Genomic DNA, 68,995 nt, shown 5'->3' with positions numbered 1-68,995 from the left:
TTTGCCAGAAGTCTCGGCTAGATACCGCCTCGCGCGTTTCTTATTTTCTTTCCGGTACTTTGAGAAGAAAGACTTCGGAGCAATCTGAAGCGTTCTTCTGCAGAATTTTCCAAGCGATCAATCACCTATTCTGCCAAGTGGTCTGCTGTTAGCTTGAGGCTCTATGCAGTAGTGGAAAATAAGAAGACTCGATACATTGAGTACCTTTAGGAGTTGCTGGCTCCCCACGACGCAAGCCAAAGTGTCTTCACCAGCTCTGCAACAGTTGTCATCGAGTGCTCAAGCACAAGAAATAAGTCTTGCATCTGTTAGCAGCTGTGGAGCCATTCATATACACGCCTCGTGCATAGGCGTTTGTTTTAGTCGTGTCGTTGGGGACACTGGCGTCAGCTGGATGCACCCGCTGCTCCTCTTCGCTTGGTGTGCGGAGGTAATTACAGAAGGACATTGAAGAATGGCGCATCACGAGAAGCAAGAGGCGTCGAAGTCTATGCTCTGAGTTTATATAGAGGCTGGGCTGGTGTCCATGCACAGGCGCAGCTTTTTAAGAACACACACGTGAAGTTTTCGTTGAATGAACCGAATGCTATTGTCTGCTCCTTCTGCGAGTTGCACGAGTGTTTCAGCTCTTTTAGGTGAATACAATCTACCATCTCTTGAATTGATTTTACACACACACACACATGTATATATATATATATATATATATATATATGAGAGAAGCCAACAGCCACAGAAACCAAGGAGCACAGGGGATTTTTTTTAATTAATTTATTTTTTTGTGGTGATGATCAAGTAAGAATATTACTGAATATGTTGTCGCTTAAAGCTAATTAATTAGAAAAGCAGAAGAAAAAACAACCACATGCCACCGGTGGGATCCGAACCCACGACCTCCGAATTACGCGTCCGGTGCTCTACCTCTGAGCTACGGCGACGGCTGTCACACCTTCGGCTTTCGGGGGTATTTATGTTTACAAATAACCTCACCTTGAGAGTGTTCATCAGCGCCACCCACGTTCGTAAGCGGCGGATGTGGAACGTCCTGAGTTACCGCTGGTGTGACGTAGAACGCCATCGAACGGCGAGGGTGGAAGCTGCGTGAGAACCCTCTTATGCTTCCTATGGCGTCAAGGCTGCCAGAACCGAGGCCCTCGCTAAGCAATTAAGCAAACAAGGGGAGGGGGATGAGGGGCTCGTTATAAATATGAGAGAAGCCAACAGCCACAGAAACCAAGGAGCACAGGGGATTCTTTTTAATTAATTTATTTTTTTGTGGTGTTGATAAAGTAAGAATATTACTGAATATGTTGTCGCTTAAAGCTAATTGATTAGAAAAGCAGAAGAAAAAACAACCACATGCCGCCGGTGGGATCCGAAGCCACGACCTCCGAATTACGCGTCCGGTGCTCTACCTCTGAGCTACGGCGAGGGCTGTCAAACCTTCCGCTTTCGGGGGTATTTATGTTTACAAATAACCTAACCTTGAGAGTGTTCATCAGCGCCACCCACGTTCGTAAGCGGCGGACGTGGAACGGCCTGAGTTACCGCTGGTGTTACGTAGAACGCCATCCCACCGGCGGCATGTGGTTGTTTTTTCTTCTGCTTTTCTAATCAATTAGCTTTAAGCGACAACATATTCAGTAATATTCTTACTTGATCAACACCACAAAAAAATAAATTTACAAAAAATCCCCTGTGCTCCTTGGTTTCTGTGGCTGTTGGCTTCTCTCATATTTATAACGAGCCCCTCATCCCCCTTCCCTTATATATATATATATATATATATATATATATATATATATATATATATATATATATAATGACAGAAGCTAACAGCCTCCGAATTACGCGTCCGGTGCTCTACCTCTGAGCTACGGCGACGGCTGTCACACCTTCGGCTTTCGGGGGTATTTATGTTTACAAATAACCTCACCTTGAGAGTGTTCATCAGCGCCACCCACGTTCGTGGCTTAGTGAGGGCCTCGGTTCTGGCAGCCTTGACGCCATGGAAGCATAAGAGGGTTCTCACGCAGCTTCCACTCTCTCCGTTCGATGACGTTCTACGTCACACCTGCGGTTACTCAGGACGTTCTACGTCCGCCGCTTATGAACGTGGGTGGCGCTGATGAACACTCTCAACTTTAGGTTAGTTGTAAACATAAATACCCCCGAAAGCAGAATTGACAGCCGTCGCCGTAGCTCAGAGGTAGAGAACCGGACGCGTAATTCGGAGGTCGTGGGTTCGGATCCCACCGGCGGCATGTGGTTGTTTTTTCTTCTGCTTTTCTAATCAATTAGCTTTAAGCGATAACATATTCAGTAATATTCTAAATTGATCAACACCACAAAATAAATAAATTAATTTAAAAAATCCCCTGTGCCACTTGGTTTCTGTGGCTGTTAGCTTCTGTCATTATGTATAACGAGCCCCTCAATCCCCTTGCCTTGTTTGCTTAATTGCTTAGTGAGGGCCTCGGTTCTGGCAGCCTTGACGCCATAGGAAGCATAAGAGGGTTCTCACGCAGCTTCCACTCTCTCCGTTCGATGACGTTATACGTCACACCTGCGGTTACTCAGGACGTTCTACGTCCGCCGCTTATGAACGTGGGTGGCGCTGATGAACACTCTCAACTTTAGGTTAGTTGTAAACATAAATACCCCCGAAAGCAGAAGAATTGACAGCCGTCGCCGTAGCTCAGAGGTAGAGCACCGGACGCGTAATTCGGAGGTCGTGGGTTCGGATCCCACCGGCGGCATGTGGTTGTTTTTTCTTCTGCTTTTCTAATCAATTAGCTTTAAGCGATAACATATTCAGTAATATTCTAAATTGATCAACACCACAAAATAAATAAATTAATTAAAAAAATCCCCTGTGCTCCTTGGTTTCTGTGGCTGTTAGCTTCTGTCATTATGTATAACGAGCCCCTCAATCCCCTTGCCTTGTTTGCTTAATTGCTTAGTGAGGGCCTCGGTTCTGGCAGCCTTGACGCCATAGGAAGCTTAAGAGGGTTCTCACCCAGCTTCCACTCTCTCCGTTCGATGACGTTCTACGTCACACCTGCGGTTACTCAGGACGTTCTACGTCCGCCGCTTATGAACGTGGGTGGCGCTGATGAACACTCTCAACTTTAGGTTAGTTGTAAACATAAATACCCCCGAAAGCAGAAGAATTGACAGCCGTCGCCGTAGCTCAGAGGTAGAGCACCGGACGCGTAATTCGGAGGTCGTGGGTTCGGATCCCACCGGCGGCATGTGGTTGTTTTTTCTTCTGCTTTTCTAATCAATTAGCTTTAAGCGACAACATATTCAGTAATATTCTTACTTTATCAACACCACAAAAAATAAATTAATTAAAAAGAATCCCCTGTGCTCCTTGGTTTCTGTGGCTGTTGGCTTCTGTCATTATGTATAACGAGCCCCTCATCCCCCTCCCCTTGTTTGCTTAATTGCTTAGTGAGGGCCTCGGTTCTGGCAGCCTTGACGCCATAGGAAGCATAAGACGGTTCTCACGCAGCTTCCACTCTCTCCGTTCGATGACGTTATACGTCACACCTGCGGTTACTCAGGACGTTCTACGTCCGCCGCTTATGAACGTGGGTGGCGCTGATGAACACTCTCAACTTTAGGTTAGTTGTAAACATAAATACCCCCGAAAGCAGAAGAATTGACAGCCGTCGCCGTAGCTCAGAGGTAGAGCACCGGACGCGTAATTCGGAGGTCGTGGGTTCGGATCCCACCGGCGGCATGTGGTTGTTTTTTCTTCTGCTTTTCTAATCAATTAGCTTTAAGCGATAACATATTCAGTAATATTCTAAATTGATCAACACCACAAAATAAATAAATTAATTAAAAAATCCCCTGTGCCCCTTGGTTTCTGTGGCTGTTAGCTTCTGTCATTATGTATAACGAGCCCCTCAATCCCCTTGCCTTGCTTGCTTAATTGCTTAGTGAGGGCCTCGGTTCTGGCAGCCTTGACGCCATAGGAAGCATAAGAGGGTTCTCACGCAGCTTCCACTCTCTCCGTTCGATGACGTTATACGTCACACCTGCGGTTACTCAGGACGTTCTACGTCCGCCGCTTATGAACGTGGGTGGCGCTGATGAACACTCTCAACTTTAGGTTAGTTGTAAACATAAATACCCCCGAAAGCAGAAGAATTGACAGCCGTCGCCGTAGCTCAGAGGTAGAGCACCGGACGCGTAATTCGGAGGTCGTGGGTTCGGATCCCACCGGCGGCATGTGGTTGTTTTTTCTTCTGCTTTTCTAATCAATTAGCTTTAAGCGATAACATATTCAGTAATATTCTAAATTGATCAACACCACAAAATAAATAAATTAATTAAAAAAATCCCCTGTGCCACTTGGTTTCTGTGGCTGTTAGCTTCTGTCATTATGTATAACGAGCCCCTCAATCCCCTTGCCTTGTTTGCTTAATTGCTTAGTGAGGGCCTCGGTTCTGGCAGCCTTGACGCCATAGGAAGCATAAGAGGGTTCTCACGCAGCTTCCACTCTCTCCGTTCGATGACGTTATACGTCACACCTGCGGTTACTCAGGACGTTCTACGTCCGCCGCTTATGAACGTGGGTGGCGCTGATGAACACTCTCAACTTTAGGTTAGTTGTAAACATAAATACCCCCGAAAGCAGAAGAATTGACAGCCGTCGCCGTAGCTCAGAGGTAGAGCACCGGACGCGTAATTCGGAGGTCGTGGGTTCGGATCCCACCGGCGGCATGTGGTTGTTTTTTCTTCTGCTTTTCTAATCAATTAGCTTTAAGCGATAACATATTCAGTAATATTCTAAATTGATCAACACCACAAAATAAATAAATTAAAAAAATCCCCTGTGCCCCTTGGTTTCTGTGGCTGTTAGCTTCTGTCATTATGTATAACGAGCCCCTCAATCCCCTTGCCTTGTTTGCTTAATTGCTTAGTGAGGGCCTCGGTTCTGGCAGCCTTGACGCCATAGGAAGCTTAAGAGGGTTCTCACCCAGCTTCCACTCTCTCCGTTCGATGACGTTCTACGTCACACCTGCGGTTACTCAGGACGTTCTACGTCCGCCGCTTATGAACGTGGGTGGCGCTGATGAACACTCTCAACTTTAGGTTAGTTGTAAACATAAATACCCCCGAAAGCAGAAGAATTGACAGCCGTCGCCATAGCTCAGAGGTAGAGCACCGGACGCGTAATTCGGAGGTCGTGGGTTCGGATCCCACCGGCGGCATGTGGTTGTTTTTTCTTCTGCTTTTCTAATCAATTAGCTTTAAGCGATAACATATTCAGTAATATTCTAAATTGATCAACACCACAAAATAAATAAATTAATTAAAAAAATCCCCTGTGCCCCTTGGTTTCTGTGGCTGTTAGCTTCTGTCATTATGTATAACGAGCCCCTCAATCCCCTTGCCTTGTTTGCTTAATTGCTTAGTGAGGGCCTCGGTTCTGGCAGCCTTGACGCCATAGGAAGCATAAGAGGGTTCTCACCCAGCTTCCACTCTCTCCGTTCGATGACGTTCTACGTCACACCTGCAGTTACTCAGGACGTTCTACGTCCGCCGCTTATGAACGTGGGTGGCGCTGATGAACACTCTCAACTTTAGGTTAGTTGTAAACATAAATACCCCCGAAAGCAGAAGAATTGACAGCCGTCGCCGTAGCTCAGAGGTAGAGCACCGGACGCGTAATTCGGAGGTCGTGGGTTCGGATCCCACCGGCGGCATGTGGTTGTTTTTTCTTCTGCTTTTCTAATCAATTAGCTTTAAGCGATAACATATTCAGTAATATTCTAAATTGATCAACACCACAAAATAAATAAATTAATTTAAAAAATCCCCTGTGCCCCTTGGTTTCTGTGGCTGTTAGCTTCTGTCATTATGTATAACGAGCCCCTCAATCCCCTTGCCTTGCTTGCTTAATTGCTTAGTGAGGGCCTCGGTTCTGGCAGCCTTGACGCCATAGGAAGCATAAGAGGGTTCTCACGCAGCTTCCACTCTCTCCGTTCGATGACGTTATACGTCACACCTGCGGTTACTCAGGACGTTCTACGTCCGCCGCTTATGAACGTGGGTGGCGCTGATGAACACTCTCAACTTTAGGTTAGTTGTAAACATAAATACCCCCGAAAGCAGAAGAATTGACAGCCGTCGCCGTAGCTCAGAGGTAGAGCACCGGACGCGTAATTCGGAGGTCGTGGGTTCGGATCCCACCGGCGGCATGTGGTTGTTTTTTCTTCTGCTTTTCTAATCAATTAGCTTTAAGCGATAACATATTCAGTAATATTCTAAATTGAACAACACCACAAAATAAATAAATTAATTAAAAAAATCCCCTGTGCCCCTTGGTTTCTGTGGCTGTTAGCTTCTGTCATTACGTATAACGAGCCCCTCAATCACCTTTCCTTTATATATATATATATATATATATATATATATATACGAAGGGGGCTTTAATAGCACGAAAGGGAAGGCCAGGCAAGCTGGGGCAGCAAAAGCGACAGATTCCACACGGCGTGAGCTCTACTTCGTCGTCGTCGCCCTATGTCGTATCCGCCACCTGGCGATACTAGGTGGCATTACTCCCCCTTATGAAGAAAAAAAAAGAGCGCTGTCGCTGTTGACGTAAGGGTGAAACAAAAAAAAACCAGGCGCGAAAACATCAGCACGGTTGCGTTACCGTGTATAGTACAGCTTAAGCCGCACAACGTGCACAATGTCAGAGTCGGGCTGTCGGCGTCGCGGTTGCGCAGCACCGTCCGGAACCACTTCATAGTTAACCTCACTCACAAGCCGTACCACTCTGTAAGGGCCAAAATAGCGGCAGAGCAGTTTCTCACACAAGCCTTGGCGACGAACAGGAGTCCACACCCAGACATGGTCACCGGGTTTGTAGTCAACCTGTCGGTGGCGAAGGTTGTAACGGCGCGCATCCGCGCTCTGCTGTTGCCCGATGTGCACGCGGGCCAGCTTACGGGCTTCTTCAGCACGTTGGGCAAACTGTTGGGCGTCTGGGGCGAGTTGGTCATCCTCCGGGCACGGGAGCATGGCATCAAGCATGCTCTGGACTTCGCGTCCGTACACAAGGCGAAACGGGGTGAAGCGCGTAGTTTCCTGCAGGGTGGTGTTGTAGGCAAAGGTGACATACGGCAGGACCTCATCCCAAGTTTTGTGTTGGACATCTACGTACATGGACAACATGTCCGAATGGGTCCTGTTCAATCGTTCGGTCAAGCCATTGCTCTGCGGATGGTAGGCCGTGGTCTTGCGGTGCGTTGTGCAGCTCAGCTGAAAGATGTGGTCGATTAGCTGCGCTGTAAACGCCGTCCCTCTGTCTGTAATCACGTGCGAAGGTGCGCCATGTCGCAGGACGATGTTGTGCATGAAAAACTCTGCGACTTCTGAAGCTGTGCCACGAGGGATCGCCTTGGTCTCGGCGTAGCGAGTCAAATAGTCGGTAGCAACTATGATCCACGTATTGCTGCCCTGCGACAAAGGGAAAGGGCCGAGGAGGTCCATGCCGATCTGGTCGAATGGAGCGCGAGGGGCAGTAACGGGCTTGAGAAAACCCGCCGGCTTAAGTGGTGGCGTTTTCCGGCGCTGGCATTCTCGGCAGCTTTTAACGTAGCGTTTGACATCAGCAGAAAATCCAGGCCAGTAGTACATGTTCCGCACTCTGGCGAGCGTACGTGAAAAGCCCAAGTGGCCAGACGTGGGCTCATCGTGGCAGGCGAAAAGAACGTCAGATCGGAGGTCGGCTGGAATGACGAGAAGGTAAGGTCTATCGTTGCCTCTCGAGTTCTTCTTGTACAATATATATGTGCGTGTATGTATGTATGTATGTATGTACGTACGTATGAATGTATGTATGTATGCATGTATGTACGTACATACGTACGTACGTATGTATGTATGTATGTATGTATGTATGTATGTATGTATGTATGTATGTATGTATGTATGTATGTATGTATGTATGTATGTATGTATGTATGTATGTATGTATGTATGTATGTATGTATGTATGTACGCATACATAATAGTATTTAACACGAAAATTATCGCAGTTTCACGATCACTGCTTTGTCAGGGATACTGTTCATTTCTTGCATCATATATTCCTGCTCGCAAAAAGCAAACACGAACAAATTACGAAACGCAGACAGTCGAATACGGAATCACGTCGTTGTGCAATACATACCCAGACATGAGTGCAGGGAATATAAATAGTTTAGATGTTCAGGCGCACAGTGAGTACCGTATTACAGCCTAAAGAGAACGCGTGATGGCATAAGTTGAGTCGTAAAAATCATTTAATGTGATAGCAGTAGGAGGGCCATGAAGGCGACATCTGTGCGGTGGCGTCGGCTTCCGTGTAAAGCTTCCACCTGCCAGGTGGTGTTTAGAGGGATTTCCCTCTCTCCGTTTGGCATCTGTCAACCGTCTCTCTCTTCGCCGCCCCTCTCACATTCTGGCCTTCATTATTAGGGGAAAGGAGGCAGGCGCCGGATGGTCAATGGCTCAGCAAAGATGAAAATGACTGAGAAGAAATCGACTCAGGAAAGAGCAGGCCTACGTGCAAATTGAGGCTTGCGGGAGCCATTCCTTCTCGCATTGCTCGGGACGAGCAACCTGCGCCTCACGAGCATCAATGGTGACTTGTTTGAAACAGCCACCTGACAGTGCAATGGCTCCTCGCTTAACCGCTGCGCCACTCCGCCGGTAAAGGTATCAGGAGTCACCGCGACCTATCTGTGTGACACAGTTTGTGTAGTCGTGTAATCATCTCGTAGTCACCTGTTGGAATGGAATCAGATTTTGATTAGCTTGGCCATTGAAATACAACAGGCTCAGAAAATGAATAAAATCTTAATTCAAATGGATTGGCAATCTAATTGATCGATCCTAACACTTTTTGTGCTTTGTATTTTTGCCGTTTTCGCTGCTTGGATTTCCTGGGTGTTCGCGGCCATTCAGCCTTTGATAGTTTCTGCGCGCAATTAAATTTTCAGTATTTTTTAATTCAGGTTATAAAAAGTGATAAATGTTTTATTAGATTGTGTAATGTCACCGTTTACTGTTCTTTCTATGACTATACCACATGAATACTGCCCTTTATTTATTTGCTATTTATTTATTTATATATACTGAAGCCCCGGCGGGGCTATTGCAAGAGTTAGATTAAGAAAAAAAGAAAGAGAGCGGAAACATACTCAACAGTCAGCAGCATTAAAATACAGAACAATAACTCAGCACACTAATTACAGATTTGTAACAATATTGAAAATTAAGTTTCATTCCAGCGAGCTTACATCACCGCTTCAAGAATTCCATCTTTCGATAACAGACAGAAAAAACTAAATTTGAACACGTCTGCGTGTGCATGAATACGTGATAAATTCAGTGGGTGGTAGCTCCTTGTAAATGAAGGTTTTGAAAATTGTAAATACTCAGGCAATGAAGCAAAGCGGGATGAATGAACAATGCCATGAAAATATTTTAAACACTCATTGTCGGAGCGAGTACAACGGAGGGAAAGACCTATGGCAGAAAGAGTCGAATTTGGTGAAAAATTTCTCATACCGGCGACAAATAAACTGTACTCCTTCCCTTTGAGCGGATTCTAGCTTACTGATATCGGTCTGTTTATGAGGACTCCAGATAATCGACCCACTCCAAAGTGGACGAATTATTGTTTTGTAGGTCCGCCCGCGCGAGCCAGTCTCCAAGCGTGACGGCGCAAGTTGCGTCGCAACCCCCGTCGATATATCGGCCTGCCGGAGCAATGAGGTCGTCGCTCCTTGCCAGCAGCGCATTTCATTCGCTCAAGCTGGGATTTAGAGCAGCACAATCTTGGCGCGCGAATGCTCTAGTCACGTGATTTTTTTTTTGTATTTCGCGGACTTTCTTTGGAGCTAGGAAAAACGGTACACCTGAGGCTTTCTTTATCGTAAATAAATAGAATGCAGGGCTTCGTGATGTGCTTCGTGAATGAATAAATAAATAGGCAGGGCTTCGTGATGTGCTTGGTTCCAAGATAAGCGCCAGTGGGTACGGGTGGCAATGGAAAGAAAGCGCGGCTCCTGTTTTTCAGCGTAATTCACACGACGTCATCAGGCTTGTTATATGCGTCTTTGCTTGTTGGTATCTTGCTCCCAAATTCGAACTCGTGAGATTGTCATCGTTCCTCCGCATGCATTCTGCTAACGTGAGTGTGCAGTTATTGCCCTCAGAAACAGGAGCCGCGCTTTCTTTCAACTCCGGCCCGAACCCACTGGCGCTTATCTTGTAACCAGGCGCATCGCGAAGTCCCGTCTTGGGCAGCACGAAGGGGCCGAAGCGGGTGATGTTTCTTACAAAGCACGGATGAGAGCGCTGTAATCGCGGCGCATCCGGGCGCACGGAGCGCTCTGTCACGTGGTATTTTTTAAACTCCGCGGGCTTTCGTTTTTCCCGAATAAAAACGGCCACGCTAAGTCTATCTCGTTGGAAGTGCCTGGGTTGGACGATATTTGTGGAGCTCCACAACTTTCTTATTGACGCCTGAACGTTTCAAGCTATATTTAAAAAGTTAATTTATTTATCTCGACTAATTATTCAAATAGGAGAATCGAAAAAATGGTACTGTAACTTTCGATAAACCTCAACAACATCCACGCGATTTCACTTCTGAAGAACGCTTAGTTTTTTTATAAACATTGGTCCAAGTTAGCTAGGACACCCTGTATATACGAATAACAGTGGCCCGAGCATGGATCCTTGTGGTACCCCGGATGATACATTACCAGGTTCAGATGAACAGGAGTTGAAAGACACATACTGCCCGGGATTACAAAGAAAGCTTGATATCCCATCTACCAATAGCGGGTTTTTAAGTATTGCGTGGTTTGCAAACAAGAAAGGTGTCAAAAGCTTTAGATAGGTCGATAAATAAAGCGTCAACTTATGAGCCGATGTCCGGGGAATTAGCAATGTGCATGAATTCGACAATTTGTGGAATGGTACTTAGCCCGCGCCGAAACCCATGCTTAAATGCACACAAAAGGCTGTAAACACAAAGAAATTCTGTAATGTGCTTGTGAATGATATGTTCTAGTAATTTTCACGAGCGTGACGTTAAAGAAATGGGGCGATAGTTGGACAAGATTTGGGTGTTGCCAGATCTAAACACGGGAATCATTTTTGCAAGCTTGTAGGATTCGGTGACGGTTGCGGGTGATAGCGATTTCTGGAAGACGCTTGTCAAATAGCGGCTGGTGCAAAGAGAGCAACGATGTAGAAATACATTAGGGACGTCATCAAGAACACTACTTTTTTTCACGTGCATGTTGAGATTGAGATTGAAACGCTAATCGAAACGTGATCAACAAAATATTGGGAATTGCTCGCAAAAGTATTCACTTCAAGGTTAGGTCGTGTAGATACCGACTGAAAATATGCACTGAAATTAGTACCTATAGCTTCTGGTTTGGTTTATGGTTTGTGTAGGCTTAATATTCCAAAGCGACTAGGCTATGACGGACGTCGTGGTGAAATGCTCTGAAAATTTCGACCACCTGGAGTTCTTTCAAGCGCACTGACATCCAACAGTATAGTAGCCATGACTAACGAGTCACAGACAGGCTCATCATCAATAATGAAAGTATCGAGACTAGTGTTGTGTGGCAACATAAATGCCCAAAATTAGCGGGAATTGCGTCTCAATAATTGCTGCAAGGTATTTGTACGGTAAACAATCTTTTGCCGATTGAACTTTGCCAGGGAGTTCGTCTTTAGCGTCGTTCAGCTGTTCAAAAAGCGTAACGCGTAGCCTGGCAACACGGCGAGAATGGTGCAGTATGTTTCTTGTTAACAAGGGCACACTGTGGTTTCGCTTTTTAGTTTTTAATGGAACAAAACGCTGAATACACACCTTCACAATGTTCTCGAAAAATGTTACGAAGGAATTCAGGTCACTTGATATGCTAAGGTGTTGAAATGCTTCAAATGAATCACTTAATAAGTTCAGAATAGCCACGTCGTCGGCTATACTAAATCCGGAAATGTTTAAAAAGTTAGTCTTGTGGAAGGAACAGAACATGGGAATTTTTCTTGTAAAACTCACAGCGTAACTGCCTCTTTGAAGTGCCCAACGTTGTTACGCGCTGGCTTTTTCTTTTGTTAAAATTTACCGCTTCTGCTGCGGTCAGCGATGCCAAGATTTTGTTTAGAGCCCAATCGCCACCTTTCTTGTTGTCTCAGGGGCAATATTTTTGTCGACATGAAAAATTATTAAAATGAAATGAAATGTATTTCTTGATACAACTTCACACCCTTAGCTGCGTCGAAATTAAGGTCGAATGTTCTGATTAAGTGCATCTGAACTAATGTGATATGGTTTGCAATGAATATGTCTGCTCGAGAGTCGTATGCCTGAAGTCAAAGCCATCAGAGCTCTTCACGGTCTTGCGAACGAATCGAAGCAGCTGTATTAAGTGCCATATTACACAAAGCAGGTGTTTTGCAAATTCCTGCAGAAGTAGCTGTGCCAACTTCATTCAAACCGCATCCAAGAAACTGCCGTTTGGCCCAAAATGTATTTGGAAGGCTTACAGGCTAGCTTACTAAGCCCTAATATCTGCGATGAAAAGAGACGCACAAACCAAGGAAACTTGCTTCTTGCTTCGAAAGCAGCGTTTATGCTACTGAGTTAAAAGATAACGGACCCAGATTACTAAAATAAATAATGCCAGTCAGCCGACACTTTTTTGGGGGCACTTATATGCAAAACCGCATATTTGTGGAACACTCAATCTGAAGCATAGAGCGATCGTGTAGGAAGACGAAAGAGATGAAAAAATCCAAAAATAGGGCATTTCCGGACTTGTAACTTATACATGAGGCAAACTGCAGTGCGCAGTCGCGTACACGCGTACATGACATGATGCCTCACCACAGGGGGCTAGCCAGAGCGCGTGCGTCTCGCGGTACGGCGCCGCGTCATCTGCGCTCTGGATCGCTTATGCGATGTGCTCCTCTCGCAGTGTTCGTCACAGCTCAAGACACCGGCTAGATGCAAGAGTCTGCGCTCTTTCTTTTCGCCGTTTGCTCTCTTGCGTCGCATGTAGTACCGTTCCTGAAGGAAGGCTCGCAGAAGGGAGCTTTTCGCCGACACTGGCAGCAGACAGGTGTCCTGAAAGTTCGTCCACGACTGACATCCTTCTTTCTTGCTGTGAAGTAAAAGTGTTCGTCAGTGACAGCAGGCATTATGTGTCTCGCCAAGGGAGCAAAAGAACAGAAACGTTTCCTCTTTCTCTGCCAGACCTTCTTGCTCTGCATGTGCCTCCTCGTGTAGGAGACGTAATTGCGTGCTTTACGCTATTGTCAGAGAGGCGTGAAACGACTTGTGCGAGACTACTGCGGGGAGAAAAGACGCACAGCTTTCTGCGTACCAGTGCGGAGCCGAGGCCGAGGCTGGCGATGCTGTCACGAGCCTGTACGCAGAACGTAGGCGCCGCAAACTTATTTCTGTTCGAGAATGAAATGTGCCTAATTTACTGTCTGTCGCGAGGCGCCCTTCTGTCAAGAGTCCGCCGAAAACAAACGGGAGAGGACGTTGACAATGGCTCGCACATTAAACTACCCTGTAGGTTTCGTGGCTGAAGAGACAGTACTGCGAGTTTTCTGGTTTTTACTTGTTTGTTTAGTGTGGAGTGAGTGCATGCCCTAATATCTGCGTTCAAAACAACGTGAGCGATTTTTATTTCTCAGAAGGCTGACAGGAGTTCCGAACTTCTATCGACTGCAGTAAATCTGCCGCTAATGCAGGGCAGGGGAAGACCGGCTTTCTGAAGGACCATGTCGATCCTGATGATAGTGGGGAAAACTTCTAAGGCAAACGCTTTATGCCCAGCCAACTGTTTCAGCATCTACAGCGCCATACTCTGCATGCTTCCCTTATAAAAATGGTCTGTAGACAGTCTATAGACTTCTTATTGACTCTATTGACTTCCTATAGATATTGATTTTTGTCTATTCATAGTCTATAGACTGTCTATAGAGAAAATTCTACTAAAAGTGTATGGCCATAAATCTATAGATTGCCATACTCTGCATGCTTCCCTTATAAAAATTGTCTGCAGACAGTCTATAGACTTCTTATTGACTCTATTGACTTCCTATATATATATTGATTTTTGTCTATTCATAGTCCATACACTGTCTATAGAGAAAATTCTACTAAAAGTGTATGGCCATAAATCTATAGATTGTCTATGGACTGCCTATGGCATTTGTATTGCCTATAGATTTTTGTCTATAGACCGTCTATAGACTTTATAGACACAAGTCTATAGACTGTCTAAAACTTTTTTGTAAGGGTTGGCCGCATAGGCCCCCGCGATAGCGCAGACATCACGGAGTACACGAACGACACTCCGAACTGATTTTGAGTGCAGTATAAGGAACGGAGAAAAGAAAAGAGGCTAACACATTCCCCTAGCAAGGGCAATCGGTAAAAATGCACTGAATTTCTCCTTTGTTCGCGTAAAAAGATCCGAAGTAGCTGTTACACTAATGATTTCTCTTTGCAAACACCGCGATGTGCACATTTCAAAATTGCGGATAACGAGGGCGAGGCAGTCGTGCTATCTCACGTCTCCCGTTACCCACACACAGATTTGTTATCGCTACCGCACTACGGAAGCTGAAACATTTAAAAGAAGTACTGCGTATTAAACTAGTTAAGCAGGAGTGGTTAAAGCAGGAGTGGTGTAGGCCCTAATAGTGCATCAACACTATTAAATAATGGGTATAATTTTGGTATGAAAAAGACAGTGTCACAGATTGTGTTAGTGAAGTGCTGTATCAATCAACGTTATAATTTTATTTTCGCTGAAACTGAAAGCTAAATCATTTCCAAGTGACACCTGGCACAAAAAATAAAATTGCCGTTTTTAATAACATCTTTTTTTTCTCTTGTTTCCAGTGCTAAAACAGTGACTTTCAATTAGCTGTTATAAATGCTTGAGGGATCATTACCAGGTCATTCTTAAAACAGAGCGAAAAAAGACACCGACGCAGAGAACAGACGTACACACCAGCGCTGACCATGGCTACGAGTTCTGGAGGCGTTTTCTTCGACGGAACAGTTAATTTAGGTCACAATTCCAGCGCACCGCACACCTCATGCGGAAGAGAGACCCTACCTTAGCAGGGGACATTGCTCGCAGCTTTGCTTGTCTTCTTTCGAAGTAGAGACCGCAGGTAAGGCAAGGCTTGTTGCTATATGAAGTCGGTGCATCTGTCAGCGATAGTAAGGTGTTGTTGGGAGACCGGCTTGTTTCTTGTATGACCACAAGTCGCTTGTAGTTGAAGGAACAAGGCATCTCGATGAAGACCTTATCATCGCTGACAGATGCACCTTATTATGAACAATACACAGCAGCATGCCCCATCAAAATCGTTCTTCAAGCGGCAAGAACGGCTTCAAAAAACCGGGACAGCGGCGGACAATCTTGTATCTTAATAGTACAACGTACAAAGTACAACGTCAGCATCATTGCTCAGATCCTGCAGCCCACAGAATGTAAGCTTGTGACTCATTCACATTGCTGCCTTGAGCTGACCACAAATGATTATTTCTTGTTTCGAGCAGTAAAAACGCGTAGGTGCGGTAGCTGATTCAAGCGCCAACAAAACTGTTTACCCATGCGAGAATGAAGGTGCAGCACTCGCAGGCGGAAAGGGCTATGAAAGTGGTTTCAATAAGGTGCCGAATATGACGTTCATATGCCGACAAAATCAATTGATTAAGATTTCTCATGTCTTCATTCCTATGCATCTCCAACTTTCGTTGCATACCTTGTTTATGGTTGCCGAATTTCGTCTTCATGAAATTAAAGTTCGTTATGAAAACTTAATGTATTTGTAACGAAGAGTTCGGTGAAACTCCTCTGCACTTAAACGGTTAGAATGTTTGCCGCGTACAAAACTGGCGGTATGAAGTTTTTAACGCGACAGCGTAAATTTCTGGAGAAAATTCGGCATCGTGGTCAGCGTTGTGAGCGAAATACCCTCGGAGAAACAACCTAGGTGGGCCAACTAAGTCACGTGACCGTGTGTCATAGGTGCCAAGCGACTCTACTGCAGGTCTCCCGAGAAATGACGCTAACAATTAATGCGCGAAGATTTTGCATCGAGCCGAGGCTGAAAGCTACTTTTTTTGTGCTGTACTTTGAAGAAATAGGTCCGAAAACTGCGTTGGAATTGAATTTCCAGACAAACCATACGTAAATAAGAAAGGAAATTTCTTTTATTGGTAATGAATTGGCGCAGTTCAGACAAACAACGCATTAAGTAACCACTATGCTTTGGAGTTTCTAAAAGGGGATGTATGTTGTGCATTCACATAACGAGGTTCATAAAAAGAAAAAGCAGGCCAAAGGAACGTCAAAAACTCATTTCTCATATGTAGAATAATGCATCCCATCTTATTCTTGAAGTTTAAGCATTCTAATCAATTTTTCAAGATTATAACCACATTCGAACCAGTACCGCATTCTGCATGATATTTGCGCAAAACAAGTTGAAATTGGCGCACTAAAATGGGTTACAGATCAGGATGCCGTCCTGGCCCACCGTAGTCTAACATTTAATCCAACAATACTCCATTTTCCCCCGGTTTTGCTATGCCAAGGTCGGCCAGTCATATTACTACCAGTGCGCTGCAATGCCATGGAACCGATTAATAGAATAGATCAGTCATGATCCCAACAGAATAGAATAGACGAAAAAGAACCACTACGCTCGAGCTGCCCTGAAGCTCAAAAGCGGCACGTGTGGCAAGTCTGTCTTGATACTTTGGTAAGTATCGCTAGCTCGTTTTTGGAAACTTTCGACCTTGGACAGTGCTAACTGGTGCGATGCCGATGACACAACATGCTATACGCGCTCCAGAGTGTCCTGTTGTGAGACTGTCATTAAAACCACCACGGCCAAGATCGTCCCTGTCTTCATGCACCTGCAAAAAGGTAAGAAAAACAAGCAAATACCTATATTTCTGTAGCAGTAGCCGAACTTCAAGCACTTTAATATTTATTTATTTATTTTAGTTTGCATATATGTCAAAATCACAGCATGATTGCAGATGATGTTTTAGCTAGTAAAAGCTTTCTCTGCACGTTCTTATCAGGAGGACTGATTCGGTATTTCAACTTTCAGTTTTGGAATTTTTCACTCTGTCCTTTCCGTCAGGCAGAATAGAAAGAGTGTAGAATACGCTGTAGCCAACGCGGAGTTTAAGGCACCAGTCGCTAACAAGAAGAAGCGCTAAGCGAGTGGTCACTTTCGGCCACACCGGTGAACTAATGCGGATTCCTTGTGCATCGCAGCGCGATATATGTTCTGTGTCGAGGCGACTAAAAGGAGTGAGTGGCTCGTACCAGCAGTGGCAGCAATCCTATAATGGCTACGCATGAAGTGCGATACAGACTAGAAATGCCACTAGCTATTGTTTCTGCTCGAAGAAGAGTGTCAAACAATCACAGTATTCAGAAAGTGCATTTCTAAAAACAATCTCGAACCAAAGTTCTCAAAACGATTGATATTTTTTTTATTGCATGCATGCATGCAAAAGCTGGAGAATAATTTATTTAAGGGATTAGCTCTGTGATTAGCAGCGGTAGGGGAGGTTTAAGCATAACCAACTGTGGGCGAGTCCAGACCGCCGTGAATTTTATCGTCGTGGAGCAGTGCTTTTCGCGTATTACATTGAGCTCTGCGCACTCTCACATGGAGTGGCGCACACTGGGGGTCGTTACGTCTCCTCGCGCGCAGCACTGCACTGCCAGCGAGGACTGCGGATCGTTTTGTTGCCGTCCGCACTTCCACAGCGTGACTATGCCATCTGTCATGGCGTCAGTCATGTCAGTCAGCCAATCATGTCAATCATGGAAACATCAAGATTATTCGTACCGCCATAAACCAAATACTCCGGAGCCAAAGAGCAACAAAACCGCCAAGAAATACATCTCGGTCTGATACCTCGGACAGTGCAACAGGAGCCAAGGCGAGGCCGTCGTTAATCGCTAGCAGTGTCTGGCAAACAAAAAGGGCACTGTTGGAATTTTACCAGCATTATGCAAAGCAAATCATATTAAAAAGGCCCAGAGTAGGAAAAAAAATAATGCTGTTGTTAAAACTGCGCTTTGATGTTCCGGGTACCAAATTCCAATCGACTGATATTGGTATTCTGCCGATCTTTAAGCTGGGGCGGTGCTTTTGCAGTCTTATGGATATGTTTACGGAATTAGATTTTCATACATCACAAAATAAATGCACATAGCCATGCCATGTGAACGTGCGTATCTCGTGCGAATTATTTGCCCGAATGTGCACGCCATGCCCCTGCCATAAAAACAGGGTTCAATCAAGATCTTGGGAGATGATAACGTACGCAAAGTCTGGTGTGCAAAATGACAAATTCCACACACAGGAAAAAAAAAACAGCGTCCATCCAGAAACCTTGCCCGCTGTGCTTATTTTTTTACACAGAGCTTTCCTAAAAGAGGACTGTACTGTGGTACACTAGCCTCGTTTTTAAATACTGCCTGACAGAAGCCTTCCTGAAGCTGTTGTTCTCCATTCGTATATTTCAACGTAAAGCCCGGCTGGTTATATAGAATTAATATAATTTTCATTCACAGCATTTCAACCCGCCATTATGGTTCGACATGGAGGTGATAGTTTTGGACGCATGAAACTAACTATGAACGACCAGGTCTTACCACAATTGAGCGGCCAATGATAGAGTAGTCGCCGTTCAGCTCTAGAAGACGATCTGAGAAAGAGAAAACTGCGGAGCTGCTGTCGTCTGCCTTGATGTTTCCGAGATCTCCAACGTGCCTGTATCGGGTAGGACATGAGAGAATATACAAAATTGAAAGCTACCGAGCTGAAACTAAATGAGGCTTATATGTAGAGGCTCTCATTTTACACAGAACACATCAAGAACTTCGAATAAGGCTCAGTTGGGGCTCGGAAACCTTGACGTCAGAAATACAATACAGCTCTATTGAACATAAACTAAACTGGGACCCCATTCGAAAGCTGCTGCAAAGTATTAAAGCATGCATGCATGAGATATCAAAGCCTTTTATCCCCAAGGCCCGCTTTGTTTATCAGTACAAGACCAGCGAAGTCCAATTTTATTGTTTCTGTAATGAGATACGAGGATTCTCACGACAAATCGTCTCGACTTAGTTACCTTCGTTGCATTTCAAAAGGAAAATTGAAAGCGTCTTCAGTGAAACAGGACATCATAATTACCAAAAAACTAAATTACTGGATCCACAAAGGCGCAGACTCGCTGCACATGTAATTAAGTTTTAGTGAAATGTGAGAGTTGTTGCAAAAGGAGTCACGCAAATGAGTATCTAGAAAATAAAATAAAAGTCGCACCTGTTTTCGTCATACGGGGCACCATGAAGTTTATTGAAGGGATTGTAGTGGCTACCAGCGGAAGTGCAACCTGGGTAGACATATTATAGTTTTTTTTAAAGGCACATAACCTTCAATGCCGTGCGTAGATGAAATAAATTGTGCCGCTTTTTGGCAGTTGCGTTTTTTGAGATGATAGCAAACAACGCCTTTCTGCGCCAGGCACTTGACGGGCATGTCCACATTCCCACGTCCCCACTTCTCTGAGTGCCCATAGGTGCTGCTATTGCACTTTTTACTGCGTGCGCCGTTAACATTCATGGATGAAAAAGAAGCAAAAAAAGTGCCCAAGTTCGTCGTTTCCTGTGTGCCTCGGCCAACTTTCACAGCTGCTTTCACCTCTCTCCCATTTTCTTGTTTACGATAGCGCACGTGCAGCTTCATGATGTCTGTTCTGACATATCCAGAGTAAATAGCATCGGCGCTCTGCCGAGGCAAAATCTACCGCATATCCTAGTGACTGCTCCCTGACGGGCGCGCGAACGCACGGAATGCGATGAGTCAGGCGCGCGTCTCTCGTTCTTTCGAAAGCGCTGCATGCCTTTCTTCCGTCACGAACCCAGCGGGCCCTGTGGACTTCGCTGCCAAAGGACCATAATGCCATCTTGGCTATGCCGTCTGGGCTAGTTTTCTGTATCATAGAGACTCGCTTTAAGCACATCAAGGTAACTGATTGCTCACCGCAACCAATATCTTCACGTTTGAGGCAATATATGCGACGCAGCTTATTGCGAACCATCGAAACTATTTCACGAAGCTTTTAGCAAACCTTTCTACTCAAAGATCTTTCACATGCTTCCTGCGCTTTTTCCTATGATCGCCGTAGAACACCAACAAACTCACTGACTGAAGGTTTTTTTTTTTTCGCGCCACCGCAGTGCAATTTGCTGCAAGGAGCGCTGGAATTTAAGAGTTCCCGAATGAGTTTGGTTAACTAAGGCTTTTAACCATGCACCAAAAAGCATCCACAAAGTAAGCGCTCACTATGCCTAGAGTGAACTTCTACAGAAAATATTCTTGATATACTTAAAAGACGCATATATCATGTTTTTGCAACCACAAATTTGAGGTTGAAGTTTTTTCCTCGTAATAATAATGAAACGAAAAATGGAACGTAGGCAGCAGACTTGCGCCAAAGTTTTGCATACATTAGAACGATATAGCTTCTAAAAACCTGCAATAAAAGACAACACGCGAAGGCTTAGTTCGACACCTAGAGAACAAAGTGGTTAAAAAAAGCAGCAGTGCAAAGAAGTTATTGATTTTATGTTACAAATTCGTGAAGCGCTGTGCATTCAACTTGGGATCATTATTGATACAGTAAGGGATCAAAGTTAATGATACAATTTGGCCAATTTGTTCTTAAACGAAAAAATAATAATGTAAATGCCATAATTCTCTCAAACGCTGAGCAAATCTACTGCTGTAGGCCAAGGCTTATCACGAACCATCTCTGAGGTCACCGTATTCGTGCACGTGAAAGCCGTGCTCGCCAGGTGGCAGTTGAGTTATGTTGCCGTTCAGTTTCAGCTGGTGGCCGGGTTCCTGCAGGAGCAGAGCAGAAATGCCGTTATCACTATGCCACTATGCACGTTAAATATAGAAATAAAACGCCGCTCTGCAACAAGAGTAGGGCCCACATAAAAGGATGGAAAGCTAAGCTAGTTGGTTTTTGATCCAAGTTGGCTGAAAGAGCCGCTAAAAACACGAAACACATAGAGGCTAAGGCTACACGAACACATAGCTTACACCCTTTTAATGAAGCATTTAGTACTTTGCAGTGTGTGCGTGTCACCTGTCCCTCTTTTGGTTTATTTTTTCCCTCGCTGCTTTCCAATCAATAGAAATTAAAAAAAATTCCGCTCTCATTCTGCGCGTATACGGGGTTTCTCCTTTCTACATAAATCTTGCCTGGATAAACTCGACTACTGAAGGAGAATTGGGAAACTGGTGGTAACTTTTCTTTTTTTGAGACGGCTCGTCACATGATTGCTTTAAAGAGCAGAGGCAAGAGACCAGGGACTGACCATCCAGCGTTTTTCTACCTTTACTCCTTTATGAAATAAAGGAAAAGCGATGAATAACCTGGCTGGGGCGAATCTTGCTGCATCGTGTAAGCTTTCAGTCCCACGCTGCCAAAGATGAGAGACATTTTTAATGCTCCTAGGAGAACGCACTGCTTAAGGGCCTCAAATACCAGGCGCAGGCAGAGTAGACACGTGCATCGATCAACTTTTGAAGAACTGTTATCCATGCGAAACACTCCAGCCTTCCATTTATTGACTCCAGCGTCATAGGGCCAACAAAAAGACTAAAAATTGGCAGTGGCTTAGCTCTGGTTAAGCCTGGATATACAAGCGGAAAGCTGCAGTTATGCTTTGTTTGACGTCATGGCTGTCGCAGTTCGCGCACAATGCACTGGGAGCACCACGATAACGGTGTAGGCAAGCGCGTTATATAGCCCTCCTTCCGCATGCGTAGTAACTGTGGTAAACACGGGGCTGCAAGTAGCGTCACACGAGGGAGCGGAGCGCGCGCCGATGCACACTCGGTAAACACGCGCAGAGCGCGCGGACGACGCCCAAGGTCGACCGGCGGAGCCGCGTTCGGCGGCGGCTCCGCCGGCCACCTGCGCCTCTCCAGTGACGTTACGCGGCGAACTCGCGCATGCGCAGCTGTTGCTAAAATTGGCCACGGCGCACGCCAGAGACGGTGTTGACTAGGCTAGTGAAGCTTTTAGCTTCAAAATAAAAATATGAGCAAAAAAGCATTTTTGTTAACAACCGCGCTTATTGTTCTGAAGCAAAATAAGCGCGACAAGCAACCGGAACAAAATCATCAAAAGTGGACGCAATCGACCCTGCCTGTATAGCGTTCGTCGCTTGAAGCCAAAGTGGCATACAAATTAATCTAGTTGTTTTACTTGTGTCTTTAAAACATCAAATTGCATATTTATTTTATAACAAATGCTTAAAAGAACCAGCTGAAAATGCAGCTTTGTTCTGTTCCTGCCACTGATATACTGCAAGCCGACAAATCCTATATGAACGTACTGCTTCTTCTGGCGGCGCATTTTCATGGGCACCATGCTAGGTGCCTTCGTAAGGCTTTGTATCGCTTTAAATCTATATCCTATATCTAAAGCTACGTTGTTCTATCGCTATAGCATTGTGGCGTAAACGAAACGAGATAAACAGAAAGCATTATGTGATCTTTGCTGCTAGCTCGACGCACAGTGTGTAAACGAAGGCCAACTTTTCGTGAAGCGAGAGGCGGTGGGCGCCGGCATGTTCCCAAGCGTCAAGAGGCTCCAGTTTGCGCGCTAATTTCGGGGAAAATAGCGTTCGTTATTAGCGCAAACATGAGCTTAACCAGGAATTCAGGACAGATCCCAGCCAGTGCCGCTAAACCAAGCGGGCTGTTTGCAGCCACGCAGTCATCCTATTTCTTTCGTCACGGATGATGCAAGGTACTATTTCGAGTGTTAAAAGCCATGTGCCACGTGGCGGCAGCCAAGAGAACTAGGAGCGCTTGTCCTCAATTCCTGGCAACGATGCAATACGTGGGCTTGGTTCTGCGCATGTGCATCGCGACGCCACAGGCAATGGACCCCAAAAATGTGTGAATGCAGCCTATTATATGCAGTGACTCCACTAATACGAGCAGTGAATTAGGAGGACCGGTCGCTGCGTGGAATGCAGCGACCGGTCGAAATATTCCGAAAATATATCTAAGATGAGTGACGTGTGTCCCAACTTTTTAGAAACCACTGTGGGCACCCAATAACTTTTTTAAGAGAGTAGCCCGTCTGACATCGGAAGATATTGCCGTTTGTATTGGGTGTTCTGCGCATAAATAGACATTGCATCCGTATGCACGTGTGTGCATCTGTATGCCTTTTTCTCTGCTGCTGGTGTTTCACGTTACCTGAATAACTTTCGCCCTAAGAATGCACGTTTTATAATAACTTGGAGAAGAAATACAGTGCCACTCTGACGCACCCCAGCCATCCTCGCTGAAACTTATGATACCACTGTCTTGTAGGAATATCCATGCCTCTTTCTAATTGCCCCTTAAGTATAAAGTTTTAACACCTGAAGTGCACATTGATTTTAGAAAAAAAAAATACAGCGTAAGCCGGCGCATTCCAAGTTACTTTTTTATTTTTCTTTGCGGTTTATTTTCTCTGCGGTTTATAAGGGGTAATAATTTAAGGCAGCGCTCTGCAAAGGATCATGCTTGACCGCAAACTCGAGCATAGAGGCTAACCCATGACAATGACGGGTCCTGGCCGGAAAATAGCCACCTGCAATGATTGAATTTCGAGCCCGCCGGTCTCCAACGCCAAAGTTCTCAATGTTACAGTAGTTCGTTACAAAAGGCCAATGGTAAACCGAACGTGAATAATTCAATAAATTACGCACAAAGCGCACTAACTGAAAGCAAGCCGCCGCGCTCGAAGCCAGTACACAACTGAGCTGATTGCTGAAGACCGGTACAGGCTTACATTTGACGCGTCATTGTAAGGACTTTGAGAAAGAACAGCAGAAAATGTGTGAAGCAAGGCTTCAACTTGCTAGTATTTTAAGCCGACCAAAAGAGAAGATTGCGCATGAACTAATTGATGCGCACCGGAACAGAAAAATAGGGGGTGCCTGTGTTATCCCCCAAACGCCGACTATTTATAAAAATGAAAGCCAGTCCTTGGGTATGTTTGAAGGCAATTGTTAACCGACATGTGTACTTTCTTTTCCAGTATTCGTGTTCTTGCGCGCGATCATACACCTGTTTTTTTCCTCGTGCCCCATTTCTCCATCCTCACAACATAGCTATTCACGGTGTACCAGGTGATTTTATCCAGGGCTCAAAAATATGCCGAGGCACTCCCAGACGACGCGACCTAATGCATGTTGCTGCCTAGTGTACGGAGCAAGTCAAACTATTTTTTTTTTGCATCCTGCTTAACTGCATAATCAGACTAGGTTAATAAACCAACTTCGAAAGCAACTAAGGCAAAAAATTCGAATCAGAAATTTGTAGAATAATCCTCAAAACCTCCGAATGAACAGTTTAAACCTATTAGATCTTAGTTTTTTTATTTCGGTCACCGCAGATTACCACGAAATACAAAAAAAAAATGCCAGGCAACATGCCCGCTTTCGCGCCGCGATTGCAGTGCTCTCAAACTTTCCGACTACAAACGAACAGATCATTAAAAAGGGTGTGCTGCTGCTCAAAATGTGATAGGCCAGAGACACAGGCGCTGGCTGTATGATTTACGCCAGCGCAGGCGATAAGGGCTGCATCTGCTTATCGCTATCACGAACCGCGGCGAGGAAGCATACGGCGGCCGTGAATCGCAAAGCCAATGCCTGCGTAGCAGCCCTATCACCTTTTAAGCGGCAGCAGACCTAGCAAAATTAGTTGTTCGCTTGTAGTCGGAACGTTTATGAGCACTACAATCGCGGCGCGGAAGTGAGCATTTCACGTGGTGTTTTTCTTTTTATATATTCCGTGCAGTCAGCGAAAAAAAAAGCTAATACGTAATAGATCGAAAGTTAGAAACTTCAGTCGGACGTTTTGCGGACCATTCTACAGCTTTCTCATCCAAATTTTTCGCCTTTTCTAGTTGCTTGCGAAGTTGGTTAATTAATCACAACTAATGATACGGTTAAGCACAATACAAAAATAGTGTCACTTGCTCCATACAATAACCAGCAACGTGTATATTTGGTCGCGTCGTCCTGGGGTGTCGCGACATATCTTTAAACCCTGGCTAAAGTTAGCTGGGACAACTTTATTATCAGCCGCGTCTGGAATTCAACAAAGACTCGCGGCTAGAGCATGTCCCGTCGTCCTTACATCTGTGTGCCGCCCTTATTTACGCTTCATCTTCTCAAGCTATGCACCAACTTGCCCAACGACGTGTTTTACTGAAACATTTAGCACTTCGCCTCTCGCAGTTATGTGAACAGATCTCGTCACACGCGCTTTAGCTACCGAGAGGGACGCAGTCTAGTCCGCCGTCTAGCTGCCAACATTGCGCTAACCCAGTCATTAAGACAAGTTTTGCAACAGTGGCCCCGAAGAAGGGATGTGGCGTCGCTACCGAGGTCAGGCGACCGCTACACTCATCTTCCGGGAATGCCATGAATATTTGAAGCCTCGATCGTGGTAGAACGCTCGCAGAACTTCCTACTGCTATCTGCCTGGCTACGTATAGAGCGACTGGATTCTTCCAGCAACCCACGACAGCACTGTCGTCGCTCTGCTCTGGGCAGATCTCGAGGAGTTCGTGAGAGAAGGCCCCAGCACAAAGCTCTATGGCAGTCGGCTGCTACCGAATCAGTACCCGCCTCGGCCGCCGTGAAAACGGTGGGGCTACATGTCCGCACAGATGCCTCGAGCAATGTGCGTATGAGGGTTTTTAATAAAAAGATTATTTTAATCAATCAATCAAAGAATAAATCAGACAGACAGACAGAGACAGACAGAGACAGAGACAGACAGAGACAGACAGAGACAGACAGAGACAGACAGAGACAGACAGAGACAGACAGAGACAGACAGAGACAGACAGAGACAGACAGAGACAAACAGAGACAGACAGAGACAGACAGAGACAGACAGAGCTGTTCGGTGGCAGCACTGCCTCCACTGCCGAAGTGCATACATCGGCGCGCCTCCCGTAAGCCGTCCGCGCCAAGGCAACATCTCTGCGGCGGACCCCTGGCGCCCGCGTCAAATATCCGCACTAAACTTTCTTTTGCTCGTAAATAATAAGCCCCGGAATAAGGGAATGTGAAAACTGAATCCTCCTATAGTACCGCTGACCTGTACCGAGTTGACGGTAGGAGTAATAACTACGTTACAAGCTAGTTTAAGATCTCATTTAGCGGCGTAGCAGCTGCCGCTCGTGCATCGCAGCTAGCCCTATCTGCTTCCACTCTACCTCCACTGCTAAGCCGTCGCTCAAATCGATCATATATCTTTCTTTTAATATGAGAAAATGGGGTAGTCAGTACCTAATGCCTATAGCAGCATTTACTATACCGCTGGTAAATTAAAAAAAAGCAGTCCGCTGTGGCTTAAATGCTAAACAGGTTAGGCCTATCAACGTCCAGGGTGTAGCACATTGCCAGTGCGCCGTCGTCCGCCGCGCTCGCGGGCGACACCATTGCGGTAAGCTCGCAAAATCATGTGCAGCGAGTGCGGCGAACTTGTCGCCTACTATAACGATGTGGCAGGGACCGGTCCTTTTTCGACGTTACAGTGCCAGAATGCCTAGCTTGAGCACCGCGGGACGGTGCATGTTGCAGCATGCGCTGTTTCTGCGCTGTTGGACAGTACTCGAAGGCTGCACCAAAACACCGTCAGACGGCACTCTGCACACTGCCTATTTTAATATGTTGGTCTTTAAACATGATTTCGTGCGAAAAAAGTACGTTGTTGGAGCGCACCAGCTATTACAATTTTCGCACTCTGACGCCTACGGGCACTTTCCGTCCACAAACGCCGCCATCACCAAGCAAACAGGTTGCCAAGCTCGGTTCGCGATAAACGTGGTTAGCGGCGTAACCGCGGTTTTGTCCGCCGTGTGAACAGCAGTAACCGTAGTTACCTTAACTACGGTTAGGCACGCCCGTGTGAGAAGGGCATAGATCAGCCAGTAATTCAGTGAGTCAAACAGCTTACGAAGCGTATTCGTAAACAAAATTGATAGCTGTTCTTTGCGCTCGTATATTCACTAGGTAATAGTAAAATAAGTCCAAGTGATTTCGGAAGAAACGAAAGAGAAATGCGTCCCTAACCACGTTCCCAACATTATCTTACAGATCCTTCAGCCCCAGGCTAATGCTTCAGCTCACAAGCATATCAACTTCCACAGATCTTTGAAGCGCAAAATACTAAAGGCAGTGACAGCGACTTCTTTCGCCATGACAACAAAAAAGTGGGCTTCGACGAACGCCCCAGAAAATAATTCGTAGCGACAAGAAAAAAAAAACCTTTGAGTAAAGAAAATAAGCACGTACTCTGAGCGAAGTGCCGCGCAAGCACAGTTCCGGGAACAGGACGTTAATGTTCCACGCACGCCTACGCTTCGCTCTATTTCTGTACCACTGTCTTATAAGTCACGCATCTTTACGCTTCTGTCTGTCGACGTCATTTAGCTCACCTGGTGAAATTTGACGTAGCCACGTGGTGTGCCAGTTTGAAACACGCAGACTGCATCAGTGATGGGGTCCTGACCAGTGGCTGCTCCCACAATTGCAGTTAGCAGTAATGGCAGCAGCAAAGAATCCATCCCCATGGTTCCTGCGTAAATCATGCAACAGTCAAAGAGGCGAACAGGAAATTTCCTTTGTTTGAAAAAAGGGCCATCTTGAGCAGCTGCATGCATAAAGTATTCATCAACTTTGAATACCGCACTCAGCATGTACTCTGAATCGAAGAAACAGAACAAGGACAAGCAAGGACACGTACGAGCGCTAACTTCCAACAGTTTATTGTGAACCGCAGGGCGGTAAATATATACGACGTGACGATACATTGCGCAGGCACAGGACAAAAATTTTCAATAGTTTCTGAGATAACGTAGTTCTTTTCGAGATAATCCAACAGCCGGTTTAGCGAAGCACAAGTCACCTAGGCTATCTATGGCTTCAGCTTCAATAATTTCACGGGTAAGTTTGCTGGGGTTCTTGGTGATTACTAGAGACCGGATTTTAGGCAAATGCCTATTTTTTTCAACGCTTCGTAGGCGCATCATTTTTAGTTGGTTTGGTTTATTGGGGTTTAACGTCCCAAAGCGACTGAGGCTATGAGAGACGCCGTAGTGAAGGGCTCCGGAAATTTCGACCACCTGGGGTTCTTTAACGTGCACTGACATCGCACAGCACACGGGCCTCTAGAATTTCGCCTTCAAGAAATTCAGCCGCCGCGGCCGGGATCGAGCCCGCGTCTTTCGGGTCAGCAGCCGAGCGCCGTAGCCACTGAGCCACCACGGCGGGGCGCACCATTTTTACATATGAGCACAAATTAGGTGTTGACAATATGTTTAATACTCTTTTTATAGTGCCTATAAATGCCTATTTTGGGTGTCAGTGCCTATAAATGCCTATTTCCGACGTCGGTGCCTAAAAATGCCCTTTTTTACAGAAAAGGGGCCTGAAATACGCTGTGATTTTGCTTTCAGATTCTGTTTGCTTTCGAATCCATTTCGGCTTTGAGTAAATCACGCGTGGGAACATTAGATGACCTCCTCAGAAAGGGTGTGGTGAACACTGCACCTACGCCGGCTGTGTACGCAATACCAACCACGTCAGCCGAAAATATCGAAGAAACTTGTGGGTTTCTAAGTGGACACAGGCCACCACCCACCGCGGGTTCGAGCTTCGCGCGAGCCAAGGGCCCCGATCAGCCGTCACCACACACACACTGGGACACCGATGCGGTGCACTCAACCTCCGCTGGGAGGAGAGCGATTCGCCGCAAAGAAATAAGCCTCCAAGTTCACAAAGGAGACGTTTATTCACGTCGTACTTCAGCAGATACACAAACACTCAATCGTCACCCCGTCCCGGGGGCGCGCGAGGAGCAAGGCTCCGCTGCGCGCACGAAGCGACTCGAGCAATATGCGCCGCTAGCACGCCGCTGCAGGAGAATGTCCCCGCGGCAGTGCTGTGATCTCTCTCTCGTGTCGACCGTTGGGCCGGTTGCGAGAGAGATTGGGCAATCAACGCAAGGTACGCCTGTCTGAGGTCGCTGGACCCCGAGCGACAGGCTCGAACCGCTGCAGGTCAGAGGACACGTGCGGGCGAGCTCGAGTAAGCACTGGTCCGAGCGGCAAAGCCGGCACGGACAAACAGTAACGTACGCACCTTACGCTGTCTCGGAGGGATCTCTCTCTCGGCCCCGCCCGGACGGTCGCGCGGTGCGCGGCCGCCCAGAGCGGGGTCCCGGATTTCCCGCCAAAAGGCGCCAATGGCAAAGGCCGTTGGGGAGCCGGGGCGGAGCTGTGGCCAAATGACAGTGATTAGTCACCTAGCCGCCTCTCCACCGCCTGAGGCGGGAGCAAGGGAAAGAGGAGAAACAACGCAGGAAGCCGGCACAGCTGCGCAAAGGCAACGGCGGAAAGCCAGGATTCCCACAAACTTTTTTCCCATTTTCTGCCATTTTATCGAGGCAGCTTGTTGATGACTTTGGCTGTTAAAGTGGTCGTCGACCAGATGGCACCACATTTCGGAAAGTATAAGGAGTAAGTTATAGGTTCGTCCAAATAATTCCCAGTTGGTTTCAATTGAAACCAACTGTAAAATGTTTCATAAACCTGCTGGAAACAGTTTAACTGATTAAAATTTCCACCTGGGTAACTTGCCTTATTTTCGTTCCTTGTGCCCCAGCCGTATGCCATCTTCATCAAATGGCATTTGGCGGTAATCTTGTTGGAGCAGGCCACACTAGACAGCTGGCAGTCGTGCGTGCATACGAAAACGCATTCGGCACTCAAACCATAGAGTAAATGACTCACCAATATTTATTTCTAAATACATGGCCTCCTGTTAAGGTGTTCATTGTTTCTAATTTTGTACACGACAGTCGAATTGTTTGTTTCGAGGTATACGAAAGTGTTTTAAAGGGGTTGGTAACCGTCCCTTTTGCTCTGCTGAAGCATTTGTATTGTACGAAAAGTTGCGCGACAGCCCTAAAAAAAAACGGCTTCTAATGTTCGCACCTTGCTTAAGGTTCCAAATCATTCCTGCTGTGTTTTTGTTTTATTTTACGGCAGGTATTGCACGCTGAAGTTCGGAACTGTGTGCACTTTTGATAAAGTTTATAGTGCCTATTTTTCTCCCTTAGGTGCTTAAATTGTAATTTTAGCCGCCTATTTATGGCGCCTAAAACGTGGTTTTTAGTGCCTAAAAATCCGCCCTCTAGTGATTACATTGCATGATTCATAGAAAGGTACACAATCTTCACAGGTTCTGCAGTGGACATCAACAAAACCCCCTCTTTTTTTCTTTTACATTGTAACGATGCTCTCGAAGACGTTCGTTCAGGCACCTTCCACTCTGACATATATATTTCTTTCCGCATGTCAATGGTATTCTGTGCACAATTTATTCCATACATTAAATGAACTTTGTTACATGCTTCGTGGTACACCCACTGTTTTTCGCAGGGCCAGGTCTTGTCAACTTGCAGAGTTTCTGCAGCTTTTCAGGAGCTGAAAAAATGACTTTGACATTGACCCGTTCTCCAATCTTTTTCACGCGATGAGACAAACCGTGAATGTATGGAATAATAGCAACTTTTTGCTTATTTCCTGAAACAGGAGGGACATCTAGAGGGGAACAGATCTGTTTCAGGAGGATTTCAGCAATACTTGCAAGGACATGCATAGGAAACCCAGCGTTAGTTAGCCTCTTTACTTGTTCAGCGAAACTTGCTGCCATTAGCTGTGGACAGGACTTTTTATGGCGCTAGAGAGGCATAACTTTGCAATGCCCCTCTTGACAAGTTTGGAGTGCGCAGAATCATATGGGAACAGTGGTTTGTTGGCGCGTGGCTGATATTTCCAGTAAATCTGAACGTCCTGGAATGAAAGGTTGATATCAAGGAACCGGATACTGTCCCCTGATGGCAACTCGTGAGTAATGACTAAAGGCGAGAAGCCTGTGCGTACGAAATCTAGTGTGTTAGTGGCAAGTGATTCGAAAGAACCAGAATTACAGTCATGAAAGATTGAATAGTCGTCAGCGTATCGAAAAACTTTTGTTACTTTTAAGTCAGCGAGATGGCTACAAAGCGCTCTGTCAAGTTCGGCCAAGTATAGATCGCTAAGCACGGGGGCAATGCAAAACCCTATACTACATATCCCCTTTTTCTGCAGATAAGGCGACCCGTCCCAATGAATAAAAGTTGACTTGAGATACACACTTAAAAGTTCCAAAAAAAACCACTGCTAGACGTCCCCGAGGCATTCTGGAAGGGAATGACACCGAACTTGTCAATGAAGGTTTGAACACAAGAAAGCAATTCAGCTTGCGGCAATGAATAAAAGAAATCTTTGATATCTATAGAGAAAGCTCTTAGAAGGCCCGTGACCACCCTCTGGTCGGAAACACTCTCTACCTCTCTTAGAGCGAGCCTCCTCTCCTTCCGTTCCCTCCGAGATTTTTCTCTCCCGCTCCTCGTCGAGTAGGCTCGGCAAGGCAAAATCACCCCTTCCTTCTCCGATGTTAGCCGGAGGCGTGGTGTCTGTGGAGTGCGTCACATGTCTACGTCATGGCCCCGCCTTCAATAGAATTATTTTCTTTGTTTTTGCTACTGGGTCTATTCGAGGGGAGGGGGGGGGCGCTGCGGGTTTCCTAACACCCTCTCTGTTTTGCTCTTTGGGTCTCCTAGCGGTGTTTCGCCGCTAGACTTGTTAGAGTGCGCATCCTTTCATACATCTGTTTGTCATTCCCCGTTAGCGAGCCACCTTTTCATTTTTTTTACGCCCCCCCACCGTTTCACGAGCGGAGGGGCGGAAGTCGGTTGAGTTCGAAACACGTGGCGAAGCGCGGACCCGGCAACCGCCCGTTTGCTTTTCTTCATGCGTGTTTGTGTTCTGTGCGTTTGTGTCTTTTCTCCGCTCCAAAGCCCATGTCATTCATTGGAGTTAAGGCGTACGCAAGATGCACGAAGGATAAGCGGTGTGTGTGGAGCGGTCAAGTGGGCGAGCGAGGGAAAGGCTCTGCTGCACTAGTAAAACCTTGTTTGGGGGGCTTGAAGGGAGCGCGCAGGCAGAGCGTCTCGTGACGCGATCACGGCGGGGGGGCGAACCAACTCACTCAGTTTTACTCTTTTTACTTTTTATGGCTAGGGTTCAAGGCTGTCGCCGTACGCTCCCTCCGCAGTGTTTTTTTTGTTGTTGTTCTTTCATGCGGGTTTGTAGGCATCTGCCAAATCAGAAGGCGCTGTGGAAAGCGTTGTGCCGACGACGCGACGCCGAGGCTACGCCCAACCTTCTCCCGTCAGTCAGAACGATGCACCAATGGAGTGCCTTTAGCGAAAGTAACCCCCATGACGTCAAGTGTGTTCAGAGTAGTGGGGCGGGGACGTTTTTGTTGAAGAAAAGAACGAGCGGGCTTTGATTTGAAATTTTGCAGCTTTTCGGGGCGCGCATGGCTCTAGTATTTTGCAGACGTTATCTTCGATCCCTCATCTACGCATACTTGAAGGAATTGGTGAGCGCTAAAAAACACGGAAAAGGGACGAGTACACAGGACGAAGCGCTTCGTCCTGTGTACTCGTCCCTTTTCCGTGTTTTTTAGCGCTCACCAATTCCTTCAAGTATGTATTTCCAACTAGCCCCAGTAGTAGCTCTTTTGACTCATCTATGCAGTGGGCTTCTTTTTCAAAAATGTCCGGACCCTGGTCAGTGGCCCTTTAAACCCTGGAGCGGTGGGGACTTTACGTAGGTTATGACAGCATTAGTGTCCTTGACTAGGAAGGGATCGTCGATTTGCAACAGGCTGAGGTTTTCTTGAAGGAAAAGAGCAATACACTGTTGTGTCTCTACCCCCCCCCCCCCCCGCCCCTAACTCTCTTTGTGTGTTCCCGTCACATCTGTATCCACTTAGGCCATGCCCAGAGGCAGTGCGTGGTTCTGCGAAAGTGGTCTTTCTCCGTGCACGCGCTCCCATGCGACCTGAAAAGACAGGTGGAATCGAACACGAGGGACGCATACGACTCCTGGATTCCACGTACCTCCACTTCTGCCTAACTGCCACGACGTGTTTTTCCCGAGTTCCCCTTAAACGGCACCAAACGCAGCAGTATTGACCCTGCGACCTTGTGTGTTCAACCGTCAGGGTGACATGACTCAACGCCTGCTGCCACGTGCGGAGACGAGCGTCTGCCATTCAACCGCGCCTGGCTCTTTTGTCAACTGCGCGGGTGACGCCGCTGCAGGTGTTCGCCTTTGGCCGTTTCCTTTTTGGCCGTTTCCTTGAAACAAGATATGGGATCCACCTGGCCGGACGGGACATTTCCGAGTATCCAAGTGCCTCAGCCGAGGAAGACGATGAAGCGGGGTGACGACGCTGCAGGTGTTCGCCTTTGGACGTTTCCTTGAAACAAGATATGGGATCCACCTGGCCCGAAAGGACACTTCCGGGTATCCAAGTGCCTTAGCCGAGGAAGACGACGAAGCGGGGGAACGACCTTAAGGCGCACCCGGACGAAGTGCCTACGATTGGTCGGAAAAGGCGGGAAGATCTCGGGAGGGTCTATTAAAAGCGCTCAACACGTTCATCGAGGAGCGATTCCCTGAGCGATTCCTTCAGCGTTTCCCTGAGACTTCTCATCTTTTACTCTGTTTGTCATTGCTTCTAAATAACTTTGTAAATATGTGAATACAGTTTTTCCTTTGCTTCCCCTACTCCCTGTCTCCGGCCCACGTTCCTTCCTCCGTCGGCACAGCGGTGGTGCTCCTGGACCCGATGCCTGGTGGAACACGCTACTAGCCCGCAAAAACATATTAACCCTTTTGCCACGTGTCACTCTCAAAGACAATCGCCCTGAAAGGAACATCCGCCTTGTGCGTTTTAGCACTGAAGATGATGTCAAGGTGATCCCGTTTGGACGATTCTATGCCCTTTAAAACTCCTTGTAGCTGCAGCCTGTTACAAAGCTCTTTGGCTTTTGTTTTCAGCTTAGAAATAGACCGCTTTTTGTGACCTTTGAAAGCATTAGTGACTGCTTCAAGTCACTGCTGAATCGAAATAAATGCCCAGCACGCTTTCACATGCAAAATGAAAATTTATAACTCTGGTCATAGAAGCAACCTCAGCTAAAATTCTTTGATCGTTTCTCTCTTGCGCTGGCCGTATTCTGGTTTACAGCTAACATGAACACAAAAAGATCAACTCAAAAACTCTGAACAAGCGACCAAGAAAAATATGCACAATTGCACGCATGGCCAATTATAAGGACGGAGCAGTGGCAGTTATCGCCAGTTGTTCTATATTTAACAGGCAGCTAGAGTGGCGCAGTTACGGAAAGAACTAACGCAAGGCTAATCCTACCGGCAGCTAACATCAACGCAACTACTACTCGGTCAACGAGTAGAGGTATACAACGAGTAGAGGTTTCATCTGAAACGCGAGCGGAGTTTTTTTTTTTTGTCGTTCCTTTCGAGCACCTGCACAAACAAACTTTTGGCTTGTGCAAGAGCGTCAGCACGTACTCTCGGCAAGCAGTCGTGCGCTTAGCCGTCGCATATCTGTGGCGGACCACTGAAAGTTCCGAGGGAGGTTTCGAGAACAGCCTGCGTTGATGCTCTCATAGCGGTGCGAAACGCTGCCGTCGAGATCAGGCGCGAATGGGAGACAACAGGCGCATGCGCGGAAAGAGTAGGCAGCCATGCTTATTGCGCTTACGCCTTTCCCGCCGATCCTTGAAGGCTGTCGGCGGCAGCGCTTCGCAAAACGCGGCGGCCACGCGCTCCCATTTTCTCTCTAAAAGCCGGAATACATAGAGCGTTTTTACAGCTGCAGTCGACAATTTCAGCCCGACGGCACGCACTCGACGCCCGGCGTCGAGAAAAACGCCCCCCGCCGGCGATCGGGACCCGCCAGATATCGACACGCGGCGTCCGTTGAGACCGGAAGCGGCAGCTGAAGCAAGCCAATAGCAGCGCAGAAAGCCCGTTCTTCCGATTTGGCTGACTCTGCCAGCCGTCACCAGCATGGCCGCCATGGCCGGCGAGCTACGCAGACATTTTGGCACGGAAATGTTACTATAGTGAAAATAAACGCTACTTGAGATAGGAAATGTCGCTTTTTTGTTAGAGAACATGGCCGAATCTTGGATCTAAATGCCTGAATTTCCTTCCTGAAGCGAAAGTGCTTAATAAAACCGCAGCCGCTGATGTCCGCGGCTGAGCGGGCCCCCAAAGGTACGCGACGCCATGCATTCGAGCACGCAAATTCTTATAGATACCTATACACGCGTGCTAAAGCGAGCACATTGGTGTCGAAGTGAACGCTTTCGTGACTTTAACAGAAGATTCAGCGTCGCTGCTCTCACAGACCTAATTGTTCAGTGGTATTTGCCACTTGTCAATCGCAATTGCTTTCGCGTCGAGGGATACGCGGCGGCGCGCCGCCGCTTCTTCGCTTCATATATCTCCAGCCGGGCGTCGCGCCGCCACGACGTAATGTGCCGCGCGAATATCGTCGAAAAAAACGTAGCCTGTATCCCGGGCTTAAGTGTGAAACAGCGTGAAACAGCCTGTACCCTAGTGTGCCGGCGCATGCTCAGATGCAGGCTCTCTTAAACCAGGCGTTATCAGTAGCAGTCGCGCGTGCAGCCAGAAGCTGGCCTTTCGAGCGCTTTAGACAGACGTGCTGACGACTGCACGAGCTTACGGATTCTGTAGAGGTTACATATGTATAATATGTTCTGCAAGGCTAAGCGTCTAAGCCACATTGGTGGCTTCTGTTTCAGTCGATTTAAAAGCGGCAGACATGGGCAGTAGAACAATCCAAAGGAAACCTCAAGGATCCTCTACGTAGCCGGCTTCTTATTCCGCAACACGGTGAGACCCATTGAAACGAAGACGCGAGAACAGCTCTCCTCGGGGCAAATTTGTCGTAGTTTACGTTTCGTCGTATGCAGCGAATGGTGCCTCAGTCCTTTTCCCGAAATCAGCACGAAGGAATGATGGATATTTACTGCCTTTCTCTGTTGATTCTAATTACCGTGAATAAATACTCACTGTCGAATAGCGTCGTGTTTTAGCCTCATCGCCAGACCTGTCGCGGGCGTTTGAGACATTCACGCCCTGTGCGTTTAGTTCCATGATCCTTATGAGGCAATCGTCAAACAGACTGCACCTAGAACCGAGCGGTCGGAGTGGCACCCACAGCATTTTTTGGGCTCGCTCCAGTCATCGCTACGGCGGTTAGCCGAGGAATATAATCGGCGACATCTTCAGGCGCAGTTGGCACCTGACACTCACGAATACATCGACACCAATAAAACCTAAAAAGCGCCCTCCACAAAAGATTTTCGTTCGCTTTGACTATGATTGTGCACAGAACGGACCTCTGTAGCTGTGCGGCATTTTAAGCACTGACTGCTCGGTCGCTTCCAAGTTCCGAGACGTACGCGCCTAGCGCCAGCACCGAAACCCGTCTGCGCATGCGCACTATGTGAGCACTCAGTGAGGCGCCCGCACACCCGGTTCTGTAACCTGTCAGATATTTGCCGTCTGCGCTGGAGCGCGCTACCCGCGCTGCCCACGCGTCGTTTCCGGCCCGCTGGCGTGCACCAGTCAGAAGATGTCCGGCATCTGAGACTTCCAGAAGAAAATTTCGAGCTGGCTGTCTGCCCTTTTCTTCTCTGCGTGAAATTCTTTAATCATGCGTGCTGGCGCGAGAGTGGGAGCGAGGGAGATGCTTGCCACTTTTCGACGTCTGGCGTGGTGTGGCATTGGGCGCGCAGGCTTGCGGCATGTACAATCGGGGACAGAAGTGTGCAGGCCGTGCTGGCGGCGGTATATTTTTCATCGTCATATCCATTTAGTTTAGAAGAACTTCTTGCTGGTTTGAGTTGGTGCATGGCTATTGTTAAGAATGAGTTGGTCTCTTTCCGACTTCATCTTTCCTGTGTCTGTCGATGTATGCGCCACTCGTTCTTAACGATATAGCCATATCACTTTTCTGCTAGAAGGGGTAGTCGTCGGAGAATGCTCCAGGAACGGTGTTGCAATCCTTCGGCTTGGTACGCTAAGCAACGCTCCGGCAGCGTGCCACAGCGAGCAGCTGGCAAAATCCAATGGGATATGTAGCTTGTCGTACCTTGCCGACGCCTCATCAGATGGGCAGCATACACTGCGAGGCAGAGCGGGTGCTTCCAGACGAGCACCCCTTGACGCGCGAAATGGACGCCCCATTCTCGCACCACTAGGCGGCTCTGCTAACGCACAAATGCATTTGCGACAGCGGCGGCGCGTCCTGGGCACTTCTGTCCTGTATAGTAAGCCTTGCAGGTCTCTGTTGGGTCAACGCGCTACGAGCTACCGCTAGGCCACTTCTCAGCTTTTCTTTACGTGATAATTTCACTCTGCAAAACACAGCGGTGGTTCAGTGTCTTTGGTGTTCGGCTGCTGATCCCAAGGTCGCAGGTTCGATTCCGGCAGCGGCAGCGAAATTTCGATGGAGCGAACACAAAAACGCCCGTGAACATTTCGGCAGAGCTCTGCCTGGTCGAGAGGCCAATAAGAGAGAAAAGAAGACATGTCGGTTCCCTCATGAGCTTTTTGGTCGGAGTCTACTCCCCCCCCCCCCCCCCTTCACAAACGCCCTTGTGCTGTGTGATGTCAGCGCACGTTAAAGAGCCCCAGGTGGCCTAAATTATTCGGCAGCACGTGTCCGGAGCGTATGTCGCTTCGGGGCATTAAACCCCACAATTCACTCTGCGAAGCCAGCATGAGCCTATGCTTTCAGTGGATGCCGTTTAAAAGTAAAAAGTGTATTGGACATAGGACGAAACAGACTCATGCGTTCAGCTGTTTGAATTCAGGGATACAAAAATGACATGCCTGTTGAGACCGCCACTACACTGTGAAGTTTTCAGTAAACAAACAGAAATGCCTGAGCGTGCATCAAAATTTCTCGAATTCCAGACCTGCGCTCGGCCACATCGGTTTATATCGATGCGCTGTATAGTCCTCCGATTTTTCAATCATGCTCGGGGAGCGTCGACCGCGTGGCGCTGCGGTGCGAGAGAAAACGGGAAAGGGCTGGGGCATGCATACAAATCCTGCTGCTGGAGGTAGCAGCGTCTGGTAGGCAGTTCTTCTTGTTGCACACCAACCACTCCTCAGCGCATTCATGCGAAGTGTGTTTGAGCGTTCCTGCTATGTTCCCACCGCACGTTTCTGGCCCAGTGTCCGCATATGTGCCGCGTTCCGAGCACGGAGCTCCACCTCTGCTGCGTTTGCGAGCGCTGCCCTCAAAGCGTGTGTCTTTACGTTGTTAAAGCGCCGGCATCGAAGGTCCCTCAGAATTCTTTTTAAAGAATGGGCTGCTTATGAATAAATTGTAACTTTTGTAAATATGTAATGGTTAACGTTACGTCGCGACACATGGGCTTCGAGGAATGCTGTAGTGGAGGACTACGGAATAATTTGGACCACCTGGGGTTCTTTACGTGCAGTCACATCGCATAAAACACCGGAATGAGCGTAGCGATTATTTTTTATTCCCTACACCTGCGACTCATTCTTCGGACTTCTTTCGCTAATTATCGACTCGGCACTGTACATACATCACGGCCGGGTGAAATCAAGCGGGAGTAACAGCTTGGCGCTCTGCTGCATGGTAGCGATGAGTGTCAGGAGCTGTTCACGCCAAGCATAACAGCCTAGCAGAAGAAGCTTCCCCTGCAGCAGTGTTATCTGCGCATGCCATAACCCTTGCTACCTTTCCGGTCTGGTTCGCTCCGGCGCCGCTAACCTAACCTAACCTAACCTAACCTAACCTAACCTAACCTAACCTAACCTAACCTAACCTATTATTTAAAAAATTGAGGGCTGCACATGTGGTAAAGCAACAAAACATAAAAACCACAACGAACCTGCGCTGTCACTTTCTGTGGAGGCAGCGCTGCCAAGAAACGCCATTTATAATGTGCCATACTTAGGAACCCAACCGCCAAGAAATGGCTGCTTGGAGTAGCTCGGCTGCAAGCGCAGCTACGTCAAAGCAGTTTTTCTTAATAAGTTCCTTAAGCTACAGAGCAGCGTAAGGCTTAGTTGAAAATTTATGCGAGCGTTCTTTAAAGTGTACCTACCAAAATTTCTTTTCGCACTGTGCTTGAATTCAAATTTCTATTTCTGCCTTTAGTTTAAGTGCGCCTATAGTTCGAACATTAGATTTTTATTTGCCTTCATTTTTTCCTCCTTCTTCAGAGCCCAGGGTTTCGTTGCCGGTCAAGATACTTGACTCCTCCGAAACACAGACAGTAATATGACTTGGCACGCAGAGGTGTGTTCATCATGCGACCCCCGCAGTAGCATTAAGGCTTCAAGAGCTCGTCACCACTAGAATACCTGTAGGTCTTGAAGCTAAGCAAGTGCGAAGGAGAAGACGTAAGAAAAAAGGGCGGTAACATTGTAGGCTGAGGCTCTACTAGGAACAGTGAAGTTTATTTTGAAACACACGCCACGAGTGAGCGCATGCGCAGGCGAACCTTACGCAGCCTTCTATCTCACATCCTGTCCGGCGCACTTCCTTAGCAATACAGCAATATTCAATACTGGCAATACGGGTGTCCAGCAGGACCGTAATCTTGCCCTTCTATATAGGTGTTAGTTCATTTCGTTTCTACTAGTCTTGTACACTTTACAGAAAAAAGCAACCGATTTCAATTACAATTACTACATCAGAAATGTTACCACTTACGTTGGGCAATTACCGCCCCAGAAAAGTAATTGAATAATTTCAGAGCAGTAATCAATTACTATTTCCTTTTCTTCGAGCTTTATTGCAATAACACAAACTCACTCAAACTACAATAAACTAGTGTGGCTTGCTTGATATTTTTTTACACGTTATTAAATTCCAAACGAGTCGTTATCAAAATTTTCGGTGCTGAATTTGCAATTTTTCCTCGTGAAGATATCAGCCGCTTCACTGAACACTTCCGATGTAAGCGCTGGAGCGTAAGGCGGTGTTACACGGTAAAAACGCCTTGCTCAAAGGCTCGTAGTTGCGCAAAGCTTGTATGCCAGTTTCTACGTCCTCTATGCCGCGCTTCGTTCCGGTCACATTATGGGTATACTTTAATTCTATCTATAATCCACAGCGATCAGCTTCGGTGATCAGTTTTGAGTACAAAAGTTTGGACTGTGTATAGGCTCCTCGGTTGCTCCAGTGCTGTGCGAGATTTACCTTTAAGCGATGGACCGAATTGATGATGATGCTAGATTTTTTTTGGCGCAAGGGCTTCTAAGGCCAAACAGCGCCAGACACAAGGTTTTTGGTTGGCTCAGGCTAAAATATGGCACATGTTAAAATCAACACCGGTTGTATAGGGCACACGAGTAGTTAGCATGTTCATGATTATGGTGTGTCAAACGGATGTATAAGTCAGGTGAAATAGCCTAACGTGATGTATAGCGTCTAAAAGTTGTAGTAAGAGGTGTTATACATAAAATACGAAACCAGGTAGCCTAACCATCAAACTCTGGAAGCTTCCTTACCTCACTAAGGAAGAATTCACTTCAGTAAGCCCCCTCATGTCAATCTGAAAGCTTTCTTACTGAGGAGCCCTAAGCAAAGTCGTTCCTTGTGCATCCTCTGAATAAGGCAGCTAGTAGCTAACTTTATGCGTCCTTACGTCGCTCCTGGCCCTAGAGGATCGCTTCACCTCATTATTGCCACAAGTGATTCCGCTCACTCGCGCGGGCGGCGAGACGCGACGCAAGGACGCGAGCCCGGCGTGAGCGCAGCTGAGCAGGCGGGAAAAAATGGCACCGTGGACTGACCGGTACGCGGGCCACTACACGCAATTTTTTAACCGCGCTTGTGAGTATTCTTTCGATGAAGTTTACCTGTATCCTCCAACACCTAGGTCGCTTCGCGACGCGGTGAATCCAATGAAAGTGTACTCAGAGAAAGAATTCGCGTTCAGATTCTGTACCGGTGCGGCTCGGTCGCACTTGATCATTCGGCGGCGACAGCGAGCGAAATCCGTCGCCGCCGAAATGTTGCCTCGTTCGCACCTCCCGGCCACACTCTTAGAAAAAAGGGGCGAATAGGGGGCGAGAGGTTAGTCTTTTTGGGGACTAACTGACCTGCCACTGGCAATCGTCCTTTTCGGGACTAACTGCAAAGGGTGTAACTGTTGGTCCCCTTCCAAAGGGTGCAACCGTTAGCCCCCGGGAACAGACGTTTAATGAAAAAATGCAAACGACGCGTGCTTTCAGGCGTAATTTATAGCGGGATAGTTTCCGACAGAACTTCACACATATAACAACGATAAAGGAAACAGAAATAAACATACATGAAAACACCAGGATTCGAACCGACAACCTTTGGATTATGAGCCGAGCGCGGATATGACTACGCCACCACCCAGGACAGTCCACCGTAGAAAATAAAAGCCTTGTATGCGAAACACACACACGGTCTGTCTGTACCGCTCAAATTGTTATCACAGTGTGGTGGTTTTGGTGTCATATGCTTTTGAAAAAACCTGCTGTAAGCTTTAATGCGCACGCACAAAGGTCTAAATCACGTTTTGGCCAAAAAAGAAGTGCTGAACTGTGTATACATTACGGCCGGTACTTCACAACCACAACAGTGGTTTTCTTTTTGTTTCTTTTTTTGCGTATAAGGTGGTCTTCTTCCTTGCAATTGGCAGCTGCACATTACAGCCTGTTGAAAACAAAGGTAGAAGGCGATGGTTCACTTCGTTTTTTGTTACCGGCGGAGAGCGGTGACAGGGAATTGACTGCTAAGTGTCGCCGATACTTACACAGCATCACATAAGCTCGTAAACAACGGCAACGGTATGAAACTACGTGTACTTGCTCAACCCTAACTTTTACAACTCACATTTGACACGTATTGAAGTTCGTAGTAATTGTTTATGCACTTGCACAGCTGCCAGCCGTTTCGATGGCACGAAGCCTATTTCTCACGGAAAAGGGTATCCGCCTCGTCACAGGCAGCGGCAGTGCCCTCACTGGCCTTAGACGACATTCATGCGCTTCAAAAATCGAGTACTATTGCAGTCAGGGTCTTCTCGCGCAATTTTCGCGTGCTGCTGTGCTGCGATTCGCCTCCCGTTAGTCTCTTTCTCGGCAGTTAGTCCGTTGAGTTTGCGCACGGCGCGCATTTTTGGCAAGGAGTGTGTCGTGTGCAAATTTAGGGACTAAAGAGCCCTTTTTAGGACTAAAGTTGTCTTTACTCCCCCCTGGGCCGGTTTTTTTCTGAGAGTGCACCACATCGCCGCTCGTGGCGTGCACAGGTATGGTTAGAAAATAGCATCAATCGACGCTGTCTATGTACCATAAGCGTATGCATGCTTACGTACGCTAAACGCATGTATTTTGCGGGACGTTACGCCATTTCTCACATTCCAACTTTTAGTTCAGCGAATGCAGACAGCGACGCTATTGCATGATGGTTGGCGATTATACGGCTATTCCCTTTGCATCTGGTGGGCGAGTTTTCCGCACAGCTCAGACTAGTGGCGCCATATGATTGTTAGGACGGAAACCATTTGTGTCAACAAACCGACGGTCCTCTTATGCCTAAAAGCGACAGAATCGTCAATCTAAATAAAAAATAGGCAAATTTATCACTCATACGTTTTGTTAGAGGCGAGATGAAACGAAGCGAAATACTGGTGCCCATTTATAGCCAGCAAACGCATTGAAAAAGGCAGTAACAAGGACAAATTCAGACCGAATCGAGGGGTGCAGCTTTGAAGGGCGCCGCCATGTTTGTCGCCGCGGGAATGCAATTTCCTACTCGGCGTCCTATCGGCCGATGGAAATCGGCGGAATTTTTCCGGCGGAACAAATCTGTCCTGTACCGACCGGAGCTCCTGTATATCAGTAATAGGTTAAATATTTGAGCGACTAAATATTTTTTTTATTGAATAAGGGCGTTCGCGTAAAGCTTGTGAAGGAACCCTCAAAGCCAGAGAGGTGAGGAGAGCTTTCAGAGTAAGCTGGCTTCCTCCATCGAAAATTCGATGAAAGGAGGCCTCACGTAAGGTTAGGAAGACTTCGAAGAAGAGGAAGCTTTCAGAGTTTGGGCCTAAACCTCAGACCTTGGTTGAGCAAGAAGGGCGAGGCATCTGGCTGCTATGGCTAAGCTCAGCCTTCTCCTCAGCAGTGAGGAGGGGCTGAGATCTCCTGCAAAAAGCCTACATGGGTCAAAAATTTAGAAACCCCATCCAATGAAAACATGCAGTCATCACCTAAAAACAAAGAAGGGTGCATTCGTAGTCTCAATGTGCACATTTCTGGGAAGTGTTGTCGTCTTTCTCTCTCCAATCTCGGGAACATGATTAATATCGGGACTACTGAAATGTTCTCCACATCTCGCGCACTGTGGTGCTGGTGTAGCCTTTAAAACATGTGAATGTGTAATGTATGTATGTCCTATCCTCAGTCTGCAGAGAGCCACTTATCTGAATCTATTTTGTTTTTCTGTTGCTTACCTTCAAATTGTTGGTTTTATTATGTCATTTGTTATCTGTTCGTTTGCCTCAATCCTGTTGCCACTCTTGGCGGAGTGCAGTCCTAATATGTGGCCTGAGGTCCTGGTATGGAAGTTGGTTTGCATGAATTAGACTCAGTTACCGAAGAATTCAAGGAAGCCTTATTGTCCTATATGTCAGAAAGGTGTACCGCTGCGTATACGATTACCAACCCCGCCTTCTTACAAGAGCTGCAACCTGACAGCATAGTGGCTACCACTGATGAAATCTTACGCATCTACAGCACACAGCCAGATGGACTCAGGTTCACCTGTGAGTTTCCTGTTGACAATGTGACGCAGTTTTGAGATGTCCTCGTTAAGTTTTCTTGGTCACATGTGTGCTTGATGTACCACCCCAGTCCAAGAAAAGTGCACTACATTTCGATAGCGTTCATTCTGAGCTGGTAAAAGGAGCTGTAGCTAACACTATTCTTCAGGGAGCTCAATAAATCTTGCCCGCACCTTTTGAGTCAGAGCTTCGATGACCAGGTGGCTCGGCTAATTAGTGCTGGTTATCCAAGTGAATTTAGTTCTAGAATATGTGAAAGCCTGCTCTTCAAAACAACCAGCAAAGACCGAAAAGCTAAGCATGAAACGAACAGCCGGGCAATTTCCAATTTCCACAGGCTGTCGCACAATATTAAGAAGATGGCAAATAGCTATCACATCAACGTAGTTTTCTCTGCCCCGTACGAGCTTGGCAAGATCTGTGCAATGCTCGGTGATCGAAACCACGAATCATGCTCTGAGAAGCACGTCACCAAGTACACACAATGAAGAAGCAAACTTAATTATAAGATCCCGCTCACCTGCAACAGTGTTTACCATGGACAAACGAAAAGATGCTATAGAGATAGTGCCTAAGAACACAACTTTAACCTAAATAATAAATCTGGCGGTTTCTTGGCATACTATTGTATTAGGTATGGTTGTAAATCGCTCTTCAATAAAACCAAGTTTCTTGCATAAGCCAAAGAGAAACTGGAGTGAGAGATTGTTCAGAGATTATTCAAGCTTTTGTTATTTCCAAAGCGGGAGGGAAGTGTGAGCACATTCTCGGTTTCACGCTTTGATAAAGAGCTGCGATTTCTGGACGGACACGTGTACGCTGCTTCTTTATTCTGTATGTATTAGCAACGCGAACACAAAAAACAGGAAGGAACTATCTTCTCCTCCTTCCTGTTTTTTATGTTCGCGCTGCTGATACATATGGATCGCAACCGAATAGACCGGCAGATGGTGTTACTTTTTATTCTGGGAGGTGACTCCTGCCGCCTTTTCTGCTGATTTTCATACGTCTTGGTTACCCTTTCACTTTGAACGCTTTTTTTTTATTTTTGACGCTTCTTTGCTACGAATGGTTTTAGCTGTCTACACTGAATCCTTGTCTTCGCCTTTTTTTTCTTTTTCCCTTTTGAAGCAGCCTGGCTAAGAGAGGTACGATTCTGCGTTGATAAACACAGGTTATGTTGTTTATTCCCGGTTATAAGCCTGTTTTATATCGATTTTCTAGTTTTTTTTTGCTCTGTAGAACTAGCGTGTGCTATTAGCAAGAAATGACTGCACGATGGAGTGTAGGTTTATCGCTTGATCTCGTGATAGATGTTGTGCATGGGCAATGGTTGTACCTATAAAATATGTCCCTTTGAAGCGAAATGAATTAGTTGGTAATCAGCGCCCGTCTTATAAGTATTCTGCTTATCGTCCATGCTACCTTTGCGCTGTTTTTAACAGTTCAAGGAAGAAGCAGATTTTTTTTAACGCCACCCGAATCCAAGGAATCCAGGCCGTCGTATAGGCGGATGGGCGAAGCCAATCTGTCGGAAAATAAAGCTACCTAATGCTACTACTACTACTACAATGAATTAGCTAGGCAGGACGCATTGGAAGAAGCATCCATAGAAGCGCTAACTAAACCAGGAGCGAATACCGCGGAAAGCGCAACACAGCGGGCAGCCATGCCCACCTTCGTGCGCGGCCGAACTACAGTTCACGCTATCACATCGTCACGAACGCCTCAACCCGGTACCGTTTTTTGAAAAGAAGTAATCGATTACCGGTTATCGATTACAGAAAAACAATAAGTGAATTACCCGAAACGTCACCGTTTCAAAAAGTAAATAATAGGTACAAAATTAAACAAAAATGTAATTAATTGCAAGTAATCAATTACATGCAAATCCAGTTTCCACCCATGAGATACCAGAACGAAAGAGATGCTTAAGAAGGAAACAAAAAATGCTCTAGCAAATGCAGTGTCGCATCCAATGGGAACCGTAACGCAGACTTCAGGCTGAACGAGCTTCGCGGGTTCCTCTGGTTCTCTCTTGGCGGCAACATTACGGTACAGCAAGGTCGCTATTCTCGGTGAATAATATACAGGGCGTCCCAGCTAACTATAGGGTTCAGTAATATGCCGAGGCACTCTGAGACGACGTGACCAAATGCACGTTGCTGTCTTTTGTATGGAGCAAGTCCACCCATTATTTTGTATTCTGCGTAACTGCATAATCAGTGGAGATTAATTAACCAACTTCGCAAACAAAGAAGTGCGCTGAAAAATTCCAATCAGACAGTTGAAGAACGGTCAGCAAAACGTCCGTTTGAACAGCTTCTAACTTTCCATCTAGTACGTATTAGATGTTCCGCTCATTGCAGAGGCCCGTGAAATAAAAATAAATACCATGTGACATGCCCACTTGCGCGCCGCGATTGCGGTGCTCTCAAACGTTTCGCTTGCAAACGAACAGATCTTTTAGCCGGGCGTGGTGCCACTTACAAGGTGGCAGGGCAGCGACGCAGACGCTGGCTGCGCGATTTACGCCAGTGGTATGCTCCCCTCGCGGCGGTTCACGATAGCAAGCAGACGCAGGCCCTTATCGCTTGCACTGGCGTAAACCACACAGCCAGCACCTGCGTGGCAGTCCTGATAGCTTTTAAGAGGCAGCACACCCTGCTTTATGATCTCTTCGTTTGTAGGCGAAACGTTTGAGAGCACTGAAATCGCGGTGCGAGCGGGCATGTCACGTGGTATTTATATGTATTTGAGAGAATCTGCAGTGAGCGGAAAAAACTAATACGTAATAGATTGAAAGTTAGAAACTGTTCAAAACGGATGACTTGCGGACCGTTCTGCAACTTTATGATTGCAATTTTTTTGCCTAACTTCGTTACTTCCGAAGTTACCTAATTAACCTCGACTGATAATGCAGTTAAGCCGAATACAAGAAATAATTTGACTGGTTCCGTACAATAGCCAGCAATATGCATTTGGTCGCGTCGTCTTAGGTTGCCGCGGCATATTTTTGAACCCTGGCTAAAGCTACCCGGGAAACTCTGTATATCCCGCACATCAAGCAGAGACTTCGGGGCATTAAAGAAAGCAGCGAAACTGAGTATGAGCGTGACCACAACCGCACACACGATCTTCCACGCGTCCAATAGAGTTGCAGAGTTTCCTTCCCGTGCTAGCGTATAGCGCACGTGGTTGGCTGCACACTGTTTACCTTTGTGCAAACCATGTGCAGCGGCAGCGAGCGCTCTACGTCCTCTCAAGAGTCAGTGCAATGTGTCAGTGCAGTCAGAGTTCAGTAACGTCTTTTTTTTAGTCCTATTTATACGCCTCTCTTCCCGATGATGGCTGCGTGAGTGCTGAGTCAATCAAAGTAAAAGCGAGGGTGCAAAGCACTAAAAGTTTTTGCCTGAGTGCGCAGCGCAGCACAGAATTGAAAGCCGTTGATGTAAACATTACCTCACCTTCGGCGTAGCGGTCCGCAGCCTTCGCAGCGAGGCGCTCCTTTATGTTCTGTTTGCGGGCAGGAAGAGCTGGCGGGCTGTTTATCTGCCCCGAAGCCGCACCGGATATTCCCGCGCGGGAGGGCCGAGTGCAGAGGATTTGTACAAAGCGTGCCGTGTGCACGTTGTCACAGCTGTGGTCCGCCACGGTTCAGCTGGCGCGAGCCACTATACAACGGCGAGGGGGCGTTGCCGCGAGGACGGAGTACATGCTGGGTGCGTCACGGATATTGGCATGCACTCCAGGTTTGCTGCAGGCAAAATTGAAGTGCGTCTATGCGCCTCTGTCCTTTTTTGTTTTTAATACGTGCAGTCATTTGTCCCAAGGAACGTTCTGCCGAAGGCAGCGCGCCGCGGCGCGAACGGACTGTGCTCCGTACAAAAAAAAAAATAAAGGAAAGGAAACCGGTACAGCCAGCCCTATCTCATGCAGGATCTTTGAAAATAATCGGTTTTCTTTCAGTGAAAGCCTCGATGACACGCGGAAGAGCTCTTTCCGCAAACCGTAAAATTCTCACTCCACGCTGCTGCTTATAAACGATAGCGTTTAGTTCCGCAACACATTTTGCACTACATTTCCAGAGCCATTTTTTATGGCAGTTTGATTATTGTCTTTTATTTCTACCTTTTTTCCTCTTTATAGTTTGCGAAAAAATCCGGGCCAATGCCTGAGCTAGAGACGCGATGAGGCGACTCTCAGGAAAACGAATATACAAGCAAAAAGCACTCTCGGAATTCATTCACACGTTAATACTCCAGGAAAACTTTTAGTAGCATGGCGTCCAAGGCACAGGGGAAAAATGAAGGAGATGGGGTTCTGCCCATATATGTAAAGAAAGGCTGTTCCTTTTTTTTCTCCGACAAACTCAAGGCCCCGGCACTCTACCTGTTACATTTCACCATCCTCCCATCGCGTCTTCGCCACCTCACCGGCATCTGGTAAAAAATGTTTTCACTTTTAAGTGCGCTTTTTTCCTTTTGCGTGAACCCTTGCAAAGCATATTACCTTTAGATATTTTTCTTTTCATTTTTTATTCGCCGGCTACAGAGCATGCATGGTACTGCAAGTAATTGCTATGCTTTTTGTTATTTTTTATTATTTCTCATGACCAGGAACTCGTCATGCTTTGATGAGTGTTATTAGAAAGAAAGGTTGCAGCCATCGGCGCTGCTACGTACACGTTTTTTGTCGTTAGCGCTTCGTATTAAGTGAACACGGCAACATTCTTTTCTTTTATTTAATAAATATGTACAGCAAAGCAGTTCCTTGCCCCTCAAAACATAATATTTCCCTATGAGAACTGCGGGAGTTCTCTGTCATTTTTGGCAGTGAATGAGAAAGTAAATACTAAAATAAATGCAAAGAATGAATTCCTTTAACTACAGAACAGGGAAATGAATATTGTGTTAATATAGAGCCACTTTTATTGCTTTTAATTGCTTGGTGCAAACCAAAGTTCGCCTGTGGATTCTTCATTCGTAATCCCCGGTTCTCTCAATCACTTTTCTTGCATGAACGCCTAATGGCCTTGACCGTTGGCGTTCATCGCCAGCTCGCTTGGAGATCGTAGATCCCCGCCGAGCACTGGCACGGACAAGTGAGAAGGAGAGCTGGAAAAGAAAAATGATTGTACCGCATGTGGCACGATAGGTGCGCTGTCGGAATACAGCCGTCTATCTGGAGGCTACGATGGAGTGGAGCTTCGCGATGAATGTCGTTTTATTTAAATTTTACTTCGCAGACCTGCGCAGCGAAAGAAAACTAAAAAAAAGTTACATCGGAACAGGGACACGCTATTTCGCAAAGTCTTCTTTGCCTGTTTCACAGCTTGCGGAACATTTCCCTCAATTAATCCCGCACTGCTGCTCAGTAAAACTACCAACCGTCCACCACTACCAGTTCTTAAAGGTGTACAGACACAAAATATCAAACGCAAACAAACAATGCGATTTGCTTCATGGGCGTAAGGAGGTGCCCTCTAGCAAGTTTCAGTCGCAGGCGTTGAGTGGAATATAATTTAATATGATTTTAATTGTGTCGAGGAGCCGCTTGGAATTTCCACCTGCATCGAGTGACGTCGAGGTACACTTGCCCGAATTATTGCGATTTCTTCCTGTGTCGCGAGTTATCTCTCTTCGCTTTCAATTTCCGCATCGGTTCCTCTCGAAACCTGAATAGTGGTACCGTCTGCGTATAGTGATTACAATAAGCGGCGAATGTGGCAGTCGACCAACGCGTGGACTGCCTTTCACCCAGTCTCGTGGCGGCTTGCCGCTCTGCCATCGGCGAGGTAATACGTCGTAATCCGTAAAAGCAAATAGACCACGCGTATTTTTATTTCTGCGGGCTTATTTTGTGGCTATATTATCAGCGAATGAAACTATTTATTCACGGAAACCTAAAAAACAAAATAAAGTGAAAGCAAAGCCTCAACGGAGCTGGCTCAAAGGCACTCCACGCGTTGGTCGACTCCGCCCACCGTACGGGGAGAATTCAAAAAATAAAGGCGGCAGCCGGACATTAATTCGATTTAATTAGGGAAATTGGCCACAAAGGGCAATAAGTACCAGTTTCTAAGAATGCTCGGAACGTGTAAATGGAGTTCCCGCGACAAAAAGACGAGTTGAGATTCCTTCTCGGTGCACCTTTAAGAATAGGCGGCCGGAGGATGCGAAGACGGCAACTATATCTCTCGCAACCACTTCCACCGCAAATAAATATATTTTTAGCGATTCAACAACGGCGATTCGAAATTTTGCAGACGGCGTCCTGAATTATCCAGCCAGAAATGTTATTAGAAAGACAATCTCCACCGCCAAATCGAAAATATATGGGTCCTACGTATTCTTCCCATCCTCGGAATGAGGCAGCCCATGATTATGTCTGAGGATTCGTCAACCGGCCTGTGGGCTCCCCAAACCAGAGATTGGCTTGGGAGCGCATGCTTACGTACCACGAAATAACGATGCACTACCGGAACGGTAGAATGTAGTAGCCCCTCCCGACATATCTCTCTCAAAACTCGAAGCAGATAACCATGGAGACAACTCCAGAAGATTATGTGGCCATGCCAAGGCCGATAGAGCTCATATGCTGCGCGAATGCCCTTAGGACCTAGCCCCCACTGGCTTCTCTAACCAAGCAGAGTGGGAGCATACGTTGACCAGCTAGGACCCTCAAACCGAAAGGAGGCCATGCATCGGACTTTGGGAGCCGCAACATACCACCACGTATCATCAAGGTCAAGGAGAAGAACGAGAGAATACTTAACACCACTCGAAGTTTTTAAACAAGTTGGGCTAGTTGGTGCTGGGACACTGGCTGCCACATGTTAACCAGCGCGAAGTCAACAGCGCGCTAGTCAACATGTCGCAGACTGTGCATTCGAAGTTCTGACAATCAATCGATCGTTAACGAAATAAAGTTTTCATCTTCTTTTCGCGACACTCCGTCATATTTCGCGCGTGCAAAATAAACTTTTCGCTACTATGCACACTTGTCTTCCGCTCTGCTATGTCCTTGCTTGCACGGCTTGACCTTGTGCAAATATGGAACAGCTCTCCCTCCTTGGTGTTCTACGAGCACGTATACTATGCCGCCCGCGCGGAGAGCAGCATACGCAGCTCGTAGTGATGCCGTGCCTACACGCTTGCTTGCCTTTTGTAATATTGTACATTTTTCAGTTACATTGTCATTGATCGGGTTGCCAAGCCGAACTTCTGAAACGAAGCGGTGCCCAACACAAGTTTTCATGAGGAGAGGGGGAGGGGGAGCGGAACACGAGGACCCAGAGGAGAAGGCTACCTCTCCGCCTCCGATGATAATGACGATGTGGCTGTCCTCTATGCACCGAGTGGGCGCAAGTTGTGCAGCTTAGCCGTTATGTAAAACAATAAAGAAAAGGAAAAGGCGGAATAGCGAAGGAAAAAAAATAGGTGGGGTCTTAACGGGGTCAAACCGAGTAGACGTGCGAAATCGTGTTTAAGCTGGTTGGCTCATGGTTTTGTTTTGTGTTTAGATTGCGTTTAGTTTAACACGCGGCGTGATCGGCTGCGGTGATAGCATAGTGCTCTCGTGCAGTGCTCAGCGAAGCTGTTCTGTTCGCGCCGCCACGGGTTCGAAACCCAGTCAACCTAATATTTATTCTATTTCTCCTAGTTGGCCAAGCTTCACACAATATTTTTGGTTAGAACCTAGTTAAGTGCTGCTTTCGCACTAAAATAGAGAAAGAGAGAAATGGGCTGGAGGCACGCTCTCACGTGTGGATCACTGAGCGTCTCGTGAGTCAGTGACACTGCGGTCCGCACTGCCGGCTGTGGCGTCTCCGAGGCCGAGTTCTCGAGTAAGTTAATCACCACTGACACTCTTTGGTTACCACCATTGCCGTTGACGGCGCGCCGCTGTTGTTGGCCGCAAAACCCAACGCTTGTGGGAGGGTGATGCCCTCTAGGTGTGGCGGCGACAGCCCCAATAGAATGCGCAATTATGTGCGCCGCACTTTCCTGAGCCTACCCACAGGCTCGGCAGACGCCAATCTTCACCGTAGAGGATGTGTGCTGCAGATACAGAAGAGCCCGGAGTGCTCCCTCGTGCGCTTTAAAAAGCAGAGCACTCCCCGTGTGGTTGTCGTAGTATTTCGGCGCTGGAGTGAGCTTATTTGTGCGCGGTAGATCTCGAGCGTCGACTTGTCGACTGTCGTGGAGCTCCACTGGTTGGTTCCGACTTCGTGTAGGCGTCTCTGCGCCACTTGGCTCCATTTCTGAGCGCCTGTCACCTGTAGTGACTGGGCATGGAAGACGAACTTGCGGCTCAGCATGTGTACCCGAGTGGTCCACACAGTCACGGCACGTTTGAAGACCATGTGGTCAAAGCACACAGCGTGCCCATCTCTGGTGATTCATGTGACAAGGCCGACCCTTAACGGCCAGCTTGCTGCTTTTTTCTCATGCCTCGAACGACGACCTTCCCAAGTTGTCCTGTATAATCACGCCTGGGTTCCGTCTGAAATGCACACCACAGCGTTGGCAAAGGTTAGCGCTGGGACGTGGACAGCCTTCCATAGTTCACGAACGAGTGCAAACCGGCTTCAACACCACCAAACGCTGGCACAGCGAAGCACTGGCTCTCCGGCAGACTTTTCGCAGGTACTCTTCGTGTGCCCCCACAAGATTCGGCGATGGGAAGGTAACGCCAAGGTAGCGGTACTCGGTGGAAAATGAAATGCATTTGATGTCCTGAAAAAAAGACGTGCACACTTCTGGTGTGCCACAGAACTCCATGACTGCAGATATTTTTGGGTTGAGGGAGTGAGGGAGGCATGCGATGAGGGTGGCGCTCAGGGTGACGAGCTGCTGGAGGTCGGCGATGCTTATCCTCAAGGAGAAAACTAAATCGTCGGCAAAGGCCAGTCTGGGTAGCATACAGGCTTGAAGCAGTCCTTCGTTTAAAGCCAGAGCCCTGCTGACGGAAAGAAAAAAAACGAAAAATAAAAAACTGTACACCAGAAATGCCGCGGACATGCGCAGCCTTCATGTAGCCGTACATCATCATCGTAGTCAAGAGACCAGAACCAAGCGACTTCAAAAGCGAGCCCCACCAGTCACGCCAGGCGGCCGTAGGAAGTGCCTGCCGGGGGGTCGGACAATTAGCCTGACGTAGCGCGTGTGGAGAGGACGAAGTGAAGAGTCCATGTCAAGTCAAGAAGGACTTGCGGGAAACCGAAGCTTCGGCCGCCAACAAAATGCCTTGAATATCGCTTTCCTTCCAGCCGCAATATACTATAATTGCGAGAGGCGGCTCGATGGGTTGTTCTTTTGTTGAACGCGCTAGTGGGGAGGAATCCTTTGTGTAAGCTTCTTGGCCACGTCATCATTGTGTCGTCTTCTATATTCTGCCCAAGAGGTTGTGGAAAATATATTTATTGGTGAGGTCGAGGAGAACTAGACTGCACTGCTGCGAGCTCCACCACTGGAGCGAACGGCGCTAGCATCAACCTTGCGCCGCAAGAGGGGTCACGTGACTCCTCTTGCAGCCAGGGAAGCTGGTGCTGAAAAGAATTTTGGCATTTTAAAATACAGGTTTAACGTTACTGTTTATTGTTCCCGGTTAGCGAGTTACTGCGTTCCACATTTTGGTCATATGTCGTCGCGGCAACAGCGGCAGGTTATATTTATGCTTCCGTAACAGCTGTTTATTAGCGCCCTAAAGGCTGTCGTATGCGGTGGAGCTCGGTTTAAGCTTCGAATTCGATCTGAAAGATGGGAAGCTGCGAGAATCAGGGTTATTTACGCTGAGAATTGGCACACAACCACGTACACACTATTGGGTGTCCGGCAGGCTTCGTTCATGCAACTGTCGCAAACTAAGTAAAAGCCGATGCCGAAGGAGCTGGCTGAAGCACACCTCCATAGTTTAAGGATTTACAAATTGCGCTGTGTCGTCCAAAACCTGGTTTCACACACAAATTGACAAATTAACAAATTAACACAAAACACAAATTAACTACCTGATGTGAGACACACTAACTTATATTGCGCAGGAGCCTTGAGATTTGGCCAAAAAATTGAGGACATGATGCATCAGTTTCATCTATTGATCCGTATCGCGTCCGATGACCCCGTCATCTCAGCGAGGAAGGGTAGAAAATAGAGTGAACTGCGACTTCGAGCGTGTAAATGTGTTTTCCGCGTTTGCTGCAGTTTCGGGGTAACTGGACCAATGAGGAAAGATTCGTGCACGGGTGTGTGCATTTACCATAGTGGTGACCCGCGCAGTTTCACAGGAAGAGTATGCAATCGCTGCGACATTAAAATAATGCCGGCTGGGAAGCAGGGCGGACACCTGGCAGGCAACTGCGGAAAGCGAGCGCCAGTAGCTCCCAGACGAGGACGTTGACTTCGCGGTCTGATTTTGATGCATTTTGTAACTGCTTCCTACTCGCAGCAGCAAAAGCAAGTGGAAAATAACCAGTGCTGTCTTCTTCATGGCTGCCTATGAAACTTTTCTCGCCGTTCACTGTCGTCGCTGCACCTGTCTTCGTAGACATGAATAACGGAAGGCAGCAGCCAATGAAACGAAAGAGCGTAGGCGATGCCTTTTTTTTTTTCAATTTGTAGTTTTTCAGCAATGGGATATAATTAAAAGCAGAAGAAAAAAAACACGTGCCGCCGGTGGGATTTGGACCCACGACCTCGGAATTTCGCGTCCGGTGCTCTACCATCCACCGGATGCATGTGGTTGTTTTTTCTCCTGATTTTATTAATCTCCGATTGATGAAAAAAACTACACATAAAAAAATAGACCCCTTTTGCTCCTTGGTTTCGGCGGTTGTTGGCTTCCGTCATGTATGCCACAGCGAGCACCTCTTTTCCCTTAACTTGTATGCTTAATAGCCATGAAGAAGTGAGATTAAACCTAGGCATTATAAACGTTTATAGATATATCTATAAACGTTGGGCATTATAGCGGGCGCAGTCGCGAAATCACAGGGCAAAGCAGCTTAGGTGTGCTTGCATAGGCCGTCCCTCGGCGGCTTTGATTTGCTATAAAGTCGTTTTCTGCCACCTACTCAGCTTTCTTTCCTGTTTTTTTTTCTTTCTTCGGCTTCTTTTCTTGCCACACTATTTTGGCGGTCGCCATTTATATTAGGCCGTGTGCAGCTAATGCACTACGTAGTTCATGCTCTAATACAGTACCGTTGTTATTATTACCGTGCTGTGCGCTATGTTGTGCGCAATGCGCTTTCATGCTACGTTTTCTTTTTCGCGCCGTTACTTTCGAACTGCGAACTCTTACAGCTGCGGAAATGTTTACTGCTGAGTGATTTATTCTTGCTATTTTTTCCAAGCGTAAAATTCTTGTTGGTGGCCCGAAGTGCCTGGCCGAGCTCTGATCAGTCTCGTGGTTCGGAAGGGTTACTACAGTTCCATTCAGCCGATGAAACCCTTGTATGACGGGTTTCTTAGAATTATACATTAAATCACCATTGTGTGGCATTCACCTGAAACTTGACTGAAACGACCACAGGCACGGATATGTAAAAGGTGGCATTTGATTTCGAAGCAAAAGCCGGAAATTGGCTGACGCACCAAATTCCGCGCACCAGGTGTTCCTCGATTTGCGTTGTAGGCTAGTACAGAAAGCGTCCATTAGTTCTGCCGAGCCCTCGCTTGATTACACGCGATAATTTATGCATATCTCCTCGTCAAGAACGTAATGATACATGTGAGAGATCGGAGTAGTCGCTTACCGCCAGCTGCGCCGGCTGCGCCACAGACAAACTCCAAAACCGTCGTTTCTGCCTCAATCATGGAGTGTATTGCACAAGAACCTAAAGCGCAGTGCTGCTGTCGCTTATCAAATAGAAATCTCGAACATCGCAGAACCCATGTCTGCCACCAGATACGAACGTATTTTCGGGTTGCCACACCTAGTGAGCCTGCTCGGAGCACTGACTTTCACCCCTTATTTCACATGAAGGTCAAAGGGTGGTAGATTTTATTAGCTTATTTGTTCATTGTCCATTGATTTCTTCGCCCACGCTCTGACAGTGATGTACAGTGAAGGAAAATACAGGCATCACCACTCTGGTAGCCACTCGCTCAACACGCCGTTACAAGCAAGTCAAGCACCAAGCCGATTAAATTATCATATTAAAATCATTGCATTACTTGTGTATGGGTCCCCTTCTTTATTTCTCTCAGTGCACTGATGCTTTCGCGCCTTTTCAATGGTAACGTGTGCCCTGTGCGGCTGCTCTGCGCTTTTTCTTAAGGGCGTATCGCCGGGCGGCCAAGGGGCGGGGAATCAGTATACGGTGTTGTGTTCGGAGTTGCAGAAGGCGATTTGGCTGTCAATGCATATCGCGATGAGCATTATGCACTTACGTGAAGTTCCATGGCTTCCTCTATCACCCGTGCTTCCAAGGCCCGTATGAGCTCGCTGATGTCAATGCATTTGCTGCCATCATAGCTGGAGCCGACACCAATGTAGTACAGAATGTTCTGGCGCTGTGTCCGTCCCTTTCTGTGCATTTTTAAGAGCCGTTTACTTGGTATTGGTTTAATCACGTATAAGGAACTTTATCTAAAGGCAATATGCGGCACTACGTTCTTGTCAGACTGAAAATCATCAGCCAGCGTAACTCTACAGCAATTGAAATGCCTGTCCTCTTAGCCTTCATTTAACCCTCTACTGCACCAGCCACGCACACCTTTACCAGCAAAGATCCCATTCTTATTTCCCAACCTGGCTGTCTAGTAGAACTCACAAGAAATGAAATAAAATAAAAAAGTAGCAGTAGCAGTAGTGCAGTCGAAGCTCGTTATAAGAGATTCGCATAATGCAGAAAAACAAGCCCATTGTATACGGAGTACGCTTTATGCGAAAGAAGAGGCAACCAAAAAAATAAAACACCTTTTTGCGATTGAATTTCACGACTCCGTTCTTTTAAAGGAACTGTTCTAGTTTTTAAATGAACCGGGAGCAACTTAGCATCGCATTTCCAGTGCGTAGTCGCAAACAATCGGTAGAACACTTGCATTGGTGCTCTATAATTGCTTGATTGTCTCGATGTAGTAAATAAGTTCGTGCGAGATCGGTTCAACAAAAACGAATGTTTAGAAAAAAATTTGATGATCGTTTTTTATCACTTAGACGAAAACTCAGTAATGATGTTTCAACAAACCTGTAGTAACAGTTCGCTGCATTTTTACTAGCTGCAGACCTTCAGTAGAGCAGTCGCTTTGCTGCTGTTGGAAGCATCCCTTGACAGTTTCGATGTGTCGAATGACGTCATAAAATCTCAGTTAAACCAGGGGACTTCCTCTCTGCGCTGCTACCTTCATCGTATGTACCGTCTGCATCTGGCAAAGACACTGGGGAGGGGGGGGGGGGAAGCCAGGAACATCGGCCGCACAGGGCAATAATTTGAATTTTCTAAGAAAGCTCGGAGAGGCAAGCTAGAGTTACAGCGGTAAAAAGACGATTTCAGATTCCTCTTTAGCGCATCTTTAATGCTGTCTCATTAATAATAAATGGAACGAATGACTTCTTTCTCCCAAGACTTCTGTTGGTTTTGTTGTGAGGCCGGTCAGCAGTGGATTTCCCGCAGGAGTAACAACGAGGAGACAGAGAGGATCGGGTAAAACAAGACAAAAATATTTACACTATTTAAATCTCGTAGCGGTAAAAGAGGCGGTACAGAGTAAAGGACGACGATGAAGGAAATACAATGGACGGAGAAGTCGTGCGCTCTTAAATAGCGTTTTCGCCTCCGGTTCCTGCATTTTTCAACCAATGAGCAGGGCTCTTCGTCGGCGCTGCCTTTGGGTAGTGTCGTAGAAACTGCATGGTCACAAGGCTCTTGCTGGCGGACTTTTTTTTTTTCTTTGTCCTTTCCCAACATCCGGCGTGAATCAGACGCTCACACGGGCCAGTTCTTGGAGCCGCCTCGAGCCTCCAGGAATGACAGCACGGATGTTATCGAAGCGAGGCCATGGATGGTTCAATGAAACCACATCTGGAGGAAGATCAGGTGATGGCGGGCTTCCGGAAATGGGGGAGGGGATGACGTGTCTCCCAATCCCGGACAGCTGTCACTGCCGTCAAGGACGGCAGTGACACAAGGTCACTGCCGTCCTTGACGGCAGTGACCTTGTGTGAGCCTTGTGTGAGCCAGTGACCTTGTGTGAGCCAATGACCTTGTGTGAGCCAGTCATTCGTTGCTCGACGGTCAAAAATGACTTGTCCAAATAGAAGGAAGAAATTGCACCTCGGGCACCTCGGGCAGCAGAGGCAGCGGCAGGAACAATCGTGTGGCGCCTGACTATCGTCTTTGCTTTACGCAGAACCAGCATAGTGCCGGCTATCTACCGACCGACATCGATTATCTACACTGCTGCATCTCTCGCCCTGGCGGTATTTTGGACGGACACCAGACAACGCCCCCCTTCAAGCCTGTTATAAAAGCCCAACTTGCCGGCGGACGCTTCACACCTCGGGCAGCAGAGGCAGCGGCAAACAATCGTGTGGCGCCTGACCATCGTCTTTGCTTTACGCAGAACCAGCATAGTGCCGGCTATCTACCGACCGACATCGATTATCTACACTGCTGCATCTCTCGCCCTGGCGGTATTTTGGACGGACACCAGACAACGCCCCCCTTCAAGCCTGTTATAAAAGCCCAACTTGCCGGCGGACGCTTCACACCTCGGGCAGCAGAGGCAGCGGCAGGAACAATCGTGTGGCGCCTGACCATCGTCTTTGCTTTACGCAGGTTGGTTTATTTCAATGTATTTATAAGTAACCATTTGTCCCGCTGCCGCTGCTGCCCTAGCTTGTGTACAATATGAGTACTGTGCCGACGGATACTTGTCTTACATGTTTTGAGGATTTTTCTGATGGTCAAGATTTCATGACATGTGCAGAATGTCATCAGCCCTACCACCTTGGTAAATGCGCGGCCATTAGCGAGCGAGTATACAAAGCAAAAAGTGAGGCAGATAAGAAAACATTAAAATTCCCAACCTGCCGTTTGCCTTCGTCGCGAAGTGGGCAAACGTTCGTGCTCCCACCTGCTTTGGGTAAAGAACTTTCTGAAATAAAGAAGAATTTGGCTGCACTTACGATCAAGCTGGATGGCCTGACACCATTAAATGAGACCGTAGCAAACATTGAAAAATCTGTCGCGTATATTTCTGAAACATACGACACGCTACTCACGACTTCTGAGAGGCATGATGGAGAGATTGAAAGGCTACGCGCTAAGCTTTAAAGCACTGAAAAGGATCAAAACGAGCTAAAGAAAGAGCTAAATGATCTGCAACAATACAGCAGAAGACAGAACATGGAAATCCATGGTTTGCCCTTTGAAGAAAAAGAAGACTTGCTATCTAAGATAAATGATCTTGCGGTGACGCTCGATCTACCTTGCCGATCAGAATCCGATATTGAAGGCCTGCATCGTCTCCCATCACGCCAAAAGAAGGTACCGGTGGCACTGATAAGGTTTTCTAGGCGGGCTCTTAAAGATGCATGGCTTGCAAAGCGCACAACCCTGAATGAACAGGAGGGCAAGATACAATTTTTTGATAATTTGACTGCCACTAACAAGAAACTTCTATGGCTAGCTAAAACGAAAGCTCGCGAGCAGAACTACTCTTTTGTGTGGTCAACAGAGGGAAAGATTTTCGTGAGGAAGGAGAGCGGCACTCCAGCAATAAGGATTGCGTCAGAGGAGGACCTAAGTAAGATTGTATAGGCATCGTAAACTTGGAACCTTGCTAAATCCCTGTTTGGAATGATGGCTTACTATAACCCTGACCTTTTTAATCGATTGTTCAGTGTCAGCTCTTATGCTCCTCAAGAGGTTCTCTCCTTGTATCACCTAAATGTACGCAGTTTGAAGAACAAGGTCGAAGAAATTGAAGCTGAATTGGAGGAACTGAAGCGTAGTTTTGATGTCATTGGTTTCACGGAAACTTGGTATAGCTCTGATGCAGAAGTTGTGCAGTTTCCATGCTACAATCACATTTCTATGTTCCGACAAGGCAAACGCGGAGGTGGTATATCTCTATATGTACACGAACGTTTGCCCTATGATGTTCTTACAGACTCATGTGTTGTAAATGAAAACTTTGAAGTTGTTAGTTTATTGCATCGCGACATTGCTTTACTTTTAGTATACCGTCCCCCTCATGGTAATCTTGATGCATTCCTTGATTTCTCTGATAGTTTCCTTAATTTAGCTAATCAAAACAGGTGGCGTGTCATTATATTTGGTGCCCCGCCGCGGTGGCTCAGTGGCTACGGCGCTCGGCTGCTGGCCCGAAAGACGCGGGTTCGATCCCGGCCGCGGCGGCTGAATTTCTTGGAGGCGAAATTCTAGAGGCCCGTGTGCTGTGCGATGTCAGTGCACGTTAAATGACCCCAGGTGGTCGAAATTTCCGGAGCCCTTCAATACGGCGTCTCTCATAGCCTCAGCCGCTTTGGGACGTTAAACCCCAATAAACAAACCAACCAACCATTATATTTGGTGATATGAACGTTGATTTGCTTAAGAAAAACTCGATGCAGACTAAACTACTTGAATTGATGTTCTTACATGGTTGCCAAAATGTTATCGACCTACCTACCAGAATAAGCCAACAAACACAAACACTCATCGATCACTGTTTTACAAATTTTTCCCCACAGACAGTTGCCGCAGGTGTTTTTTCATCAGCCATAAGTGATCATATGCCATTCTTTGGCCTATTTTCAAATAGGCTAAACTCTGCTAAACCTAAGTACAATCAACGAACAGTGAATGATGATACTGTTGCCCATTTTTGTTCACTTATGGCTGAAACTTGTTGGGCAGAAGTATATCTGGAAAATGATCCATCCGTTGCGTACGATATATTTTTAGAAAAGGTACAACACAATTACAACATTGCCTTTCCTATGGTTCCCGTACGTAAGCACAAAAAAGCTAAGAAAGAATGGATTACGCCGGTTCTTCTCAGGCGCATTCGATATAAAAACTCGTTATTTGCTCATTTCTTAGAAACAAGAGACCCAGCCGATTTCGAAGAATTTAAGAAATTCAGAAACAAATTAACTCTGGATCTAAGAAAGGCCAAAACTGCCTATTATGAAAACAAATTTGCTTCAATAGCGGACAAACCCAAACAAGTTTGGAACGTTGTAAATGGCATGATATCCAGTGGGAAACCTCGTCTGCCTTCCGAGCTACTGATTGATGGAACTTCCTGCTCTGGTGTAACACTTGCTAAATACATTTAATGAACATTTTCTTAAAGCAGGCGCTTATCATACCACAGCAGGCGCGAGTCGCCCATCACCTGTAGAGCTTTATATGAAAACTAGTTGCTGTGAGTCTCTATTTCTGACCCCCGCGTCTGAAGAAGAAATCGTAGTTATCGTTAATTCCCTTAAAAATAAATGTTCTCCAGGTGATGACGATATAAGTACGGTACCAGTTAAAGCCGCTATCAGAAGCATCAGTCCACCTTTGACGCATATATGCAACAGGATGATCCTGACTGGTATTTTCCCTGATAAGATGAAATCAGCTCGAGTTACAGTAATCTTCAAGGGAGGCGACAAAAATGATATGAGCAACTATCGCCCTATCTCGTTATTGCCACTGTTTTCCAAAATCGCAGAACGTGTGGTACATAAAAGATTACAAAACTTCCTTGATAAAAAAAAACGTAATATGCAAAGAACAGTATGGATTCCAGGCTGGTAAATCCACACAGACTGCTCTACTGGACATAAAAGATCGCCTTCTTTCTAACTTCGAACAAAAGCTTTTCACCATTGGAATATTTCTAGACTTTCGCAAAGCTTTCGATTCAATTAAACACGGTATCTTATTATTAAAACTAGAAAAATATGGAATTCGCGGTATTGCACACAAATTGTTGGAAAGCTATCTTACAGGACGGAGGCAGTCTACGTGGCTACAGGAGCTTAAATCCGACACGGGCGTAATAAAATTCGGTGTACCACAAGGGTCTATCCTCGGCCCTCTACTTTTCATTTTATATATTAATGATATTGTAAATATACATTCAACTTCAAATATGGTCCTCTACGCTGATGACACTAATGTCTTCTTTTCTGGTCCCAACCTTAGCATGCTTGAATATCAATCCAATACCTGGCTCAATGAACTGCGAACATGGCTTGATGCCAGTGAGCTTGAAATAAACATAAAAAAAACTAAATATGTGCTTTTCCGTGCCAAAAATAAGCCTCTTGATCATAATATCCGACTATATTTTAATAACACAGAAATTGAACAGGTGAATTCTCATAAGTTCCTAGGAGTTCGTTTCCGCAGTGACTTGGGCTGGACTGATCACATCAACAGTCTGCGGATACGAATATCAAGATCAGTTGGGTTAATTCAACGACTTCGTTATCTTCTTCCATTCCATGTAAAAAAACAGCTATATTTTTCTCTTATTCATTCACATATTGTGTATAGTATCTTAGTGTGGGGAACATGTAATAAAACTGACTCAGATAGGTTGTTCTCTCTGCAAAAAAGAGCCTTGCGCATATTGGGTAGTTATCCTGCTAGTACCAATGACATGTTTACCTCTTGTAAGGTGTTACCGTTTTTTCTATGCTATAAGCACTACTTAGCACACCTAATCTACCAAAAAATAAAACATGACTTTGAATCATTTTCTCGTTCTTATTTGAATAGAGAAATCCCACATAACTTGCGCACAATTTCCTTGATTGCTTCTAGGCCTCGCACTAATTACGGAACCCAGACTACGGATCACCAAATAACAGTTTTATGCAACAAATATCCAACACTAATTGCTTGTGCCCAGGAGAGTGTCACCATTCACCAATTTAAGAAGAAAATGAGCAATCTTTTGAACACCCCCGTGTGAAATTTTGTTATGCATACCTGCTGCATTCATTTTTACACCTACTGTTCTGTACTGTTCTTTCTTGTTCTGTGCGAATGTGTTTTTCTTTTCTACTCCAATTACTATCGCTCATTGTTGATGACTTCTTGAGTATTATTTTCTGCCTGATCAGTGTTTGTGTAATTGCTTATGTTGAATTCCTGTCCCACTGTGTTTTATGTACCACTGTTTTCACTGATATGTCACTTTGCACCATCTGCACCGACGTTTAAAGCGGGTGTTAGGCCTCGTCAGGAGACACTACAGTCTCCTTTAGCCTCTCCCCGCGGACACCATGTATTGTTGTCTGAAATAAAATGAAATGAAAAAAAAAAGACAAGCGCGAGTGTATCATGCAATTAAAAAAAATATATCCATTCTGCTTAGGGTGCGCCCAGAACCAGGCCTCAATAGTACCGCTAATTTGGATTAACCAAGGCGACTCCTGCAGGTAGTGCAAAACACCAATATAGAGTTCGAGCATGTGTGTTGACTGAGCTGAGTGCGCGTGATGTGATCAAGGTGATGAAAGGCAGCGGGATCGATTATGCGTGCGGTCGTTCGTATGGTGATAAGATCCCTGGGCATTCAGGGAATGCTGTAAATGAGCTGTGTACAGCTACCCTGCGAAACTTTAAACCGAGTTCTGGCGATCCACTGCTCCAGCTCATCATGTGTGACGAGGGCCTTGTGATCAAGAAAGACATCTCCTTGTCCTACCTCCAGTTCAGGCAGGAACTCGCCACTCTCCCTTACCCCACACCCCCGTCTATTTCTAATGCTCATACCATTCGTAAAACACGAACGAACGCTCGACTGTTAAACCTGCAAGATTTTTGAAGCGAAAAGCTTCACTACGCTAGTCAGCATCGCGCTTCGCGTGAGCCGGCGTATGCCGGAGCACGGGTGATGTCAGGCACGGCGCAGGCTGCAGCGCATGTGCGCCGCCGCTTCTCCTCCTCGCCACCGTTTGAGCTTTCGCCGCAGCCATGCGCAGTGCGCATTTGAAAGGAGGGGTATATAAGGCGCACTTGCCCATAGAACAGGCGCAGACACTCGCCATGGAAGACAAGAAACAACAGACAGTGCGCCAGGAAACTGTCATATCTCGGTGGACACCCGAACCGCGCCGTAAGGGAAGGAAAATGAAAAGAAAATTGGTTTTAAGGAAAGCAAACGCCGCCGCGGTGGCTCAGTGTTTATGGTGCTCGGCTGCTGACCCAAAAGACGCGGGTTTGATCCCGGCCGCGGCGGCTGGAATTTCTTTGGTGGAGAAATTCTAGGGGCCCGTGTACTGTGCGATGTCAGTGCACGTTAAAGAACCCCAGGTGGTCGAAATTTCCGGAGCCCTTCGCTACGGCCTCTCTCATAGCCTTAGTCGCTTTGGGACGTTAAACCCCATAAACCAACCAACCAAAGCAAACGACACCCACCTCTCTCATATCTCGGTGGAAAGCCGAACCGCGCCGTAAGGGCCTTAAGGAAAGTGAAATGAATTGAAAATTGGTTTTAAGGAAAGGAAATGCCAGTCTCTCATATCTTGGTGTACACCCGAAAGGAGTGACGTCCCATGCGGCACAAATAAAAAAATAAATACAAGGCAAGCAGTGCGCCAGGAAACTCTCATATCTCGGTGGACACCCGAACCGTGCCGTAAGGGCCTTAAGGAAAATGAAATGAAATGAAAATTGCTTTTAAGGAAAGCAAATGCCTGTCTCTCTTATCTTGGCGTACATCCGAAAGGAGTGCACACCACAGTACATGTCTCTAATACAACCTTCTAAGACAGCACCGTATTCACTACACGCGCGGCTCCTCCTCCGCCTCGCCGCAGATTTTCGCTTCGAGATATCCAGGATTAAACTTAGCTAAGCCACAGCCATTTTTTTTTATGTCGCTTCCGTGGTAATGCCTCCCGCCCCAAATGTCCTTAACTCTAGGCTGATCTTTCACACTGTCTAGTCTATTTTCCTGTAGCTCTTCAGTCGCCTCTCGACCCCTTTCTTATCCGTAGTCTTCTTTTGGCATGCCTGGTTGACTCCCTCTTGCGAGGAGGGTCAGCTCGGTCTGGTGTGGCAGGTAAAGCATATTTCATATTTCATATTTCGAGCATTTCATTTGCACTCTGAAATAGCGTTGCATTCCTAATGCTATTCTGTACTGCGGTTTTATTGGCGACTCAGGCTATGAGAACACCGTAGTGAAGGGCTCCGGAAATTTCGACCACCTGGGGTTATTTAACGTGCACTGGCTTCGCACAGTACACGGGCCTCTAGAATTTTGATGGAGGTGAAATTCTAGAGGCTCGTGTACAGTGCAATATAAGTGCACTTTAAATAGCCCCAGGTGGTCGAAATTTTTAAGCCCTTCACCACGGCGTCCCTCACAGCCTGAGTAGCTCTGGGACGTTAAACCTCCACAAACCTAAACACAAGTAAACTAGAGGAAAATAATCTGTAGTCGTTTTCTCCCGTCGAGAGTAGGTGTATGGTTGAAATGCCTCAGGAAAGGCGTAGCATATTCTAAACGACTCATATACAACATTACCGTGGTGAGGAAGCGAATAGCCTCAAACTCTGCGTGCGTAGCGCTGCTCCTCCTCTCTTCTATGCACGGGAGCGGGGAAGGTGAGAGGTGGGGGATTAAGCCAAGCTACCCACAATGCGTGTTTGCTGCGCACTCTTTTATGCGACGAAACAGCTGCAAAGCGTTTTGCGCCTAAAAATAGCCATGAATCGAGGCTCGCGGTCGTCGGGCTACCACTGTGTTGTCGGCAGCAGCTAAGCTGTCGGAAGCAGAATGAATTAGCTGCAGGGCCACGTGCACTGACTCGACAGCCGCGGCATGTATGCTGCTGCCAGCTGTTTTATTTGCATGGCCTGCCGTCGAACGGAGACGAGCGGCATCTCTGGATTACACGCATCAACTGAAACGGTTTGGTCCCCATTGGACGCGTACCTCGTGCGAGCTGTTAACACATTTTGTTGACGGAGGACGGACGGTCACGAACCAAGTAAAAATGTTTAAGATGGGCTTTGAGCAGAAGGTTCTATCTGTATCAAAAATTTAAGGAATGGGAGTGGGCGGGAAAAAAAATTGCGGAGGGTACTTACGAGTGCTGACGTGCTTTGAAAGCTAAAGCATTGTCTTAACGCAAGATCTGTCGCGAGGTTAATTAAAGACTCCGTCCTTTCTAATTTGTAATGACACTCCTATGCATTAGCATATAATCGTAAGAAAACGCATACATTAGGCTCACCTTTATTAGCCAAGAAGCAACAAGATTTTGTGGCTAGACTGGTCTTACTTGATGAGCGTCGCCACGGGAGCGCCAAGCAAGTCACTGACCTCTACTGTGCTGGCGCCCTGGTCAAAAGTACATCTGAAAGGAGGCATATTCAAATGGAGGCCAAGCAGAAATTCTTGTATTATCAAGTCAGCTTTTTTGAGCGGACGCGAGCGTGCCAGCAGCACATGTGCGCTCTGCTGTGCGTGCAATATGGTTATTATCTTGATAAAAAAAATGCCATGCCTTCTTCTTTCCCTTCTCATTTTTCACCCCCGTCGAGTATTCCTGCCTGTGCATAGGTTTTTGGAACAGATTCTGTGAACGCGAGGTAAATTACTAAAAACAGCTGAATATCTAAAAAAGGGAGCTCTAGAGAATTAAGCGCTGTGTTAAGCGAAAGAATATGCCAGAAGCAAAATTTGTGTTGTAAAATAAATATATAATTTTCTCTCCGAGGACCGTGGCATCAATGCGGTGCCGATGGTAGGCTGGTTCATCTTTGCGCGCCTCGGTCGGGCAAGCCACTGCGCGTTGCAAAATACATGCCGGTTCAAATGAACAAAGACTTATGCGCGGCGTTCATTACTGTATTTACCTAGAATTCCTTAAAGCCCGTGTACTGCAGGGACGGAAAAGTTTTTCTGATCTTTTCAAACCACATAGTTGGACAGAACGACGTGCTTGCTGGACCCCAGTAGACCGTATACGCCTACCACGCAGATTGCCGGTAGGCAGTGTATCTCTATCGGCTGAGTAATGCAGAACATTTAATCAAAATTACTTGTCATCTTCCTTTAAAAATATTATCGTTCAAATAAAATGCAGGTCTTTGAGGTCTTGGAGACGCGCCTGGGATGCTAACGCTGAAGCTTCCTGTAATCGACCTCAAGTATGAATTGCGTGAGGCAGTAAGAAATTCGACGTTTTCAGTAACGCTCGTGTGGCCTTCCATGATTCTCAACCCGGCCTGCGAACCTTCGAGGCAGCAGATACACTCGGTGCACAACGGCATTATTGCGCATTGGGCAGAGCTGCACCTGCAATGAACGCGTGCATGTTGGTTCCTTTTCAGACGAAGCAGACCTCTCCTTAGACTTCTGACTGGTACAACGTGACGTCTAAAGGGTGTTACTCGATCAGTAAAGCCGTCCATTTTAGCTTCTGATTCGGCTAAGCTAGCTTGTGACGAGCGGTCCCCCGTCCTCTTTATTCTCCCAATTAGAGACGCCTCGAAGCCTTTCTTCACCCAATTATAACTATCTCGACTCGTGGCATGCTTTGCCGATAAGGCCAGAAACACGTACGTGCTCTGATCCATGATGTAGACCCGGAGAGGTCTATTCACAAAGCCCAACCCACAAAAGGGGTTAGCGTGAGGCAGAAGCGTCCGTCATCCACCATTATCTTTTTTGAAGAAGAGGGGAATTCACGTTAAAACCTGAGCTCTAGACGGTTGACACCAGCTTCACCAGGTCTCCGGGCATCCTGGCTCAGGCCGTAGCAGCCCTGTCACTGGATCCATGAAAGGTGGACCAGTCTTAGGTGGACGCTGTGGAGCTCGCGCCTTGGGTGGAGGGGTATTGATCCTCCCGCACAGGGGTTGGCGCAGGGGGGTTGGGGCTGAGGAGCGGGAGCCGACTTGAAAGCCGACTAGGGGAGGAACCAGCCCTTAGGCGAAAGGCCAGGCCAGTTGTCTGCAGGAATTCCAGCAGCAGCTAGAAGGCCTGGGTCTGGCTGCGTCTAGGATGCAGCAGGTCCTGGTCCGAGTAGGCAGGCAGGCCGAGGCTGCGGCAGCCTACCGTCATGGTTCTGCGGGCTGTCTCCAGGGACGGGCAGGCGCAGAGGAGGTGGCCCAGGGTCTCATCGGCCCCGCAGGAGGAGCAGGCTGGAGAGGGGGCTCTGCCGTGGCGGTGTAGGCGGGCCTGTGTCCAGGAGCAGCCCGTTCGCAGTCGCAGGAGCAGGGTCTGCTCCCTCCGTGGCAGGCTGTCAGGCACCCTCAGGAAGCGGTCCCCTGAGGCCACGCGAGGATCTGGGTGGAGGGCCCGTACAGCCTGCCGGAGGGCAGGGCTGGCGAAGTCCAGCTGGATGACCGCCGCTGAGACCGGGGAGCCGTTTGTGTGGGCAGCCTCGGCCAGCTGGTCCGCAGCCTCGAGATCGGATGTGAAGGGCAATAGCAGAGAGGTATACATGGTGCTTTCCGCATTCCTCGTATTCCTTTCCGCGGCCACGCTCTTGTACGTATTTAAGTCTTGCTGTAATACAACACAGTCATTCGGACAGTAAATTACCTTGTACAGCGCACGATAATCCGCAAACATTCAAATATTAGAAGCAATACTAGAAAAAAATGTCATACATAAACATAAAAAAGACAAAGGTACAAGGAGTGATCCCTGCGGTACTACAGAAGATATAGAACGTCCTCTTGTTAACTTAATTATACCATTGATTGCCAACCTATCTTTTCTGAAATGCAAGTCAACCTTCAACCAGTCCGGAATTTTACTATTAATTTTACTGTTTTGGACTCCTGATGTATATACCCCATAACCATGTTACTGTAACTATGAAATAAACTTGATTCGATTATTTTTGTATGCAACGTAAACTTAAAAAAAAGAACATCATGTTCGAGCTTGAAATCTTGGGCAGTAAGTAGCTACATGTTATTGCGCTCGCAGTAGCGCCATGGTTGTCACCAGTGGCTACGTTATAGGCTGTAACT

General features: G+C 46.9%; 1 protein-coding gene across 3 annotated transcripts; it reads right to left on the bottom strand.

The window, feature by feature from the left end:
* Positions 1–16,266: 16,266 nt before the first annotated feature.
* On the bottom strand, positions 16,267–47,653 carry LOC149354096 (superoxide dismutase [Cu-Zn]-like). 3 transcript variants are annotated; one of them, XM_089583055.1, is made up of 6 exons: positions 47,505–47,653; positions 27,650–27,789; positions 20,922–21,018; positions 19,435–19,504; positions 18,762–18,879; positions 16,267–16,996 (listed from the first exon to the last, which is right to left on the bottom strand). In XM_089583055.1, exons 2-6 carry the CDS (start codon positions 27,782–27,784, stop codon positions 16,850–16,852), a joined length of 567 nt encoding a protein of 188 aa, XP_089439181.1. In that variant the 5' UTR covers positions 27,785–27,789; positions 47,505–47,653; the 3' UTR covers positions 16,267–16,849. The 3 variants fall into 3 exon arrangements, with proteins under 3 accessions (XP_089439181.1, XP_089439182.1, XP_089439180.1); XM_089583056.1 differs by having other exon boundaries at positions 47,500–47,633; XM_089583054.1 differs by lacking the exon at positions 47,505–47,653 and adding an exon at positions 46,432–46,525.
* Positions 47,654–68,995: the final 21,342 nt, after the last annotated feature.

The sequence above is a fragment of the Amblyomma mixtum genome, chromosome 3 (genome assembly GCF_055824585.1).
Source record: "Amblyomma mixtum isolate Tamu chromosome 3, ASM5582458v1, whole genome shotgun sequence".
Taxonomy (NCBI): domain Eukaryota; kingdom Metazoa; phylum Arthropoda; class Arachnida; order Ixodida; family Ixodidae; genus Amblyomma; species Amblyomma mixtum.
Note: the sequence above shows the minus strand (reverse complement) of the source record. Positions and strands in the feature narration are given on the sequence as shown.

What these genes read in the sequence shown, in the direction of transcription:
- LOC149354096 (XM_089583054.1), bottom strand. An exon ending in GCCCCGTATGACGAAAACAG is followed by an intron (nt 18,880 to 19,434) that starts GTGCGACTTTTA and finishes TACCCGATACAG; the next exon opens with GCACGTTGGAGATCTCGGAA. An exon ending in TCATTGGCCGCTCAATTGTG is followed by an intron (nt 16,997 to 18,761) that starts GTAAGACCTGGT and finishes ACCTTTTTGCAG; the next exon opens with GTGCATGAAGACAGGGACGA.